The sequence below is a fragment of the Ruditapes philippinarum genome, unplaced genomic scaffold (assembly GCF_026571515.1).
Source record: "Ruditapes philippinarum isolate M1 unplaced genomic scaffold, ASM2657151v2 ctg9621_1_1_1_1, whole genome shotgun sequence".
NCBI lineage: Eukaryota > Metazoa > Mollusca > Bivalvia > Venerida > Veneridae > Ruditapes > Ruditapes philippinarum.
Genome location: NW_026856262.1, coordinates 2,072 through 74,160, shown reverse-complemented (window position 1 = coordinate 74,160; position 72,089 = coordinate 2,072). Strand labels below are relative to the sequence as shown.

Below are 72,089 nucleotides of genomic sequence, written 5' to 3'. Positions count from 1 at the left end.
TTTGACCCAAGGGCTTTTATTTCAACAAACTTGATAGACATTCACTAGAAGATTTTTCATGCCAAATATCTAAGCTCTAGCTCTTAAGGTTCTTTAAAAGAAGATTTTTTAAGTTTTTACTATATGCATATAGGGAAAATCAATGACCCCCCGGATCGGGGCCAATTTTGACCCCAGGGCTTTTATTTGAACAAACTTGGTAGACACTCACTAGAAGACGTTTCATGCCAAATATCTTAGCTCTAGCTCTTTGGGTTCTTAAAAAGAAGATTTTTTAAGTTTTTAATATATGCAAATAGGGAAAATCAATGACCCCCTGGGGCGGGGCCAATTTTGACCCCAGGGTTTTTATTTGAACAAACTTGGTAGACATTCACTAGAAGATGTTTCATGCCAAATATCTAAGCTCTAGCTCTTTGGGTTCTTTAAAAGAAGATTTTTTTAAGTTTTTACTAAATGCATATAGGGAAAATCAATGACCCCCCCGGGGCGGGGCCAATTTTGACCCAGGGCTTTTTATTTGAACAAACTTGGTAGACACTCACTAGAAGATGTTTCATGCCAAATATCTTAGCTCTAGCTCTTTGGGTTCTTTAAAAGAAGATTTTTTTAAGTTTTTACTATATATGCATATAGGGAAAATCTATGACCCCCTGGGGCGGGGCCAATTTTGACCCCAGGGCTTTTATTTGAACAAACTTGGTAGACACTCATTAGAAGATGTTTCATGCCAAATATCTAAGCTCTAGCTCTTAGGGTTGTTTAAAAGAAGATATTTAAAAAAATTTCTTTCGGTTGCCATGGCAACCAGAGTTCTGTATGGAATTAAATTCTTTGAACAATTTTTAAAGGTGACCACCAAAGGAACATTCCTGTGAAGTTTGGATGAAATTGGCTCAGTGGTTTATGAGGAGATGTCATTTAAAGCAAAAGTTTACGGACGGACGACGGACGGACGGACGCCGGACGAAAAGCGATCACAAAGCTCACCCTGTCACTTTGTGACAGGTGAGCTAAAAAGTCTAAAGTTTTCAACAAATGACAAAGAATACAAGAAATAAATAAGTAAATTGCTTCTTTCAAATTTTTCAAAGGGAAGCATGATTGTTTTCCTTTACCCATTAATTTATTACCTTCCAGATATAGATCACCGAATCCAAGAATTTAAAATTATATTGGTCGAATGTCCTGTCCTGTGCTTTCTAGTTTTGGCAGTTGGTATAGTTACACTGAATAAGTATATCATGAAGTCAAACTACTGCTTTGTTAACATATTACTCCCTTTATGACAAAATACTGCATATTCAGCCTACTTTCTTCATTAGTTTAACTTTAACATGCTCTAAATCCCTTATTAAAAACATTATTGAACACATGTTTGACATATGTACATAATTAATTAAAAATAAAAAATATGAATTTTTGATGCATAATGTGACATAATTAATCAATTTAAATCTTTTCAGATGGCAAGTACATCAAATAGAAAGAACAAGTGAAGGACCCTACAGCTTGGCGCAAAAACTTAAAGTACTGTCATGTGGTCAACCAACTTCATACACAAGGAAAGATGGGGAAGAAAAACAAAGTATGACAGTAGAGTAAGTGATGGGAGTTGTGTCCACAAGCTGATCGTGTATGATCCAGCCAAGTTAAAATACATGAAGGTAAAGAATAAGCTTTGACTTTTTTGGAAAGAGCATATATAATATTCAAATATTAAGACAATAGGACCTAACGGCCTTCGTGGTTGAAGTGTTAAGAGTCGATGGCTTCTAATCCAGTTACATCTCTGGTGTGGGTTTGATCCCTGGGTGATGCTTTGGTAGTTTAGCACGGAGGAAGGTAGTCTAGTACTGATGTAACTTTCCAGGAGCGATGGTTAGGAAACTACCCGCCTATATGACTGAAATACTGTTAGAAAAGGCGTAAAATGAAACAAACAAAACACAACATGACATTCGAAAATTGTTGAAAATTTTAATAGGCTATCTTTGTTTTGTAGTGCCAAATAACCATTCACAGTATACTTACAGTCACTATATATGAAACTATTAAAATAAATTTGCAATTTTTTTATCTTTAATATATAAAGTAATGATAGCCAAGGACAAGTTTGAAACATCACTTGTATAGGAAACAGACAAATTATTTAAAAGGAATTATTTATAAGAATACATTTTATTCTGTTTGTTTGAAAAACATTGCTTTGAGCATCAATATTTGTTGTTTTTTCATACCTATAATAATTTTACCATTTTGAAACATGTTGATTTACAGTATGTTGTTTTTCTATATTGGTAGGTTGGACAGACTATTGTTTCTAGAGAAACAATTAGAAGGGAGGAAGAGGGGATAAACACCATAGTAATCACAAGAAACTAAAAAGTTTTCATGGGGGCACCAATGGAAGTTCCTTCGGCACATGAAACACAAGCTGACAGAATCGTCAACCCTCCACCAGCAGAGGAAATATCTGTGAAGGATGCCCTTGGTTCCCCTGCAAAAAAGAGAAAATTACAGTAAAGGGAAAAGTGGTACAGGTATGGATAAATTCAATAGCAAAAATTTCTTTTTTTTATGATACACTTGTCAAAGGAAAACAGCGGTGCTTGTATGATGACTTTGTTTCTCGTCAACATTGATTTACATTTTTGTTGAAGGGTTAAAAGCTGCTTGGCATATGTTTTTTAACAAATAGATGTAAAATACGAGAGACACAACAATATTTTTAATTGCTCAAAGTACTGAACATGTTATAATACTTAATATGGCAAGATGGCAGTGTTGAGATTATGAACATTATTTTAAAGGGGATAAATCTTATCTTATGAAATAGAGGGTATTTGTTTAGTTCAGTTTAAGATCGTAATAAATTTATGGGTGAGCACCAAAAGGTATATTTCACGAGTGGCGCAGCCACGAGTGATATTATGAACTTTTGGTGTTCACAAGGTGAAATATATTTCGATCTGAACTTAACAAATTTTCTTTTTATTATATGCTAAGAAACGTTTTAAAAAGACATTAAACCTTATACTGAATGAAAAGCGCGCCAAATAATAATACAACGTGACATCATTTACGATGTCACGTCATTCAGTTGGTACCCAGTACTGTGCACGCTGGTATTTTACTTACTTTATTTTCACTTTTAAGGGGCTTAAATTCAAAACAGTGAAATTATCAAAGTGGTAATTTCACTGTTTCAACACTGAAATTACCAGTATTATATCACTGATATATTTCTATAAACCACCGAAAAGCATGTAATAAATATATTTATTTACTTTATCAACAGTAAATAAACTAAAATTATTTAGTTCCATTATTATATGGTTGATTTCTGAAAAATTTGAAACATAAAATGTCTCTGTTGGAAACAGAATGAAATGTTCCGGAACATATCATTTTTCCATTTACAGATTTAAGGGAGCTATGACTTTGTGATTGCGCCTTTAGTTCTAAGGCAATTCACTGCCAATATTATTTTATACAAGCATTTTTGAAGTTTTCTTTTTTGCAATCCAAACAATTATTTTTTGCATCAGATATATAACTTTATATACCTTAAGCTCAACTAGAGCACTTTTATTAGTTATGCATATTCATCTTGAGAAACTTTAATCTTTTGATTATTTGTTGTATAAGCATAATTTTCTTACTAGGCATGGAAACTTAATTGATTTGCTATTTTACTGTAATATTTAAATTGCACTTAAACGTGTTGGGGACGACATTTGCTTAGATAGAATTGCAATTATTAAAGACATGTACATTCGCAGGAAGATGAAATTAAAACGGTGAGTGTCAGGAGTAAAGAGGTGAAAATAAAGACAATAATGCTGAAAGACAGCACAGAGACAGCCAAAATCACCCTGTGGCGTGACCTAGCTACAGCTGACACTAGACCTGGTGACTACATACAGGTCACAGATGTTGTAGTCAATATTTACAATAATCAAGCTACACTTCAAACAACGAGTAGATCAAATGTGAAAGTGAGTATACTTTGAATGAAAATTCAATTTCTCTGTTTAATTGTATAACACTGAAAGAAGACGTGTGACAAAATTTATTTTTAATGTATAGTTGATACAATGAAATGTTATGTTTCAAAGTACAATACACATACATCATTAGGAAAGTATGTGTGTTACATTATAAATGGTTTTGAGGCTCTGTTGATGTCAATAAAACAAGTACTTTTTTCTCGGCCATGTATAATGACTTCTAAGTCTATTGACAAGAAAGTAGCAAAAAAAACCCCAAAAAATTGAGCAATCCTTATCGTAAAAGCTGCACTTAAGTGGATGTTAAGCAAAACATTAATATTGCCCATTAATCAAACATTTTAAAAAGTAATAACATCAATACAAGCTTAGTATGACAAAATACTTATGGAAGACTGCTATATTTTTGAAGTTAAGTCACTTTTTACTGAAAGCATTTGTCAATTCGCTTATTTTATTTAAAACATTTGTCAATTCGCTTACAAAGCAGAATGATAACCCAAAATATGAAATATATCAACATGAAATATGAACTTTTGTATATGATAATGCACAGATGTTAACCAAGGACCTTTTTTTTAAAAGCAAGTACATTTTTACTTGAAAATTGTTAGAATTTGTTATCAGTAGTCATTACCCAAAACAGAGGATAATTAACACAGCATGTTGTGTGCTATCTTGACAGTTTGACTGAACATTGATGTTTGAGAACAATAAGGATTCGAAATTGATATTTTGTTACTTTTAATGTCATCATTAATGCCTTGTTAACTGTCAGTGTTGCCTGGACCTAAAATATATCAAGACATTGAAGAATATTTCTTTTCATAAAGGTGTTTAACTATGTAGGGAAAAACCATTCATTCCCAATGTCCTTGAATCTCGATCTTCATGTTACTGTTAAACTGTGATTAATTGTAAACATATACCAATTAAAGATGTTTTCGTTCATTTCTTTGTAGAAGTCAGAAGCTCCAGAAGTTAAGAAAGTTGTGACAGTTGAAGGAATCTGTATCGACGACACAGATGCAGAACTCTTCTTATATGATGAAAGTACGTTACAGATTGAACTTTGCATTTTACTGTCGGCCCTATCACTGTAAAGTGATGAAGACATCATGGCAAATGGGTCCTTTAAGCTTGATGTCGTTTGTAGTGGGGATAGAATTATTAGTGCCATAGCAGCAACATGATGAGTGCTACAAACTGACAAATGTGCCATATACTCGCTATTATGTGTGACAAAACTCTTTATTTCTGTTTCAGAATTATCTTGTCTTGAACTAAGAGAGTTTTTATAAATATTGTCTTTTGATCTCACTCCTTCATTAACTGTAGTGTAAATATATAACTTACAGTCCTGTTTAACTTTTTGCTGTAGCTTCTTTATTTATTCATTGATTTAACTGGGACTTCTAAAATATTTCTTTTAAATAAAAGTTGAATTTTACTGTACAATTAAGATAATAATTATTTTTCATTTTCATTCCTAACATTATCAATGACAAGAATAGTTACTTCAGCATTTTCATTTCAAGAGTTATTTCCTCTTTGAACTTATAATTTTACTTTATATATTATATAGATTTTGCACTTACCATTTATGTTTCTGTAGGATTTGTCAAATTGTTCTCTAAAATGGTCTTGTCATGGTCACAGGGATATTATGAGGTGCAATTTTTTTTAACTTAAATGTGCTTTCTTGATACTGATACAGAAATATATTTGTATCATAATTGATTTTTATGCCAACGCAGCATCTGCAATGAAGTGGCATATAGCGATTTCCTGTTTGTGTTGTGCCTGAACTTAAAAAACCTCTTTCTGAAAAACTTCATTCAACCAAACTCTGCAGGTTTATTCCTTACATAAAGTGCTTCCAAAATGCTCAGAATTTTATTCCATGAAGGTTGCCATTTCAACAAAAAGATATAAGAAATTAAAAAAAAAAACTTCAGTTTAAGACCCACAGGGCCTAGAGCTTAGATATTTTGAATACCGCATTGTCTGTTGGACCTCTACGAATTTGATTTTTATGTTTTAGCCGGAGTCAAAAACATCTATTTTTATTATGTACATACAGTAACTATAAAAAAATAATTGTCTAAAGATGCAAGGCCTAAACCTTTAATATTTGGTATATAGCATCTTCTATAAGTCTCCCAAATCGTTCAAATTTTGCACAAGTGTTAAAAATTGAAGTCTAAATTGGCCCCGCCACAGGGGTTCATATTATGTTCATATAACAAAACTTCTTTAAAAGCTATTTGTTTCAAGGAAAACATCTCTTTATCAAATTGTCTTTTATACATGTGAACATGTGATACATTTTTTTTATATGCCCCGAAAGGGAAACATAATATAATCACACCGTCTGTCTGTCCAACTTCATTCATGTCTGGACTGATTTTAAAATAATTTGGCACAAATGTCTACAACATCAAGACAATGTGTCGCGTCCAAGAAACACATCCCTACCTCAAAGGTCAAGGTCACACTATCATTTTGAAGTTTCTCATTATCGCAATTAGAGTAAATAGGTACACACATTCGTGTCCGGACTGTTACTTTGTCATGCATCGAATAATTTAAAATACTACGCATAAATGTCTACCACATCAAGACTGTGTCGCAGCAAAGAATTACGTCTCTACCTCAAAGATCAAGGTCACACTAACATTTTTGAGTTTCTTAATTAGAATTAAAAGGTACACACATTCATGGCCTGGCTGTAACTATATCATCATACAATGCATCGAAAGATTTTAAAATAACTAGGCATAAATGTCTACCACATCAAGACGAAAGTCGCTACAAAGGCCCATTCCCCTACCGTCAAGGTCACACAGTTTGAAGGTACTCATTCTCTCACGAAGAGATGAAGATACACATTCATGTCTGGACTGTAACTTTTTCATGCATGAAAGGATTATAAAATAACTTTATATGTCTACCACATATGTGTCGCAGCTACCCTGCGGAAATGACCACATCCATATCAATGCCGACCATGGTTACACCATGGTTGCCAATGATATGACCTTGATATGCAATTACAGAAATTGGGGACTATGAAATGATTGTGGTATGACCATGTTATGAACATGTCCATATCATGGATCATCATAGTCAAAGCAAAAGAAATGTTTTGACCATGGTAATAATCATAGTTAAAATGACAGCATATCATGGATATCCAAATAAATGAAGACCATAACATGTTTTTTCATTTGATAATATAATGGCTTGAACTACATCTATATAATTTTTTCCTTCAATTCTCCTTTAAAGCTGCTTTAAAAATATAAGACATGTATTATATTTTTTTCCCTGACAGAAAACTAACACACTGATGTATTTGTCAATCTATATTTTTTATTACCTTGAACAAGTACTTCTAAATGAATTGACCTTCTATTATAAAAAATACCGCCCTAATACTTATTTACAAATAATGTTTTCTTGTCTTATCTAACTAGACATTCTCTGGCCCCATATATCGAAGTCCGTCACACCCATGTGTATATTCATTTGGGTCGTCAGCGGGAAAAGTTTGAAGCATTTCATACAATAGTGGTGTTGATTATAATAATCCTGATGTTCAGAAAGGACAGTTTTTTCTAATAGTTGTTTATAATTATTTGGAAGCCACGATTTTGATTGTGGATTTGTTGACTTATGTAAAAGTATCAAGTCATCAATGCAGTTTCCAGGCAAATTGTATTTCATGGCAAATGAAAGGAACGCTAATGAATAATCTTTTTCTTATTAATGCACTGAGCAGACTCACACTGTTCATTGTTTACACTTCTGGCATCAGAACTAACAGAATCTGTATCAGAACTTACAGAATCTGTATTATCCAGCACATCACTGTTATCATCAGATTCAGAGCCCTCATGTGATTCAGAACCATCACCAATTTCCATTAAAGACTGCATTGATTCTGTTTCATCAGTCAACGAATTTCCATTTTCATTGTTATCGATAAGGATACGATTTTCACGAAAAGTTTCATGTTCTGTAATATTACTAATAAAATTTTCAATCTGAAATGTTTCTTTATTCTGAGACGATTCTTCTGTTTCCTATTCTGAAGACAGTAGGGCCAGATTTTCATCTGTGATTTCTGCTTTTGGAACTGTAAGAATGAATATATACATTATAATAGACTTAAATACACATCACAGCAATGCTATGTTTGGTTAGAAGAAGAACTCTAAATGCTGATGCATGTCAAATGTGAAAGTTTTGGGCATTTTGGCTGTGGACAAGATTTGTGAAATCTGACTGTGACCTTATTATGCAACAAACCAAAACCATATGTAGGACAACTTTGGTAGGAGACCATCCAAGGATCAATCTGTTGTCCCTTAAAGAAATACTGTATAAGTGGATCATTATTTCATTTTGGTATGATGAAAAGTATGCGAATTGGCAACTAGCGACAGATCAAAAGAAGAAATATTTGCGCATGTTCAAAGTTTAACTAGTCAGTAATTTGTAATATTTTCTGATGGTGAATAATTGTTTTATCCTATTACTTGCACTACACAAAAATCACAATGTTCAAAAAATATTACCAAAGAAAGGTATATTGTGTGACTCATACCCAGTACAATATTTAATCAATTATCTTACTTGACTGGCTATGTATTTGTAAAAAAAATATGTTATAAATTACTTATTGTTATAATAACTTTTTATGATTTGATTGTAAACATAATTCGTCGGAGCACACTTAATCAATAAAGTACATTAAAATCTATCAGAAACACTGCTTACTGAGACTCTTATCAACTATTGATTAAGTGTGCTCGGAAGTAAATTCCAGGTGTTTTTACGAATATTCCTTTTAAATGTAGCGGTGGGTGGGGAAATGTTGTTGCCTGCCTTGTGTTTTTTTATAGCATATACATGGGATTTTCTATTTAATTGTTTTTTTGTTTTTTTTTTTGTCAGAATTTCAGGTTCCTATGGTGCGATGGCCTAGTAGATAGGCTTGTCACTTGAGAAGTCATAGTTCAAATCTGATATCCCAAAATTTCAGAGGATAACAGACTGATACTTTTTAGTATCTCCGAGACCTGAATGATGTTTGATTTATTCATAGACTAATGGGTAGACGGGTTTGATTTTGGGAAAATGTTCATCCTAACGGCATTTTTTAGTACAAGCAGGTAGTTCGGCTTACTTACCTAGTTCGAGTACGCTGAATTCATTTTTTGCTCTACCACGGCTGTATTTTTAGTCCTTGACCTTTAAAAATCAGTTTCAAAATGGCCGCCACTGAATTTTTTAATTTTACTTTAATTCTCCCATGGGCGAGATATTTACACATTTTTTTGCATTTTAATTTAAGGCTTTGTTAATTTTAGTCTGCTAAAGTGTGGACGAGAAGAATAGATGCAAAAGCAATAAAATTTATTGCGGCAGCCATCTTGGATTTCAAAATGGCTGACAATTTCCTAAGTTTTATACACTGTATTTTGATTAAAGTAAACAAGCACAAGAAGGCATTTTACTAGGCATGTTTTCTTTTATTAGAAGTGCAGTGATACTAAGTAAGACTTCCAAGCGCAGACTTTGAAAAACATCCATTAAAACTACAAACTTTATGGTGCAAAAAGGTCACAATTTATACCCTAATTCAACGTTAATGAGAGTCATATTTGCGTTCACTTTGTCATTTAGATGAAATTTTTATACTTCTAAGAATACAATGCATGTTCTTTAAATTATTGCGATGTTCTTTAAATTAGATTTGTATCGCCATTAGGGGGGACCTGCTCAAATGTCTGTCCGTCTGTCTATCTGTCCGAGCGTCCTCTTGTGTCAGTTAGGGGTATTTGCGATCACAATTTGGCGTTTAAATTAATTTCGTATACCTCCGACCTATAGGATGAATCATTGTTAATGGGAGGCAAAAGGCTGCTTTTGGAGTAAGAAACAAACATGAAGATAACAGACATCTTCACAAACCTCTCAGTAAGAGCTTGTCCCTGTCTGTCCGTTTTTAATCCCGTCCATATCTGTCATTTTTTGGATAGATTTTGAAATAAATTGCATTAATGTGTGGCACATTGATACAATGTCATAAGAAAGACCCAGGTTTGAAGCTCAACTCCTTAAGTTAGACTTAAAAGTGCTTGAAAAAAGATGTGCATTTTAGTATTCTGTCATTAAGAGATGGATTTTGAAATAGTTAAGCATAAATATACGGCCTATAACTGATTGGGAAATGATGTCCCTTATATTATTACTTATTCTTCAAACAGGGATACCATGAAAATTGTTTGGTTATTTCTTATGTCAATGTCAATTGCGCAAGAACATGTACTGGGACGTGTAGTGCTTGAGATCCAATTCAACAGTCCATAGATCAGGGTCATGTCTATCAAGAAAGACAATTTTGTAAAAGTTCATTAGTGGGGAACCCGGTCAACAATTTTTCATGCACGACCTGATATTCAAAAAAGTCTTAGTATTTCCAAAAGTACTATAGGAATCGCCATTAAATTTTTTTTTCATGAAATAGACTACTTTCCTGAATAATAGAGTTAATGTTTCTTCTTGTAAGAGAAATATTCCATATGGTGTTTATCCCATTGAAGCCCCTACATAATAGTGCCGAGCTTCGTGCATGAGGATAGTATTTCATTTGCTTATATAGGTAACCTGACAAGAACATGGTGGTTGAGGCCCCTGTGTTAGGACTTTTGTCGTCTATTTTGTTATCATGTGGTATTAAATTATCTGTTTTGATTGACCTAGAGAAAGCGGTGTACGGTAAAAATATTTAAATCTTGTAAATTGTATATTCCGCCGTCCTGGAACTACAATAACTTTGCGTAAATGTGTAATTTGAAAAGGTCGTGTCATGCACATGCAGGGTTATGTCTACAGTTAAACTTCTATATTATAAATTATGATATAAACGTTACAAGATGGCTGAGTCCGATCTATAACTTTCTCATTAATTGATGCCTTTTGAAATAATTCTGCATAAATATATATGGCACATTGGGGCAATGAGTCACATGTAAAACCCAGCTGATGATCTAAATCAAAACCAAAATACTTTCACTTCGAACAAAATATTTCCTAAAAGTGTCTAAAAAGTCTGGTTAACGATTTTGTCATTCATGGATTAATTAAAAATCATTTGGGATAAATATGGCTCCTCTTTGTAAGACAACATGTAGCGGACAAATGTTCCAAGGTCACACTTGTATTTCAAAAGTCATGATATTAGAGTGCATTTGTGGCCATGTCCAGTCCATATATGTGTTATTCAGCAAGAGCTAAATCAAACCGAGCCTGCAACATTTTCAATTTTGCCGTGTTGGGCTTTCTTTAGGGATTCTGTATTTATCTATTCTAAGAATAAATAAGTGGTACTTTGAAACAATTTGTCTTGACTGAGAAAACAATTGTCGCATAAAGTAAGATTTCAGACATTAAAAAAGGTAATATTTCATTTCATATTTTATAAATATTTTGAAGGTCATGTCCGGTCATGAATTCCATCATTCATTTGGCTATTTGCGTAACTAGGCATACATTTGTGGCACATTAGGACTACTTGTAATGCTTAAACACTAGGTTGATAGCTAGATAGGTCAATTTAGAACATTGATGGTTGTGTCTTTATCATTGTCATTTATTAATGGATGCTATTTAAAATAATAAGAAATACTGAAATATAGATAAATGCTTCTTAATGTTTCTAATTTTTGTAAATCTTGTAAGACTACAGTAACGTTGTACCATGCCTTCAATGTAAAAATGGAAAACAGGATTAACAAGGAAAGGTGGCGTTCAATGAACGCAACCCCAACACGACCCAGCAACAAAGGTAATGGATCCTTAACTGAGCCGAGCTTCGGAGACATTTCAAGCGGCACTCCCTAACATAATTGTCAGGATAGTGCAAAAATAGTTGGTATACATTTTAGTGACTAAAATTACACTAAGAAATATCACAGTAATTTTATCGAGTGATAGCGGAAAAAATATGAGATAAAATAATTATATTGTGGCAAATGACCACAATAATATGTTATATCATAATGGAATAAGATACTCATCAATTTCGTGAAAGATAGCCAAGAACAAAATAAGTATGAAGATTTGAATATATCTTAGTCACTTGAATGATATTGAAATATGAGATAGAATAAGGCACAGCGTCCTTGACAAAGTGACATAATTATAATGTAGACGTTGATATTACCTAAGACAATGAATACATACCAATGAATAAAGACAAACAATCTCGTATTTTCAGTTAAGTAAAATTAAAGACATAGGCTTCGAGGGCATATATTTTACATGATTCAGTTGCAAAAAACTAAAATGCTCTATCAAATCCTTCTGTGTTAATAATAAGAGGTAAACAGCAGTGAATCGTCAATATATAAATTGCAGAATTGGTATCAATTAACTGTCTAATCTTCAATGCATGTACCATCATCAAATACCCGCCGTAGACCTATAATGTTTTACTCTATATTATTCATTAACCAAAAGACAGTGCAAGCTCGTAGACTGTTTATGGTTCATGTTAGCTAGACTTTTTTTTCAAAGTGAAAGAAAATAAAGATTAAAATGACTTTACCATTTATTTGAGTTGATTTCAATTAAAAAAATAGATGATCTGTTTTTAACCATGTCTAGGCATGTTTAAAGTTTGATTGATAAAAACGACCCTTTATTAAGTAGCTATATCAATACAACAATAAAACATATCGTATAAACACAGCTGCGCATGTTTCTAAATTCCAAATGTCACCCTTTGATATATGAATTTTGCGTAGGCCGGTGCTATGGTGCTTGGACGGTACCTTGCAATTTCCAGTAACGTCCATGTACAGGCTCAATCAAATCGAGCCTACAACGTTTTCAATTGTGCCGTTTTGATCGTTTTTTTAGGGATTCTGTTGTTTTTGTTTTTTTTTCTATTTTGAATCGGGTCGTAAAATAGATATTGTTGCCGTCGCTGACCTATGAAGATGACCGGCATTTTTTAAAATATTTACATACTGACCTTGACTCTTGGCATTCAAATTACAAATGATATAGTGTCCATAAAGGTTTACACAAATGCTATTCTATCAAAATAAAGAAAACTTAAACATCTAATGGTAAATTAAAATGTGCAAGTTTTATGTAAGACATTTGTGATCTCAGATACCTGATATAGATTAATTGTCCAAAAAGAATGACCTGTGATAGTTTGAAGTAATGATCTAAATTAAAGTGTGCAGTACAACTGCAGTGTGAACAATTCGACATGACATTTTGCTCATATCATTATACAATTATTGATACACGTTCCTTCAGAAGGATCCATTTGTTTAAAAGCACTTTACTTATATTTGTTAAAAAAGGTTTCCATTTTGAAATCAAAGATGGCCGGCATAGCAGTCAATGTGTAAAGCATGTACAATAATCAGCTAATTATTCTTAAAAGTAATTGAAACTTTATTCCATGTAGATTAATGGACTTACGATACGATATGTACCAGAAAAATTTTTTTTTTAAGTAGATGGTAAAGGACAATGGCGGCCATCTTGATTTGACCTTAAGAAGGTCAAGGACTTCAAGTACAGCCGTGGTAGAGCAAAAAATGGATTCAGCGTACTCGAATTATGTAAAAACGATTGACTAGCTGCTTGTACTAAAAATGCCGTTAGACTCTTAACTTTTCTGAAAATCAAACCCGTCTAGTTGCACTGGCACCAACAAAAAGATTTGGTTCCAGCAAATTGTTAGTATTGCAAATTCAAGGGCTTTAAATGATGCAATAAATTTTTCTTGTTCTTATTCAATACTTTTTTTAATTAGATAGGTAAGAATATGGTACATGTTTCATTTCCATGCGCATTTAACCAAGGCCAACCTTAAAAGTACATCTGTTAGCTAATGCCGACCCAGGGTTACAAGGAGTGGGTCGGAAGGTAGCCTTTTTTTTCTTTTTATTTTAATACATGTATGAATTTCATGGAACATATGAATATATATACACTTGGTTGTAGCAGATGAATTGTGAAAATTTGGACATCATCATCGGCGAAGATGTAAAGTCCCTGCGGAGGAAAAACAGAAAACTGAAAGAGAGGGTGTGTCAGCTGGAAAGAAATATTTCTGTAGCTAGCTCTCAAGACCAGTCTAACTCCAGCCAGTCCTCATACCAGTCAGACTCCAGCAAGTCCTCAGGCCAGTCAGACTCCAGCCAGTCCTCGGACCAGTCAGACTCCAGCCAGTCCTCAGGCCAGTCAGGCTGTAGGGCAATGGACACAAACAGCCAAAAAGGAATGTATGCCAAGAAATGAACAACAGCCAACTGAAGATGTAGAAAAGTCATTACTGGATGAAGAAACTCTTATAAAATCTGTCAAAGGTGTTGTTGGTGACCAGAATGTAATGAAACATCTATGCCTTCAGATCTTCACAGAGGAAGATATGATAAATTCAACACGAACGGGAAAGCGAACTGCAAAGGCAATGGACAATGTAAAGTCATCGCTTGACCCAATCAAATTCAATATTCTAGAGACAGTCATAATGAAAGTCACACCATTTGACAAAGCCACATTCTATAAGAAGTTTGAGAATCAGCAGAAAATGCTGCGCAGGGCTAAAAAACAGTGACTTATACTGTCAAGGGTTGATAAACATTTATTTTGGTGAAAAAAATGGTTTCTGTCACAATAGTTATTATTTCTTACTGAATGGCAAGCCTAATTATGCTGCCTGGAACTTTCCAGACATGACAACATAAATTTTCTTGGAACATAAAATTTCTTGAATTTATTCTTGAATTATTGTTCAAGATGAAAATCAAATGCATAATTTTACTATATAATTTTTAAAGTAATTTATCAACGGTTCTTGAACCTAGTTCTTGAAATGTTCGTGAACAATAAGTGGGTGTTCTAGGACTACCAAGTTCAAGAATTGTTCAAGATCAATTTCCCAGAAGTTCTAGATCTAGTTCTAGAAATAGTTATTGATCTTCCGAGTTCTAGAACGGCCATTTAATGTTCATGAACTGTTCAAGAACCTTAGTTCAAGTAAGTTCTAGAATGGTTTCTTGAATTCCTCGCAGGGGTAAAGTACTGACTGCTAGATAGTAATTGGACATACTTATTTTGGCCCTCTGGGTGTTAAAACAGGTATTATTTATCTGATTAACGTGCAATTAAAAGGTGTGAAAGTCGTTTAAATCAGACAAAGCAATGCATTGGGACCAGGCAATTAGGGTCGCTTGTCACATATGGCAGGGAGTCGTATAATTCAGACCATTTATATAGGAAAATACGTTTGGAGGACTGAAACAAGGTCGGATAAGACAGGGAGTCGTTGAAAATCAGGGGGTCGCTAAGGCAGTCTCGACTGTATTGTATTGCTACAGTCATGGCGTTCCTTGCTGTTCCCATCTGAAAACTTCCAACATTTATCATCACTTTTGGTGTATAATGTTAAGCACCTGGTTGTTTATCCGTTAGCAATTTTGTGTCTGTGCCGTTCTCATTGGAAAAAACTTAAACATTTGGAGTGGTGGTGTAATGGTTAAGGTGTCCGCCTCGCAACCTCGGGATTGTGGGTTCGAACCCGACACGGGTCACGACCATGATTTCTCATATGGCACCAATACTGGTTGGTTCCAGGAAGTGAACTCGAGGGTGATTTGAATAAGTTGTGAGAACTTGCTTCACAATCTTCCTTAAATAAATAAGTTTAAACTAAACATTTGTCATAACTTTCAGCATGTTGAACCATAACTCTCCTTTGCATAATTTAAGACTTATTTCCCCTTAATAATTTTTCAATCTTATCCGGAGCATAACTAAAAAATTATTGGATGAATGAGCTAGAAACTTCATGTGTGAATAGATCTCATTTAATAGAAGTGCAATTTTTAAAAACCATAACTCCTTTGCAATTTTTTTTAGTTATTGCCCATTGTTTTCATACTTAATTCTTATCTGCTCAGGGGTTTTAAATAAATAAGTTTAAACTAAACATTTGTCATAACTTTCAGCATGTTGAACCATAACTGTCCTTTGCATAATTTTAGACTTATTTCCCCTTAATAATTTTTCAATCTTATCCGGAGCATAACTAAAAAATTATTGGATGTATGAGCTAGGAACTTCATGTGTGAATAGATCTCATTTAATAGAAGTGCAATTTTGAAAAACCATAACTCCTTTGCAATTTTTTTTAGTTATTGCCCATTGTTTTCATACTTAATTCTTATCTGCTCAGGGGTCAATATAAAAAAGTATTTGATATCAACTCGAAACTTCATAATTCATACTTAATTCTTATCTGCTCAGGGGCCAATATAAAAAAGTATTTGATATCAACTCGAAACTTCATAGATGTATAGATGGTAAAGAGTAGGAATTTATGCTCAAGAACTATTATTTTCTTTTCCATGTTTTTTTAGTTACTGTGTTCTGTAATTTCTGGCTTCTTTTTTTTTTTTGAAAAAAAAAAAAAAAAATGAGTTCTTCCTATAGTCACGGCATTGTTGCCATTGCCGTTCCAGTTCCGATCGGAAACTTAAACATTCATCATGACTTTCCTATTACTAAATAGATTTTCTTCAAACTTGGACATACAAGACATTCAAGTAAACAAGGCTAAACTTGATCTTAACTCTTAAATAACTTTGAAGGTGAAAATACTGAATTTTGCTAAAATTGGCTTTTTTCAGTTTATAAATGAATGACTTGTCATCAAACTTGGACACACCCTTTGGTTCAAGTAGACCAGACTGAGCTTGACCTTGGCTCGTAGATGGCCTTGAGCTTCAAGATAATATTTTTGAATTTTGCTATAATTGTCATAACTTCGTTATTTATGGACCAATTTGATTTATACTTTGACAAAAGAACACTTATGGCAAATCCGATAGCTGTGACCCTGAACTTGATAAGACCTTGACCGTTAAGGTCAAATTATTGAATTTTTTTAAATTGCTATAACTTTATTAATGGATAGATTTTATTTATTCTTAAAACTAAAATAAAAACTTATTAAATACAAAACTGGCATACATGGACAAAACCACATGCAAGACCAACCCATTATATTGAGTAATTAAAAACTGACCTTTGAATGATGTTCTTCCTCTTATATTAAAAAAAGTCTAGTGTGGCTCCCGCTTGAGGTAGCTCATATTATGCTTCATATTTGTCCAGTAATATGATATAACTTTGCAGACAAAGTGAGGTGCAAGGGGCAAATTAGGCATGACAGTGGCAGTTCTAGTTTCACATTGAAAATCATTAATCTTGAACATTGGCATAATTATTCATGATTTTAATTACTCAATAAGCTTTAGCAACACATTTGTTTCCATTGTTTATTATATAATACACGTATTTCAATTTTCCGTGCATACAACCTTTACATATTTCTTTATATAACACATAACAAACAAACAAACTACATACAAAAGCATGCCTTAATGATGAAATAGAAATTAATATCAGTGCTTTCAGTTACATGATAATACATTATGATAATACATAATATAAAATATTATTAAACTACTAAGTACTAAGTTAATGTAATATAGCTTGATATAAAATTGCTTTATAAAATTTTTCTTGAACTCGTTTAACAAAATCCTGTATGACAACTCATGTATCCTATATGTATCATGTTTTTACCAACTTTGTTTTCATTTTACAGGTGAATGTCACTGCAAAAGTTGTTAACAAGCAGGACACTGTCAAATGTTCGCAACAAAAAATTTGAGAAGACAGGTTTTGTGATAGCAGACAGAGCTCCTGCAGTAGAACTCACTTTATGGGGACCACCAGAACAGATTTTAGTATCAGCTTCATACAAATTTGAGAACGTAACAGTCAAGGCATTTGAGACAAAAAAACTGACAACAACAATGAACACAAGAATTACAAAAGCATAAATCTCACAGATGTTGTTGAAAAACTGCCAACAAGCAATTGGGTTAGAGTGAAAGGACACATATCAGGAGCTGAAATTGAAACAGTCCAGAAGTGCTCCTTTTGCCATGACTTGGTTGTCATAAACCAAGAATTGCAAAGTGTTAAAAGTGGAAATTGCAACAAACGACAACTAGTTACTTCTGTAATCAAGCAAAAGAAATGTGAAATAGCTCTCAAGACTGACGATAAATTACAAACATGCAAAATTCCGGAAGAACTACTTACGATCTATACTCTTGGTATAGAAAATGATGAAGATAAAGAACTGTATTTATTAACACACTGCCATGTAGAAGTAACTCTGCTAAAAAACACAGTCAAAAGCATAACTGAACTTTTGTAAACAAACTACAAACAGAAAAAAATATTAAATGAGATATATCCTTCAAAAAACAGTATTTCTTTGGTATCGTTTTCAGACAAAGTATTAATGGTTTCTTTTCTAATAATATTTTCATGCCACCATAGTATCTGCAATGCGCTTGCATCTAGCGATTCACTAGACCTCTACCAAGTTTAATAAATCATGGCCCCAGAGTCAAAATAGGTCCTGCCTCAAAGGTCTTCTGATTTTACACAAGACTTATATAGGAAATCTTAAAGAATCTCTTACAAACTATAAAGCCTAGAGTTAATTTGGTGTGTAGCATCCCCAATTAGACCTCTACAATGTCTGTTCAAATCATGGACCCAAAATCAAATTTGGCGCTGCACAGAGGTATTTTGCTTTTACATAGACTTCAGGAAAAAGTATAAAATTCTTGACAGAAACTGTAATACCTAGTGCCTAAAGATTTGATTTATGGCATTGTCTAATTGACATGTATTATGCTTGTTCAAATATTACAGCCATCAGGTTAATATTGGTCCCTTTCTAGAGGTCACTTCATTTTACATTGACTTGTATAAGAAACCCTTTTAAAATCTTGTAAAAAAACTGCAAATCCTAGAGCTTAGTACTTTCATGTAGTATCCCAATTAAACCTGTACCATGATTGTTGTCCTAAGATTAATATTTAGCAAATAATAAACTACTTTCGTGTTATACAAAGATGTGTCATTGCATTTTTCACAAATGCAGTATTGTTCTTATCATTAATATGATAATTTACTTTTTTGCTTCATTGTATAACTCTTTTTATTGGGGCAACTAAATTTTAGAATTTAGGTGATTTAAATCACAAGTAGTTGATAGTGAGACATAATCACTAGTCTGGATTACCTGCCCTTTGTCTAAACAAAGAGTCAGGCACAAACCAAATAATGGCGGCGGCGATGGAAACGGTAAGTTTAAGAGCAAATAGCAAAAGGTGGTTCATTGTGATAGTATTGACTTTCTGGTCAATATCAATGGTGTAGTTTTCATTCGTGTAAAGTGTTCTTATGGAGCTATTACTTATGATCAGATTTTACATTCCTTTCCTGACAAGTTGAATATTATTCGGACAAATTTACACATAGTGTAATTTCGGACAATATATATTTAATTGATAACTTTTATCTTCATATATCCTTATCGTGGCTTGTGACAGCATCTTACTGTACTGAAGTAGATAATTACTGTACATTGTGCGTAAATTATGTCCTTGCATATTATAAATGCATTATCAGTGATCATGTTTCTTTAAGAATAAAATACATTTTAGGTAAATTCTAACAAATATCCAATATACATTGAACTTCTTAAAAAAAATATTCTGAAAACCTAGGTATCGAGCTGAAATCTGAGAATTTCAACACCCATCAATATTGAATAATTAAACATAATTTTATTCAATTTCAGATGGATCACAACTACATTAGAGCCCAAAATAGGCTGCCTGGTTTCCAGGTAATAGAAATGCGATCTGGACCGGACCACTCCTATGTCAGACACAAAGACTCTACCCCTCAGAAACGGGGAAGTAAACGAAACTTATCGACTCCAACAGGAAAGACACCTAAACATGAAAATAAACGGATTGAACTGGTAAATTATTTTTCTTTTACTACTACCTTCTATTTTATTAATTAATATATATACTTGATACAGATACATATATATTATATTGATATGGATATGGATTTGGTTAATAAGTTTAACTCAAATAGTTTTTATAACTTTGAGTTATTCTTTTATTCAAGACAAGACCATGCTCCTTTATGTTTTACAGAATCTTATAAACCATAAAATTTCAATATTTACATTGAATACTTGTTAAATGTACATGTCGTATTTTATATAAACCTAGGATGAACGAATCAAGCATAATAGATGGTCGGCTGATGAGAAGTCTTTCTTGAGGGAATACAGCCAGGCGTCAACAAGAGGAGAATCTGAAAATAGTTTCTGGAACAATTGTGCGACAGCCATGAACAAGAAGTTTGGTGGAAAAAACAGAACAGGTAAACAATGTTTTGAAGCTTTGCTAACATTAGTCTGGTCCTATTAAATCTGATTTTTCTAGGCTCTATTTTTCTTCAGCTATATTATAAATACATTATGGACCATGCTCATAAACTTGCTTGGCATGACTATTGTCAACATATACAGTACAGCTAATACTCAAGTATTTTAAAGGCCATAATATAATCTGTTGTATTTTACTAGGTGTTGCTTTTTATGCTTTGCAAGTTATTTGTGATATACATGTATAGCCCCCTCTCATGCACAAGAATCAGATTTTTTAAAGGTTTTCCCAGACTCCTAAATTGCAAGTGTTTCCCGATTGTGTACTTGTGTTATTTGCTTCAAAGGAAAATCTTGTAAGATGGCAGCTTGGCGGTTGAGCCTTACCAGTACATCTAGCAACACAGCATGTACCTCTTCAGCTGCTGAAGATTTTGGAGATTTTACACAGCTGCCGGAGACAAACGGTTGTGATGTGGGAACACAGACTGAGTGGTCTTTCAATAGAAAGAATAGGCAAGAATATTCTTATCTCAAAATTCATTATTCTGTTCATAACAAAATACATCATTAAAATTTGACACACATTATCTAATAACTGATCATCAGTATGTGATCTTCTATTGCCTTGTTTTACAAATTGTTGATAACATATTTGGTTGGTTATATTATGTGTAATAACTTAAATCCTGAATATTTGTATTTATACTTTCTGTGTTTGACAGAGGCATATAGTTTAAAAGAGCTTCTTTGGATATTTGTGAAAATGAATTGTACTTTTAAAAATACTTGTCATAGAATTTAAAATGTGTCGATGCAATGTCTTGGTATTGTTAAAGAACATAACTGCCCGGATGATATTGTGTAAAAATGTACAAGCTCCTTAAAAGTTAAATAACGTTTTTTTCCAGGACAAGCAAGCAAGATTGGATATTCTTTGAGCCACGAAAATATCTGCAGGGGGTAAGTTTGATGTACAGATGCGCTTTAAACCCCCATTCAGTAATGCTAGTTAGAAAAAGTTTTTAAAAGTCTAGCACTTAGCCATCACACAAATAATCTTGTGAAGTATAAATTAATTGAACTTTAACTTGACAAAGTTCAGTACATCAATAATGATGTTTTTATGCCTCTAGTCGAAGACATTGTTTTTGTCCTTGACTTTCAAAGAACCTTGACCTTGATAGAAAAATATGAGCAAAATCGACTTTGGCTTGTAACTGCTTGGGGCATTGTGTTTCACAAACACATCTTGTTCTATATAAAGTTTATTTTATTAACGATTATTACCTACATGTATGTTGAGAAGTTTTGCAACCTTGAATGTTATAAGCTTTCGAGACAAACTGAGAAAAACAGAAGGAGCATGGTACTTTGAGGACCACTCTTATTGCTTTTGTAAAAAAACAAAACAAAAATTTCATGTTGCTTTAAACTACCATTTGATATTGATAATGGTCATTTCAGACAAAGAGCAAGTGTGCTGAGACGTTAAATACTGCTGCACTGAGACGTCTAAGGACCTATTCAGAGCTAAAGGAAGAGGACATACATGAGATCATAAAAAAATTATGTGAGTATTATTTTAATTTAATTAACAAATAATAATATTAAAATATAATACTAAGCCGAATACAAATTATGCAGTGATATATTTATACCCCCACAAACAAAAGTTTGAGGGGGGTATATTGGAGACATCACGTCAGTCGGTTGGTTAGTCGGGCGGGCTGTTGGTCCGTCCGCGTATATACGAACATTCTTGTGGCGCAAACTACTTCCACATTTCTTGAGTGATTCATTTGAAACTTGGAATGTTATCACACTGATGTGCAGATATGCAATCAATCCAGGTTGGCATAGTTATGTGCTCTTGAACTTAGCCAAATTTTGTGAAACTGCTTATAACTTCCATCTTGGCTGTGTATACTGTGACAAATGTGCGTTGTGGGGGTATTAATCATCATTAGTGATAGTTCTTGTTATAATTTATATCGACTGAAGTCAATTCTTTTTTGGTATCACAGCATAATTATTTTAAAGATAAGGAGTAAAAAATGGGATAATAAATTGACATTATTGATTAGAAAATGTTAGAAATCTCTAGCTTTCATTGACATTTGCAGTGCACAAGAACTGTAACTCTACTTTGTTCTGTTTTAAATTCTTCTTCTTTGAGCATAACTTTGTCAACTTCTATGCAATGTCAGGGGACACATCTGTTTCAAAGAAACATGTCGAGTCGATTTAAAAAAGAGCTTTTTTAGCTATTTTAATTGGATATTTACGCAAATACTCAGCTGATCTGTAAACTCGAGTTATTACTGAAATAAAAGATTAATATAGTTAAGGTGTCAGATGTGCATTTCATTGCTGTATTAAACAACATTTTCCAGGTTCCAGCTCTTCACATGAAGTTGCAGCCCACCTGTTGTCGTCACCCTTGCGAGGAAGTATTATTGTGGAACTTCTGAATGAAATTGAATTTGCAGCAAAAGAATGCTGCAACAAGGAAAGTGTTTTGGCCCAAAAGGAATTCTGTGACTTGACTGATTTTAACTGGCATGAACTCATTGGTGAACTTCTTGAACAACAACCATTGCTAGCTGATGTTCTCTTGGCAGTGTCACTACCAACATCAAAAATAGGGAATACCAACAGTGTTCATAAACTTATACCGGTTTTATCAACTGTGTTTGGAATGCTGATGAAAACCAGATACCAAGAGCTGTCTTTAGTTCAGAAGATCATTGCAATGACTTTGGCTAATGAACAGACAAGCCAAAAAGTAAATTGTGTTACAAGTATGTTTTGTTGCCTTCAGACATTGTGTTAAGAGCCCAATGCAACAAACTATTGACTAATCAAAAAACTGGATTGAATAAACTAGAAAAAAATGTCTCTTAAATGGACATTCCCCTTTATCTGGTATAAATCAGTGAAGTATTTAATAAGATACGTCTTAAAACATTGGATTTGTTTTTATTTTTAAAACTCCAACGTATCAGAAAAAGTTAAGTGGCATAGTACCAAAATAATTAAAGTTTGTGAATTTGGGCATTCAAATGTTAAGAATTCTGTTCATGTTCATTGCACATGTTTTATCTATGGAAACTTTATTATTATTGTTTTAAGTTATTGCATTGTATATTTTTTTATTATGCATTTGACTATGCAGATGTTGTTTTTAATTTGTTTTCAAGTTGGTGTTTAGGGTTGTATTACAGAAATGTTCATGATTTTTATGCTCCCCAAAAAATTTCGGGGGAGCATATAGTTGCCGGGTTGTCCGTCCGTCAGTCAGTCAGTCCGTCCGCTCTTACAATTCCTGTTTATGTGTCTACATGCTAGTACAGGACAGCTTTATGTGACTTTCTGGATTTATGTGCCTAGCCACATAACCCCAATTTGTAATAGGTATAAAATGGTTCTATGTGTCTTTAGAAATGGTATAAGAAAAAAGACACATTATTTGACGGAAAAAAATGTCCGTCCTAACGGACATCCGTACTGTCCTTTTTCAGTGTTGTCTCCCTTTAATCGCTGTTCGTCACGGTATATTTGCCTCTAGATGGTTCCGTGTAATATTGTAAGCGGAACAAAAATAGTAATTACAAGTGGGGAACCAATATACGAGCACCTGCCAGATAATCGCGCATGCGCTAAAAGTTCATCTGACCATGTGCGCAAGGTGAGTTAGTCAAATTACTTATGTGTTTAATATGTTTAATAACTTTATTATCTACGTCTATCGATTTTATTTTTATAAATAAGATACATAAAGAACGTGTCTTTTCTCTAATGATGTGTTGTTGCAGACATGAAAGTAATATGTAGACACATTTGTAAAATGGCGGACGTGTTGACTGACCTGATAGTGTTAATTTGTATTTTACTATTTTTAATCCTCTGCACACTGATTTTGATATTTGTTAAGATGGTATTAGTGATTAACTTGTGGACTAATCTGTTTCTGTCATGGTCACGGGATTTTCAGTAAGGTAAAAGGTGTGTATTTGCAATTGATAATTTGTCTTCGTACCGGTTGTCTTCGTACTTATACAAACAATGCACCGTGTCTTCGTGCTTACAAATAATGCACCGGTATGCATTATGTACTTAGTCTGATGTTTGTTGTGAATTTGATGGACTCTTACTCATAATCTTATTGTATGTAAACATTTAATTTAGCGATTTTTATTTTAAGATGATTGAAATTTTTAATGAGTTTTTTTTTTACAAATTTTCTACTTTGAACACAAATTCAGGGTATAACTGAATACTGAAAGCAACATTTACCGGACACTACTGGAAACAAATTAAATGTTACCGAAAACTTATCATATTTCATTCATTTAGTTACTTTTATGCACTTCTTTTTAGCCCAAAGATATGTAAAATCCTGTGTTATTTCTACAGCTAATGGATACGTTTATATATATATATATCTACATGTGTAAATTTATCCGATTTTTTTAAAATAAGTTATTAAGTAACTTATTAATAAGTTCATTGTTTGCAATCTTAATACTTATTCATTAAATTATCCATGGTTTATTTATAAATTTAAATGGTAAATGAAACTGTGTTATTGATTTTTTTTTCTTCCCTTGTGTACACCAGCGTCTGGTAATTTTCCATGACGTGTGTATGACCTTTACACCTTAAGACTACATGTGTTAATCACCTAACATGATGTTTATCAGTTAAAAATTAATTGAAATCAAAAGGTTCCAATATCTTTATTTTGGAGAAATTAAGCTTGCAGCTGTGAAAACATCATTGCTCATTTCATGGATTTAATTGGATTATGATAAGAGATAAGTGTCTATATTTTTTGTTATTGAAAGGAAATGCTCGCTGTGAATACACTCTAGAATAAGATTAACTAGACACCAACATCAATGATAATGTAGTGATATCTTTCATTTAATTTTCAGTACTATGGATATCCATTTGTTCTGGTGTAGATTACCTGGGTTACCTAGAAAAATGAAATGGCCAGTAAAAGTGAAAGAATGGCATGATGACAAAGCACTTGTCTACTGTAGGTCTGATGATGCATTGTAAGTTTTTTTCATTATTCTTCAATTAATGATTATGTATTCATCTTTCTAGTAAGCTATCACATATATTAAACCTACTCTTTCAACTTGCTTTTCACAATTATTAACTGATGGCACATATCACATTCAACTTGATATATGAAGATGAGGAGTCAGAGCCTTGATAACGTTACTGTCTGCATGTAGCATTTTTTTTTACATGGAAGTATTTTTGTTTCAGTTCCAACACACTTGTGAATATTATTCGTAATTTATTTGTAGCTTTAGTATTACGAAGGATCATATGGTATCTTTTCCTGGGCCATTTGAAACATTACAAAACATAGGCATTGGTATAGTACCAGTTGTTAGCTACAGTACGCACATCGCATAACTTCCCAACGCACACCCTACCCCGCGATTTTGCTCAAGCGTGTTCACCATATTTTGAACCCCCAAGAAAGGGTTTTCACAGTGATAAGCGGCCTCGAACATGGTGGTCACGGACACGATGTGTTGAGGTGTTCATTCGCAGTGATTTCACTGTGTTCTTTTTCTGTAAAAATCAACTCACCTGCCATTCCAGTGTAATTTAAAAAAAATAATAAAAATCCATTTAAAAAACCTATTTTTAATGCTGCCTGATGGATCCGATTTTGACAAACATTGATTAAAAAAACGAAGACAAATACACAACACAAACTATTTTGACACGCACTAAAATAATTGAACTAATAATAATCCGATGAAAATATTTTCTTCTTTTCACTTGATGTTTACGTGAGCAATTATTAAAGACATGTATAATCTTTTCTTCACAAAAATGATCGGCGAATGTCAAAGTTAGCAACCTCTTTGATTTCGGTTGAGTTAAGTCGCAGCGTCTAAACAATTCCTTTGAAGTGTCGGTTATAGGCACCTGTAAAAAGGTCAACTTGTCTATTTATTAGAATCTACATGAATTTATATTTTCAGTTGTGTTGTGCATACAATTTAACATTTTCATATATAATTTGCTTGGCACAAGTTTGATTAAATAAATAGAAATTTATGCTAGTGTTTTAAAAATTGTGCATTTTAGCAGTATGGAATTCAGACAATCTTGAGGGATAACTCATTTATTTTATTGTTAATAACTATGTAGACTGTCAAAAGTTGATGGATTAAATCTTTATAAATCAGAAAGGTAATTTTAATACCCATTTATATCAAATTCTGAAGACTATTTTGTTTGTCCGCAACATATTTACACAAAAACGCGCATTCTCATCCATATTCGGGTAGCTGAATTAACCCGTTTTAGGGGATTTTCGAAAAATTATTTTACATGATTAAAAAGATCATTAGTCAAGACTTGTTGTTTTGTATTATTTGAGCCTTCACAAGTCTGCCATACAAAAATTAGAATAGAAAAACGCGATATTCACACATTTTCTTTAGCTTCCCAGCGTTTGTTTTGGCTTGGAACAATTACAGTATTATGAATTAAATAAATGTGCGAAAACAAGGTAATATCTAAACATAACTTAACCTTTTTTGTGCTTCAAAGCTGATGAAACCACAGTGGAAATATTATGAAAAATATTTGTTGTTGTTAAAAAATATCGAATGAACACCGAGAATCATCGTGTGGGGACACCATGAACCACTGTGTGCACACTTCAGTGTCCTCTAAGATATCTGATCGTATCCGTGACACTGTGATTGAACATGCTCAATAAATTTTTGTTGCAGTGTTCGCATGGAAAAGGGAAGTTAACGCGATGCGCATACTGTATTACTGCTTTGTTTCAAACCTTTACTTTTTATTGTTCTCATTGCAGTTAAATGTAAGAAAGTTCTAAAATAGCTTTTGTTATAGTTACAAACCTGGGTTGTCACTAGGTATTTTTCTTGGAAGGCTTATTTTGAATTAAAAGTTATATATTTAATTAGGGGTGTGCAATATATCGCAATATATCAGTTATCGCAATATATTCTCTAACAATATAATATTGCAATATGATTTTAAAATATTGCAATATTTCAATTGCATTGTTAGAATGATGTCTAAAACATGGTTGAATATAAGCATTTAAAGAAAGAAAGGAAAAAAATCTTGCAAAAAAAAAAAAAATGTTTACTTAGCTCATTTCCGGTCTTGTTACGGGATTTGTTTACTTAATTTGTTTTTTATTTTACTTAAAAACAAGTTAGACCTTAGTCACATAAGGGGACACAAACATAAAACAGGAATAGCTTATTTAGTGTTCAAATATTTCATTTCCATGATTTCTCTATGGTCACAATATATTGCAGTATTTATTAAAATATCGCAATATATCACAATACCATTTTGTCTGGCAATACTCAGGCCTATATTTAATAACATAGAATAAAGAATGTTTCCTTGTTTCGTGGCAGTCGTTTTGGCATCCAGCCTCCTATTGACAACCCCGAGTTAACTGTTATAATTGCTTGATTCAATGCATGAAAAATGTTCTGAATTATGCATTCCTGTACAGATATTTTAAAATGCAGATGCCTACTGTATTAATTAATTTTTATTGATGTCATGTAAAGCAAAAGGTTGTTTAAAGTGAGCTTACTGCTATTGCCATGTACATTATGTGTCATTAAGGTGTTGCTTTAAAAGCAAATACAGGCTTAATTGAAACCAAACTTGAAGGATCCTTAGGTGTTCCCCTTTAAAAAAATCAAAAAGTTAAATTTATTGATCTTAAAAGAATAAAATTATCTCTCAGAAGCCACAGGGCTTAAACTTAAGATAATTGTACATAATAGTTTAGCAATATCTTGCACAACACATGGTTGTCATTTCATTTATCTCTGTAATTGGCTTAGTTAACTTAAGAATCTGTATGTATATGGTTTTAGTCATAATTATAAATGTAATGTTCAAAATTCATCTTAGGATATGACCATAAAAATGAAAATTTTAAAATAAATTAAAAAAAAAATCTGACAAAAAGGATTTTTGTTGTCTGAATAATTTCATGTAATGAATCATGATAAACATTAAGGCTTGAAATGTTACTTTCTGGTTTGAAGTTGAATTACCATTGAACAATTTTCTTCTCATTTAGTTTGCCTCCTTACTGTTTAGCTTACAAGATTATCATGTAATCTTCTGTTTTTTATATATATTTAAGACTCTTTAAAGTGACATTATGCTCATATTTTCATAGTCAAGTTGAGCTGAATTGACTTTATATTTCAAAAGATTGACTGTCAAAATGCTGTTTGACCAACAGTTGATATTGGAAAATGTTTAGGATAAAATTATACATCTGCCTAAAATTTAAAAAGACTGCCCCACTCTTTTTATAAACTAAGGGTTATACGTAAATTCTAACGGACATTTACAGAAATTTCATTAGGATCTGTGTGTTATTTATTGTATATGCGAACTTAATCATTTAATTAAAGGGGATTATAGCAAAATGAAAACATATTTTGATCTTCACCCTTTCACTCACTATATACCCTTGGATGGGCATAATGTCACTTTAAAGAAGAAAAAAACAACTCTAAAAGCTTTTAAAGAGGACATAGACTGGGCCTTGGCTGAAGTCTTGAATGGTAAGTAATTTGCTTACCACAGTACTTTGAATGATCAGAATGATCTGATCATGATCTTTTTTCTTGTGACATTGTTTTATCGTAATTAAAGATTTGCATGCAGTCTAATAATTAATTTTAACAAAAAAGATTGTAGTGAATTGAATCTATAATCGTGTGTCATTCTTAAATTGTAATTTGTTTTGTGATATAGTATATATATATTTTATATTTACTGCCACAACATACTAGCCACATAATGATGGACAAGATTGGAGATCATGAAATGCAATTTTGGTGTCATCTTATAAAATGTTCCATATTTATGTGTCTTTTATGGCCTCAGTAAACAAGTCACATAGTGATGCACAAAATTAGAAAGTCATTAAAGCAAGGAATATTTTAATTTACAATTAACTCTGAAAACAGAAATATGTCTTCTATGGCCTCAATTAAATGGCAACATAATGATGGACAAGATTACTAAGTAAGAATGAGCATGGGATAATATTCCATGAATTGTTATCACCAAAATTGTTGTTGTCCTTTAGCAAACCACCAGAGTGAGGAGAGCTGTTCAGATGATACAAATGACACCAATGTTGATGACATAGAAATGCAAGGCAGCAGAACTATTGGATGCGATGATGGTGGCCAGGAACTTCAAGATAACAAGTCTGTTGACGACAATAATTGTGACAGTGAACAAAAAGATAATTCTGACGATGGTTGTAGTGAGTATATTTTAACATTTCAAATTTAATCTTGTCTCCAATTTCAATCTATAGTCTATGTAAGTTTGGTGACAGTAACATATTTTTTCAATATTGATGCATCGTTATTGGCCTTGTTAAAAGAGCCACAAACTGATGGACATGATTGGAAGATCATTGAATGCAATCAATATTTTAAATAAATAACATAATCTGCATTAATGTGTCTATAATGGCCTTTAAAAAACTTGTCACATATAGATGGATAAGACTGGAAAGTATGAAATGAAAGGCAGGTTTCATTTTACAAATTATTCCGTTCTGTAATAATTTGTTTTCTGTGGCTTCTAAGACAAGTCACATAATGATAGACAAAGTTTTCAAAGTGGATTGAAGATCTCTTGATTTAATTCATTTATTCTGTTGTTGTCTTTCAGCAAACACATTTGTGGCGGAGAGTTGTTCAGGTGATTATGACATGAATGATTGTGACATTGAAATTCAAAGCGTAACTTTAGTGGTAACATACAACATCAACGTTACAAATCTGTTGAAAATGATAATTGTGGTGAGTTTCTGTTTTTGATTTGCAAATATTGATCCCATTTTTTCATATTTTACATAAAAAACAATATGTTAATCTGTTTGCTGAGTGAAAAAGTATAAATTATATCTTAAATATTGTGTCTCAAAAAAAAAGTATTTGGTGATACATAATACAGTGTGTGTTTAAGTTTACAATTCATTCTGAATCTTGAGTGTCTCCTTTGGCCTCTAAAATAAGTCACATGAAGATGGACAAGATAGCAAGATCATGAATAGAATTTATGTTTCATTTTACAAGTTATTCTAAATCAATGTGTCTCATAAAGGTACAATAAACTGGCCACATTATGATGAACAAGATTTCAAAATAAGCATGGAATAAAATGCATATTCAATTTATTAACACCAATTGTTATTGTCTCATAGAAATCAAGCAGAATGAGGAGAGCTGTTCAGATGATTCAAATGATGGCAATGATGATGACATAGAAATACAAGACAACACGTTTGTTGACAGAAATGATAGTGACATGGAAATTCAGGAGAACAAATCTGTCAACGACAATGATGGTGACATAGAAATTCAGGACAACAAATCTGTCAATGACAATGATGGTACCTTAAAATTCACATCAAATTTATCAACGGCAATGATGGTGACATAGAAATTCTAAACAACAAATCTGTCAATGACAATGATGGTGACCTTAAAATTCACAACAAATTTATCAACGACAATTATGGTGACATAGAAATTCAGAATAACAAATCTGTCAATGACAATGACGGTGACCTTAAAATTCACAACAAATTTATCAACGGCAATGATGATGACATAAAAATACAAGACAACACGTTTGTTGACAGAAATGATGGTGACATGGAAATTCAGAACAACAAATCAGTCAATGACTATAAAGTTGACATGGAAATTTACATCAACAAATCTGCCGATAGTTATGATAGTGACATAGAAATTCACGACAAATATGTCACCAGCAATGACAGTGGTGAGTTAATGTCTTTTAATTTGAAAACTTATTTTTTTTATCTTTCTTTTACTTTCATAATAGCCTATTAATCTAGTAGTTGGGAGGGAGAATTTTAAATTTGTCTTCAATATATTGTGCCTGTTGTTTGGGTTTTAAGGTTAGGTTTTATGGAACAAACACATACCAATATTTGTGCATTTAATGAATAATATTTGAAAATGATATGAAATACAGTGTGTGTTTAAGTTTACAATACATTCTGAATCTTGAGTGTCGTCTTTGGCCTCTAAAATAAGTCACATGAAGATGGACAAGATAGCAAGATCATGAATAGAATTTATGTTTCATTTTACAAGTTATTCTAAATCAATGTGTCTCATAAAGCTACAATAAATTGGCCACATTATGATGGACAAGATTTCAAAATAAGCATGGAATAAAATGCATATTCAATTTATTAACACCAATTGTTATTGTCTTATAGAAATCAAGCAGAATGAGGAGAGCTGTTCAGATGATTCAAATGATGGCAATGATGATGACATAGAAATACAAGACAACACGTTTGTTGACAGAAATGATGGTGACATGGAAATTCAGGAGAACAAATCTGTCAACGACAATGATGGTGACATAGAAATTCAGGACAACAAATCTGTCAATGACAATGATGGTGACCTTAAAATTCACAACAAATTTATCAACGGCAATGATGGTGACATAGAAATTCTAAACAACAAATCTGTCAATGACAATGATGGTGACCTTAAAATTCACAACAAATTTATCAACGACAATGATGGTGACATAGAAATTCAGAACAACAAATCTGTCAATGACAATGATGGTGACCTTAAAATTCACAACAATATTACCAACGGCAATGATGATGACATAGAAATACAAGACAACACGTTTGTTGACAGAAATGATGGTGACATGGAAATTCAGAACAACAAATCAGTCAATGACTATAAAGTTGACATGGAAATTTACATCAACAAATCTGCCGATAGTAATGATATTGACATAGAAATTCACGACAAATATGTCACCAGCAATGACAGTGGTGAGTTAATGTCTTTAAATTTGAAAACTTATTTTTTTATCCTTCTTTTACTTTTCATAATAGCCTATTAATCTAGTAGTTGGGAGGGAGAATTTTAAATTTGTCTTCAATATATTGTGCCTGTTGTTTGGGTTTTAAGGTTTAGGTTTTATGGAACAAACACATACCAATATTTGTGCATTTAATGAATAATATTTGAAAATGATATGAAATACAGTGTGTGTTTAAGTTTACAATACATTCTGAATCTTAAGTGTCTTCTTTGGCCTCTAAAATAAGTCACATGAAGATGGACAAGATAGCAAGATCATGAATAGAATTTATGTTTCATTTTACAAGTTATTCTAAATCAATGTGTCTCATAAAGCTACAATAAATTGGCCACATTATGATGGACAAGATTTCAAAATAAGCATGGAATAAAATGCATATTCAATTTATTAACACCAATTGTTATTGTCTAATAGAAATCAAACAGAATGAGGAGAGCTGTTCAGATGATTCAAATGATGGCAATGATGATGACATAGAAATACAAGACAACACGTTTGTTGACGGTAATGATGGTGACATGGAAATTCAGAACAAGAAATCTGTTGACAGTGATAATGGTGGTGAGTTAATGTTTGATAATAAAGTTTTAGTAGTGTTTTTAGTCAAAAGTATGATTGAATAGATCTGAATATGCCATGTCAACTTGCATGTTGTGAATAATACATGGCATATTAATGGGATATTTATAGCCATGAAAAAGCCACATATTGATGGACATGATTAAAAGGGATCATAGATGTATATGCTTCGGATTTGTTAACATTATACTTGTAAACTTGGTGTTTTGTTAGCAGACATACAACACAATGAAGGATATGAATATGATCATTTTAGAAAACTGACTATTATTTAATCATTATTGTCATGATGGTCTTAAGTTATACCCTGTATGCAAATTCAAATGCATCAATATAAAGTCACTTATATTGAAATCCATACGTTCTGACAGTTACTCATGTTTTTTTTTTCAGAGTCTGACTTCAGCTATGATGATGCTAAAGATGAAGATTATGTCTTGCCTTCAGACATTGATTCAGACGAAGAGTTTTGTCCAGCACCAGACATGTCAAAGTATCTGAAGAAACATGTTGAAACCAAGATTTTGTTTGAAAATGTTAATGAATCAGCAGATTGCCTTGGTTGCTGCTCTGTTCCAGACATCCAGAAGAAAACTGCTGCGGCCAAGAATATGTACAAGAGAGTTACTGAATCAGCAGATTCACTTGATAGTAATTGTTATGTTCAAGGCATTGGAAATGATGCTACTGTTCCCCTGGAAAATGTAAGCGATTTAGAACTGAAAAGGTTAGATGAGGACAAAATTATCAGAGATGTGAATTTAAGAAAAATTTACATGCGAAAGCACATGAAATTGTCCGGAAAGCAAAGTCAACAGATGCGGAAAAAAACTACTGAAAGAATATATAACAATTACAACTGTTGTTTTTATTGCTCTAGATTTGTACAACACATAAGCACACACATGAAAACTCACAGAAACATAGATGCTGTGCGAAACATAATGAAAATGACGAACCCAGATTTCAGTACAATAAGAAAGCTAGGAGATGATAAAAATAATCAAAAAGTAGTGGAGATGAAAGAGGGTGAGTTTCTCATTGCCCGTCGACCAACGAACAACTACTTGGATGTTCAACAATATGGGCCTTGTCCCCATTGTAGGGAATGGCTCCAACTTAATGGTTTAAAGAAGCACATTCACCAGTGTTTGAAAGGAAGCTCTGAGGATGAAATAAAAGAGAGTGTAGGCAACTGTGTCTTGAAATCCCAAAGTCATGGCTGGATTTATATCTTCAAAAACCAGCAAGGTCATGAGAGAAGAGGTCTTGCCAGCAATGAAGAGAGATACTGTTCGACATGCTGTTATAAATTACAAACTCATACTAATGCTTGGAGAAAATTGGTTGAGACGAAATGTTGACAATGTTGAAAAGAGAAAATACTATGCCAGTCAGCATATGCGACTTGTAGCAAAAATGTTGCTTGAGTTGAGAAAAATGAAGGAGTATGAGGAAGGAAATGTAACTGAACAAAATAATGATGACACAGAAACTGCACTCTGGGAGTTTCTGAAACCAGGTTGTTTTGACAAGATTGTTGATGCTTCCCTTCAAGTTTCATTGCCAGATATGGATGACATGAGTGAAATGAAAGCACCCAGTAATGCTATCAAATTGAAGTATGATCTGAAACGATTGGTCAATATGAAGTATGCCTTTCTGATGAAAACAAACCAAGAAGGCAGAGAAGTCTCTGATTGTAAATCGTTCCTGGAGCTAATGAATTTAGAATGGAGTGAAAGAGTAACAAAGATTGCCAGGACTGTCCTGCAGAAGAGAAAGTACATAGAAAGCAAAGACTTGCCTTCACCTGATGACATTGAAAAGTTGACTAAATATCTTGTGTCACAATTAGAGTCTATGGAACTGATCCCAGACAATTACATGAAAATTAATGCTCTGTGTCAAACACGCTTGATGATGTATAACAAAAGGCGTTCAGGAGAACTTGAAGTAATTAGGTAAGTGATTCAATAAGCAAGTACATTTATTACATATAGTAAGCTTAAAAATTTGTGTTCAGATAGCTTTCCTTTTTTCGAATAGGTGAACTTAAAATAATATTTTTTTTTGCAAAAGATTAAATAAAAGGATACGTTAATTGGACTGAACAGTGGTATGTTGTCGGGTGGAAAGAGATCAAAACCAGAATGCTCAGTATATATGCAAACAGTGCGAGGAGCCTATGTGTCAATATCCATGCTTCAAGAGGTGACATACACTTGAAGAATACCGTGTATTATGCACACAGGAACTGCACCAGTCATAGAATATTCCTTAATTACTACAATAAAGGTGTTATCTTTATCCTACTTTTAATTTATTTCAATCAAATGCATTTCGATAAAAAAAGCCAGTACCGATTCTACCCTGGAATATCAAATGTCTATATACCAGTATTATAAAAATGAAAAAATAAATCTGACCTTTTCCTTGAGAGCATTTTACCACAACTATACTTTCTTTTTTTGGCCTGATAGCTAGTTACAGCAAAAAAAATCAATAATTTGTTCTTCAGTCACGGTCAATTATGAGTGAAGGTCAAGGTCTATCTGGTTTACTTACATACCTTAATAATTTTATTTAGTGCCCATCCTCTAATAGACGCCCACCCCCCCCCCATAATTTGGACAAAAATGGCCATTTTTCAGCCCAAGTTGAAAACTTAACTGCCCCTTTTACAATTGAGCTTACCTTTACAATTCAAGTTTCCTTATTTCCGTTTTCACGTAGGAACAAACTTCCCTTTTCTTGTCTTTTTTTCCGTAAAGTTTATATATACACGGTATTCAATGCCACCACCTTTTACAAAAGTTTCTTTTGATGACAAATGCGGTTCTCCAAGTATTTCGGCACTGATTTCAACAATAAGTCCAACTTTGAATAATTTTGTAAGAGGCTGGCATAATCCCTCCGGTATATGGCCAACAACAGATCCATTATTTTTTATGATAATTGCGCTATCACTATGTTCATTTTCTGGTTCCAAATTACACTGAAGTATAGTTCCGACTGGGCATGTATATTTGTAAACGTGATATCCCTTAATAACAGATTTTATAGACACAAGCATAGGGGTTGCCATAATTCAATGTGTTTTGTGTATAAGATATACATGTATAAAAATATCCATTCCAAGATGCCAAAACTCACACGCCTATTTCATTACGTCAGCAAAGTCAACGTGCGTGGTTCAATGTATTGGGCCCCAACATGGGTTCTGATTAATATTATTTTAAACAATAGACGATTGTCTTTTTATATCAAAATCCCGCATCAATCCCTTAAAGAACATATATGCTTGTGTCAGTAAAATCGGTTAGAACTATTCTTACTTTTTTTAACATCATGGGAAACACGAGTCATATACTGTGAAATTTAAAATAAATGTCGCTAAATTAAATGCAAAAGACCACATTATTTCGGAAACAAGTAGAAACTTCGCCATTGATTGAAAAAATAAGAGAATGGATTAAACAGTTCGATGATGGACGATTCGGAGAAAGGTGTCTGGAAACATCTCCCGGGCGCTGGACGAAAAGTGAAAAATGAACAGTTAGACAGGGATATTTTTGAATGGTTAAGTGAACGAAGATCGAGTTGCATACGAACTACCGGCAAGCAGCTGATCCTGGAAGTGCAGCGGCGGTTCATTGTGAGTGGGGATCTCACATTTAAGGGCAGCCGTGGATGGCTACAAAAGTGGATGAAGCGCCATTCGTTTCGTTGCGTGAAAAGACGACCGTAGCACAATGAATATCAGAACATATTGAAAACAAGATAGTCTCATTTCACAAATTTGTTATTCGAATGAGGAAATTGCGGAGCTATCCAATGAAATGCATTGGAAACATGGACGAAACAGCGGTGTACTTTGACATGCCTGGAAATTCCACTCTTCACCATAAGGGTGAGAAATCCGTCATTATACACACAACAGGGCACGAAAAAGAGAAAGTGACGATAATGCTTGCTGCTATGGCTGACGGCCAGAAATTAACGCCAGTGGTCATTCTTAAAGGAAAAAGAGACCCCCCTGCTTCCGACGTACCACCGGACATTTTTAGCAGAAGACAATTTTCTTAGCGCTCAAAGAGTAAATAAATAACCAATTATTAGGCTGTCGAACGTATTATTAGTACGTACTGTCTCAACAGTTACAACTTTGGTTAGCTAAGACCCTTGAGAGTTATGCATAAAACTGTTATAAGGCTAGCCATAAATCTTTCATTGACCTTATCAAGGGTTAGTATTTCGTACTGTGACGCTGTATGATCTATCAGTAGCTTTTTCGAAAAAAAATATATTTATGAAAAACAAAAATAGTGCTTTAGGGAGCACTATTTAGTAAAAGTTGTCAACTGCTGACATCACATCAGGTATAATAATACATACTATCAACCTGAGAAGAAATACTGTTGCTTAAAGTGGCTGACACTTGGGAAACAGTATTCGTCAAATGCTTTATTGTTTATGATTTATTAGTTCAAATGTACTTCTCTAATTTTTTTTCAGAATACATGCTGAGGTAGAACAGTTTACAAAGGGTCTCTGTTCATTAAATTTTGGATTTTTAACAGATTTCTTACATATAGGGAAGGATTGCAGTCAGTTCTTTGTCAGCACAAAGAAACACTGTCAGTGTCCAAGTTCAGGGAGATGTGGACAATCAATTACAATCCTAAAGGTTCATATGTATAAATGTACTGTAGAATGCTTGATTATTGTTTGTAATTGTAATAGTACTAATGTTAAGTACTTGTAATAGTACTTTATATAATAGTTATCCGTAAATTACAGTTTACTTTAATTAGATGATAGGATATGTTTTTTGTTTGTGGCCTGTAGTTCGTATTATGATATATACATATGGCATACACCAAATACAATATTTTCAGTCTTATTAATTAAGCCAGTATAGATAAATACAGGATACATGTATAAAAGCTGAAATTGATCTTCGGCTTCACTACAAAAATGTTTGTTTTAGAAATAATAAATAATTAATGTCATAGCAAAATGACTACCATATTCCTATATGGATGGCATCTTAATACATTTATTTTACACATAAGGAGCAATGTATTATCATCTAACTTACAAATTTTCAGACAGTATTGCTGCCAAAACGAAGTCAAATTGAGCAAATGATTACAAGAACGAAATCAAAAAGGCAGTAGCAAACTTCTGCTGAAACCTCAGAGACAGTGCACAATAAAACATTCATTCCATTCACAACAAGAAGTAACATCAATAGTGGTCAATAAAGGTCTTGTGACACAAGTTCCACCACGGAAAATGAATCAACACTTATACATAGAGAAATGGACAGTGGAAATCCCACAAATGTTGTAACCCAAGTTCAAGAAATATTTACTGGATGTCACAATGTGCATACCACACAGCCTGACTATGACTAAGAGTTCTAAAATGTCACATCTGTGGAAATTTCCTCAAATGCAAAGTTACCACTGACAGAGCCTATTTATCAAATGAAGGTGCAAATGATCACAATGTCTTGTAGTGACAATGTCTTGTAGTGCCTTTACTTACAGTAAATATACTACATTATTAATATTACAGGGCTTTGGTTGATGGAAGAGTTGGAGTCATTTTCTCTTTGATCTTGGCTTGTGACTTCCAAACTATAATACTTCTCTTTCTTTTCTTATATAATGTGACTTCCAATGTCTCATATCTTGTAGTCTCTGACTTCCAAATTTTGGATATTCTTATGATTTATAGATTTTTGAAAAATTAAATGTTGATTAAGTATAAACATTTATATGATGATAGTTTTTTCTATAACAATTTATCATGTATGATTATAAAGAATTCACCAACACTTTTCATATATCATTCTTTTACAGTTTGCTGTCTTGTAGTGTACTAAATACTTTTAACATAATTATTCACTTTAAGTCCTTTTGTCTTTATAATGAGAAACAGGCCTATATTAATTTTAGTGTCATCATTATGTACCACTGCAAAAAAAGTTATAATTGATGAAGTTGAGAAAATGCCAGTATGGAAAGGAAACCAGAAAGCCTGAGTTCAAAGTTGATTGGTATAAAGAGTTCCCCTGCCTGTGGATTGATATACAGAGAAAGGCGGGACAGTGTTGAAATGTGCCACTGTAGTCATTGATTTATACCAGAAAGTCAGCTTTGGTAACAAAGAAGAAACAGTACCACCACCTGGACTTAAGAACTGCAGTAAGTCACAGTCTATTGGCAGATATATTTAGAAGAGACAGGTTACTACTGTCCTGAAAACGTGCGAACCACTTGCTGGAAGTGCATGTTACTATTAAACTTCCTTGACATTGCACAACCTGCAAGTACCTTGCAAAAGTACATGAGATAAAAATAGGGACTGTTCATGGTTGTGTGGTGTACATTATACAATGAGCACTTGTGTAAGGATGTGTGCCATCTAGAATACCATGACCAGTAGATATATATGATAGTGTTTAAGATTCAGCACCAAATTATTAAGTGAGATTCAAGTAAGAAATTTAATCTATCAATTAATTTATCTTTTATTCTCAACCACATCACACCATGATTAATGAGATGTTATCAAGACTTGCACTCATTAAAAATTGATTAATGAATAAAAAGTTCTGCAATATTTTCATTAAAAACTGTTCCAAAATCTGGTTATGATATCATTCTCCATTAGTACTTCATCACCTTTATACAATATTTGTGTCATATATAGAGGGTAGTTACAGTCTCACTTACTTCAATAACAGATAGTTTTATAAAAAAAAAACCAGAATGTTACTTTTGACAAAATTGGAAATACATGTATACAATAAACTAAAAATTGAATCAGAAATTTTTGCAAATCTGAAGAATTTTTCATACTTTCTATAATTTAAATACAATTGAGTTTTTTTGTTGTTTTCTTTTGTTTGGCTTTGGAATCTTTAATTTTTTTAGCTCATTTAAATCAACTTCTTTTTGCAAATATTTCGGATCCTCAACTTAACTTAGAGCATGCAGTAACAATCTAACAAGTACAGAATATGGAGGTCATCATTTCATTGCCCCATTTTTTTTATAAATCTGAACAATCCTACCTTTTCTCTTCTTCTTTATAAAAAGGAATTATTGCACCTGTTAAAGTCAATCACAATATAGCTTTTTTTCCAAAATTGTTCCTGTTCCCTGTTTTCTTCTATTTTCAGATACTTGTTTTCAGTCACAATTGTTCCATCTTGTTGCCAGTTTATCCCAAATGAATATTTAACTAATGAAAAATTCCTAATAAGATTTCAGATTTTACATATTCCGCAACACATTTTAGATGATTACATTGAGTGTCTATTACATGTACTCTTGAAATATTTGCTTCAAGCTTTTAGTTTGGTTCCATTCTATATTAAAGTGCATCAGCATGACACTGTTACTGATAAAATGTACCTCATGAAACTTTCATTGATTATTTTTTAATGTCTGTTACTCTATAAATGTTCCCTCATATCTTTCCGTTTCCATCCTAGATTTAAGTACATAAGCTTGAACACCTAGTGTAGTAATACTGATAGTGTACCTCATTAAACTTTATTGATTACTTTGAATGTCCATTACTCTTGAATTGTCCCCTCCTAGCTTTTAGTTTGGTTCCATCCTAGATTTAAGTACATCAGCTTGAACACTTAGAGTAGTATTACGGATTAAATGTACCTCATTAAACTTTATTTATTACTTTGAATGTCCGTTACTCTTGAAATGTTCTCTCCTAGCTTACAGTTTCCATCCTAGATTTAAGTACATCGGCTTGAACACCTAGTGTAGTAATACTGATAAAATGTACCTCATTAAATGTTAATGATTACTTTGAATGTCTCTTACTCTTGAAATGTTCTATCCTAGCTTTCAGTTTATAAATTTCAGTGTTCTGTTACAAAGCAAAGCTGTTCTGGACACACAGCATTTTGTTAATGTTTTTTTTTCTGCTTAGATTACAGTTAATCAACCTGGACACAAAGTTTTCTGTTCCTATGAAGATAGTCCATCTTGAATTTCTATCTATTTGCTCTGTTGCTGACCTTAGTTTCAGTCTATAAATTTGAACATGAAGTATTTGGTTACTGACAGATGACATTGTTACTGTCTATACAAATGTATATCATTAAATTAATTTGAGCATCCAGCTTTCTGTTACAGTCTAAGTGTTTCAGCATATATTTCAGTAAATCACTTAAGCAACTTAAAAAGTCACATGTCCTACCTCTGTTGAAATACTCCTGTACTCAACTCCTTGCTGGTGTTACATACAAAAAGTTGAGTAATTGGTTTATTTGTAGGTTTTCCTATTGTGACTCCAGTTTAACAACTCCAGTTCAAGAACTTGATCTATCCTGTTTTGTATCATGTCAAAATTTTGCAGTCAACCAAAGACTGTTTTTTAATTGCACATTTCCAATGCTCCCTGTTCTTTCCCGTGAAATAGACCATCATGTAATATGTATAAGGTTGTCTTTTCTTTTCCATGACTACTTTCAAACTGGATTTTGCCATTCAATCTGAAAAAAACATCAACATTTGTTTACATCTTTTTTATATGTTACATGCATGTTAAAAGAATTTTGTCAGTCTCATTTCAAGAATCTTCTCTGACTAGAGGTCTGAAAACATACTGAGCAATCTTAAAGATATATTATGCTTAAATTTGACATTTGAAATTACTGATAATTGCTACATGTACATGTGCACTCAGGGAATTTTTTTTTTTTCTAATTCTACACACTACATATAAATGTAATATGAATATGAAGTGTCATTAAGAACTAGCAAGTTTTTTTTTTAAGAAATGACAGTTTTAACTTTCTCTTATTCATAGAAGGCATATTCAGTACAAAATGAAATTACCTAGATTTCAATAAATTTCTACTATAAAAGTATTTTACCAAACAATAAGCAAGGTAAATAAATCTTCAATAAACATTTACAAAATTTTGAAAATCTAAATTACATTTTTTTTTCATTGTAGACAAAAGTAATATTCTACAAACTAAAATTAAGTTGAATGAACTGCTTTAATATCAGCATTTCATTTACCTCTTAAGAATATAATTACAAATCTGTTCCTTATAAGAATCAATCCCATTATCTTCCACTGTTCTTAAATACATGTGAATCTTCCAAGTTTACATGTACCTGCAACAAAAAGAAAAATTTTGAATTATACAAAATAAACTAGAACTATCACTAAATGTGATTAATACCCCCGCAAGACTGCTTCGGAAATGAGGATGTAACTAGTAACAGAATATCTTGTAAAAGAATTGAAATAAGTGTTATGATTGTGGGCAATTAAAGATAGTTGTGTATTTTGTATGTTGCATTTCCTTTCAATGTGGTTGACCATAAATGAAGTTTTATTGAATTACACTGTAATAAGTCCAGAAAGACAAGGAAAAGGAACAAAGGGCAATAACTAATGAAGATGGAGTTATGGTTATTGTACACTACACTTCCTCTCATTGCGCTTGACCAGTGTATTAAGTTGTATTGAATTCCAACTACTAGTTTTCAAGTTATGCACTGGACAAAAAAAGTAACAATGGGCAATAACTGTAACAAGTCCAAATAGAGTTATGGTGCTTGTGCACTGCACTTCATCTCACCACCCTTGACCATTGTATAAAGTTTCATTGAATTCCAACCATTAATTTTCAAGTTATGCACTGGTCAATAAAAAGTAACAAAGTGCAAAAGCTTTAAATTGGTCAAGAAAGAGTTACGGTTTCTGTGAACTGAGCTTCCTCTCAATATACTTGACCATTGTATGAAATAGTATTGAATTCCAACTGGTAGTTTTCAAGTTATGCTCTGGACAAGAAAAAAGCAATGGAAAAGTAACAAAGGGCAATAACTCTATAATTACTCTGGACAGAGTTAAAGTTCTTATGCACTGCACTTCCTCTTATTGTGCTTGACCATTGTATGAAGTTGTTTTGAATTCCAACCAGTACGTTTTAAGTTATGCTACGGACAAGGAAAAGTATCAAGGGCAATAACTCTGTAATTTGTCAAAATGGAGTTATGGTTCTTATGCAAGCCAGTTCCTCTTAAGTTGCTTTAAAACTGTATTAAGTTGTACTGAATTCCAACCAGTAGTTTTCAAGTTATGCTCAGGAAGGAAAAAGAACAAAGGGCAATAACTCTGTAAATAGTCAAAATGGAGTTATGGTCTTTATGCACTGCACTTCCTCTTAATGTCCTTGACCATTGTATGAAGTTATATTGAATTCCAACCATTGGTCTTCAAGTTATGCTCCGGACAAGGAAAATGCAACAGACTGCTGGACCCACCGACCGACCACCGCATGACTCCTATATACTACCCCCAAACTTTGTTTCAGGGGTATAAAAATTAAATCAATATCAAATCCCAAGGGTGATACATTAACTGGAGCAGCAACTTAACTGTGCAACAACTTATTTATTGAGGCCCCTCCATGCCAAAATGGTTAAGGTTGATGACTACTTGTGCCTCACTGTAAAATTAGGGTCCCACCTAAGACATTTAATTTTTTCATGTAAAAGGAAGCTATCCTGCCAGCTTTTGAAAGGTTTGTGGTTTTACATAGGTTCCAGCGATTAGGATGGGCCAAATATTGAACCAAGGTGCACAAGTTTTGTAAAGGTCAATTAGGCAATGCTACAAGCTTAATAATCTATACATGTATAAGCTCTTGACATTGTAGTTTTACACTTACACTAAAAAATATAAATGTGTTTTCCTATATAATTTTAAAAAAATCTAGTAATCTAAGAAATCTAAATCCCCCCCCCCTAAAGTGGTGGGGATAAAAAAATCAAACTGCAGACGCCATTTTTATTGTAATACTGTCAAATGAAAACTTATGTCTATGTATAAAACTTTACCGAACATGTATGATGAATCGATTCTGTAACAACAGCAGCATTCGATGGTGTTTTATACATACATATTCAGTAATGTTTTATACTTTGCCATGAGGTTGACATTTTAGCCGAGTGCACAAAGTCATGTGCGTTAGAATTTTTAAATGAAAAAAGTATTCAGGTTATGTTGAAGATTAGATATATTAAAAGAATGAAAAGTACTATAAACATTTTCTTACAGTATGTAAATGAATAAAGCCAATTATACTGGTACAGACTGGTAAAAATGTAATAAATTTTAGTCTCATATTTGATTTTTACAATGTCTGTCCGTCAAAATGCAGGGCAAGTACATTTTATGAAAGGTGAGTAAATTTGAAGGGTCAGTTGCTCTGCAACCTAGAAAATTTCATCGAGGCCTGATGCTCAAACTAAAACATGGGGGAGCATTTTGTTGGTGACATTTCAGCATTTTATCATTCAAGCACCTTGTCCAGTATATACCTGAATATGGTATTTACATGCAATTAAATGCTTGTATGGCTGTATGCATGCTTTTTTTATGCCCCGGTCACATAATCACGGATAATGCCACGGAAGAGCTACGGTCTAATGGTTCGCAGATTACTACAGAAATGTGAAATTCCGTAGTCCGCTATGGTTCCGGTACGGACACACAACGATATGAGTAAGGAGTTCGAGGGATTTACCACCAAAAGCCCCGGGAGAGACATGGATTGTTACCGACCGACACGGTTTGATTCGAAGGGACACGAATCAGGACGGACACACTACGGATACACTACGGTCTGCTACGGTATAAGCACGGGTTAGTACAAATAGTATATATTAAAGGGGGCTCATATTTCACTTTTTTTTTGGGGGGGGGGGGGTTTGACACATTTAAGATGAACACAAAGGTTTTTTTTTATCAATGTGATCATATTTACTTCCCAGGTCCGATAGTTGTGCTTTAGGTTTCTCCAAGCCCAAAATAGGTATATTTTCCCCTAAAAATGCTTATATTTTCCCCTTAAATGCCCTGTGCACATTCTTCAACAAAACCATGACTTTACAGCAGCTGAAAGCTGTCCCTATAGATAGCCTCTGCTAAGTACCAATCATGTTAAATTGAACAGGCTGGTGAAAATGCCTGATCAGACTTAAGACATAAAATATCATATTTCTAGAAAAGTAATAAATATGTTTCTTTCTCACTTGTTTAGTTTATTAAGCATTTATATACATGTATGATATAAATCCAGAGCTCCAGATAGCGTGCGTATAAGTGTAAAATACGCATGGAAAATCTAAAATACGCATCACTTTCAAAATTCGTGCGTCAAAGTTACGCACAACAAAATGAAAATACGCTTGTATGTCAAAATTTAAGCGTAAAAGAATAGAAGTGTAAACATTTGATATTCAGTTAGAGGATGTTTTGAGCATAAAAATACAATATATTTCCATTTTATTGCATTGAAAACTAAAAGTTCTATTGTCAACAAGGCATGTTAAAAACGAAAGTAGCAGGAAGTACAGAAGAGCAGAAGAGTGTAACTCCCGTAGATCAACCTGTGAAATTATTGATATAAATTTTTGCCAGATAATCATCGTAGGAGTTAACATAGTATTAAGTTTGTTTAGGCATCTATTGACATGCTTATGTCTCAATATAAACAAAAATATATTTTAATTTCTTTCACTTTTGTTGTTGAAACAAAATAACATGTTTTCCACCTGCAGTTTTGAACTCAATATTTTCGTACCCAGTCTACAGTTACGGACAATTTTCTCTCAGACCAATACTTTTTTTAAGGAAAGATAAAAAATCTTGTTGTTTTTTTCTTCAATTCTAATTTCAACTATAATTGTTCAAACTGGAGCATATGATAAGCTACATGCCAACAGAAATAAAGAAATAAAAATATTGACTCCTAGAAAAAATATATTTATTTAAGGGCTTTTAATAGTGGAAGTTTGGGAGTCATTTACTCCTTCATTTTGGCATGTGACTTCCGAAAATCTAATACATTTCCTTCTTTACCAATATAATGTGACTTCCAATATCAGAGATTTTGAAGTCTTTGACTTCCAAATTTTGAAAATTGAAGCCCTGATAATTTTGCTGTGTATCCCAGGTACGTATATTAACGGTATCCGCAACTCTATACAGTAAATCAATAACGGTAAATTATGCTGTCGTGGCAGATAATCCATCCAGACTGCCGATCGTTATTGATTTTTATCGACGATTAAGCGGTATGATATTTGACCTTGGTTATTTAAATTACCGTCAACATGTTATTTTCTGTTCAATTTTTTAAAAGTAACATATTCTAGAAAGCTGAAAAATAGATATTTTCAAATATATATTTTTATTAATCAGTGCGTTGAGTATGAAGAAAATTACAACGAGTTAAACACAGATTGTTTGTTTTTTTTTGTCTCCCGATTATGTCAAAACTTCAGTAAAAATTATGATCCCCTCTCCGAACAAATATAAGATTTTTTCGTCATTTATGGTCCAAATTTCGCAAAATACCTATCAAAAGAAAACTGAGAATTTGATCTTTTTAACCGTGTAATTATCATTTACAAAGCTAAATTATTTCCGGAATTATAACGAGTAAAAACGCAACTTTTACTACCAGCCAAATCGCGACTGCACTCGAAAGAATTTTATATACATGTAGTAACAAGTTATTATTGTTTTGTCATTTTTGGCCGAAATTTGTGAAACAATATTTATAAAAAAAAACTTATAAACTGTAGTTTAAAATTTTTATTTTTCAATTTCTTTTGCGTATCTAAAATAAATGCGGGTAAGATATCGTGAAGAATCACATTGCCAAAATCATCTTGCATATTTCGAACACAACTTTTACCATATATTTAACTTATAAAGCCCTTTATATTTTTTATTTGAACATTGTTTTAAAGAATGGTATTATCTATCTATCTTTTTTTTTAAATGAAATAAAAGTATGATTATATAATTTTCAAACTGCACCAGAAAAGAGCTCTTATAAAAATGTTTGTTTTTCTGAAAAACGGCCTAAACATTTTTTGTTATAAAAGTATTGTGAAAAATAAGTACATTGTACCATCATAATTGATGTTTGCTGCAGATTCAGTAATTGATTTAATCACGGTTATTAATGTGCATCTATTTAATTGTTCAATTGTGATAGTTTTCACACTTTATCTATCAGTCGGTCCTGTTTGAAACTGCTTTTTAGTGGGTAAGGCTAGATTGTAATTACTATATCCAGTTGTTTTTATTTATTTAAAACATATTCTCTGTGTTGCTTTCTATACAATTATATTGAGTAAACTGTTTCACCACTACATATGTCAGAATCTTTTCAGGTTGTCTTAAATGAACGTACAGGTTTTACAGAGAATAGACATAACAAGCAATTATCATAGTATTGCAAGCAATCCATAAGTCCCCTACCGGATAGAACCCCATCAGCATTCTGAAGGGCCATTGGCCATTCACTAATGTGTAAATTTTTCTCTATTTTAAGTAAATTTGTTGGAAATGTTCTTTAAAAGTGATCACAGGAAAAAGTTTTTATGAACAGACAGACAGACGAACTGAAGGACACTCTAAAGTTAATATTTGAAACATCCCTGTTACCAAAATATAACATTTTAAAAAGCAAAATTCTTAAAGAGGAGATAACTCTGGAATTAAAGATGCGATTTCATAAAAAGTTTCAGCTCTTTTTGACAAGTCACAAATATTGTTATATTTTGCCATGTTTTAAGCCTATTTGTTGCCAAGGCAACAATATTTTTTCAAAAATAGGGGGAACTGATAAGACCTGCATAATCTCAAGATTGCCATCTACCCATATGTCAAGTTTCATAAAAATATTTCCAGTACTTTTTGAGATACCACTGGATTCAGTTTATGTGTAAAATTTGCCATATTTTCAGTCTATGTGTTGCCATAGCAACCAGAATTTTCATTATAGGAAGAAAAGAAAAAGACGTGTATAATCTCCAGACTGCCATCTACACATATTACAAATTTCATAAAAATATTTCTATTACTTTTTGCGTAAACACTGGATCCAGTTTATGTGTAAAAATTGCCATATTTTCAGTCTATTTGACGCCATAGCAACCAGAATTTTCAACATAGGAAGAAAAGAAAAAGACGTGCATAATCTCCATACTGCAATCTATCCATATATCAAGTTTCATAAAAATATTTCCAGTACTTTTTGCGTTATCACTGGATCCAGTTTATGTGTAAAATTTGCCATATTTTCAGCCTATTTGTTGCCATAGCAACCAGAATTTTCAACATAGGAAGAAAAGAAAAAGACGTGCATAATCTCCATACTGCCATCTATCCATATATCAAGTTTCATAAAAATATTTTCAGTACTTTTCAAGTTATCGCGGGATCCAGTTTTGTGGACTGACGGACTGACAGACAGACGGACAGACGGACGGAGGGTAAACCTAAAGTCCCCTCCGGTAAACCGGTAGGGGACTAATTAAAGGTATTGGAAATGAAAAAAGAAATAAAAAAGAAAACACATAAGTTTTGCCTTTTATTTTATAACTTGATTTAAATAAAACTTCAATAGAATCGCACTGGCTATAAAATGACTGTTTATGTGTTTTCATTTAGTGTCACTTTATTCCCGAAATTTATTTGACACTTCTGGGACTCTCCTGGCACAAGCTGCAAATCTTTGAACTTTTGGGCTGTATCATCATTCAGTGAAATTGTCGTGCTGATCTACCACTTGAAACAAGTACATTTGTTACGATCTGAAATAGATGAAATGACATTTAATATAAATATTTTGTTTTATTAACACAGAATAACCAGGTACGTATGTTAATATACGTACCTGGAATAACTAACAAAAAAGAAATTGAATATAACTTCTGAGTAAATGAGAAAAAAATGGAGGAAAAAAATTCATCCATTTTCAAAAAGACATAGCATCAAAATTACTCGTCTGAAAATTGTAAATAATATCATAAACCATTAACTATGATGTAGTGACTAACTTTTCAGCTTTCATTTATATTTTAAAGGTCTTTAAATACCTCTGATGCTTCGGCTAAAATAGGTCGTGAATTTAATTTTGCACCACAAAAATTTACCAATTTCCTTCAAATTCCATGCCACAAAAACAATAGAACAGATGATAAAGGAGTGTTGAAAGTACCTTCACGACATACTTTAATTTATTTTAAACCGATTTGTGCAAGTTTAGTCAGTTTTTCTTCCTGTGGTTTAAGCCTGATGACTCAATAGATTTTATACGTGTTCTCTCGTTTCAAACAAACTTTCCGCCATTTTGTAAATCTCATTTATCCGGAGTGGAATATTTCCAACCCGATTTACGCCATTGAAAGCGTGAACTAGTAAAACTTTACATACATAACAAAGAAATAAGACTAACCTGTCATTATTTCTTGAGTATTTGGTGCAGATGTCCATAAATTAGCGCTTAATAAACATATTTTTTCATGAACTGAAATTGTTGCCTTCCGCCATCCATTAATGTTTTTCGTAGCATGTGTGCATGCGCATAAATGGCACGACACCAATCACGGTCTAAAATCTAGTTGCAGATACCGTTAATATACGTACCTGTGTATCCTAAACTTGAGTTCCAGTATACTCTGGAAAAAATTCTGGAAGTCTGACTTTACAGGGCATGTTTTGTATTGCTTCACATTGAATCAGTATTTTAGTTTTAAAGGTTTTTCTAAAAAAAGAAAATAAACAAACAAATAAACAAAAACAATAAGTTTAATTTGTTTATAAAAAATGCAAAATGCTTTTTTAACAGATTTTACCCTTTAATTTTTTTCAATTTTACATTTTACCCCTCACTCTAAATTTTGAGGGGTAAAAACCCCTTGGCCAAAAAAATTATCTGGAGCTCTGTAAATCAAAATGAAAATATTTTGGTTATCTTTTATTTTCTAAGAATTATTTCACCCTTTTCCTTATCTGGAAACTGACATACATGCCATAACTTCCCGGATGCCCGGGATTGTCCCGGAAATCAGATGTCTGTCCCGGAGATGTCCCGGGCATCGATTTGATCCCGCAAAAAAAAATCATGATATTTTGCAAAATTTTCATAAATTTTCTTAAATCAAATCTCGCACATTTCACCTCTAGATCGTAAAACATAATCTGACCTGGTACACATAATACACAGGAACGTTGACACTTACAAGTTTACAATATACAGCCCCCCCCCCCCCAATTATCGACTGTCGATTCCCCTCGGCAATAGATTCTTCATGCATCGGCAATTAACATTCTCTGTTGAATTCGGCAGCGTTTAATGGTCGGGTTAATTAATTGTTTACGGCCCTTACCAATAATCCCCGATATTCATTAATTTTTAGATCAATCGCTAAATTGCCGAAAGTCTAATTATTACAAACAATGTAAATATATCTATCAAATAAAAAAAATAAAGGTGTCAAATAAATCACCTTGCTGTGTTTGTTTTTATGACTGGAAGAATTGCATTACGTGACATGTAGTAATTATCATGACTTTAAGATATAACGGGCGAACAACATGGCTGCGCCCATTCACCGGGTTTATAACTTACAACTTACTTGCTTTTAGGGAATAATGAATTAAATAAAGAAATACTTTTAAAATGATAAATATGTCGACCTAAAAGACAACTTATAAAACTAGTAAGTTAACTGTTTATCATTAAAATTCAGGAGAAAGTCGTCCTAATTTAATAACGTTATACGATTGACACCCCCCCCCCCCCTTTTCCACAACTGCCTACACATCCATTATTGCCGCGATGAAAAGTGTCCCGGAAAGCTGTCCAAAAATTATGGCATGTATGGGAAACAAAATATATAAAGTTCATAAAAATTATGTTGTAATGCAAAATTCTAAGTAGAAATGTGTCCAACAACTTCATTTTGCTCTGGATTATTGCGCCAGTACCTTTCTTCTATTTATTTGGATTAAATATTCTGTTTATTGCATTTATATTTAGATAATTCTTTGACACTGCACATTATAATTTGAAGTTTTCTTTGAAAGCTGAATGAAATGTATGTTGACAGATGTTGGCGCAATGAATAAGAGCATAAAAAATTATTTAACCTAATAGGCTATTTTGTTTTACACTTTGTATAAGTAACATATTTTTAAGGACTTGAAAAATTATGTGTTATACAAACATAAAAAAGGGAAATAATTCCCACAAAATTGAGTTGCGAAATATTTTTATTTCTGTTAAGGTCAAACATAATTCTTAATAAACAAACAAATTTGAAAAGAAATATCTTTATTACTTTCTAGAAATATGACTTTTTATGTCATAAGCCAATCGGGCATTTTCACTAGTCAAAATATATTGACGTGCCAAAGCTTGATTCTGAGATATTTTCGTTCTGGGGCAGAATCTCGCTTTAACGTCAAAACCAAAAGGAGACCTTTCTGTGGTGAAACGTGGATTTCGATGTAAATGTGAAAATGCAGACAATTTAAACTAAGAATTTATTCAACAATACAATTTTAAGGAATTAACAGCACAAAAAGTGCCAGACTATCAACTTAGAATAAAGTAAACCACGTTAGTTTCATTTCACCGTCTCATTTGTGTAACAACACCGCCATATTGTGATGTTGCTACAGTAATGTAACATGTACGCTAAAAATCGATATTGTTCGGTACGTGCGTGAATGTTGTCATTTTCTTTTGCGTGGCTAAAAAAATATGTAAAAACTATTAAAAAGTGGATTTTTTTCTTAAATGATGTTATTATTAATTATATTTATTGCTACAATAAAATAAAATAAATCGCCAGGAAATTATCTTTAAATATTTTTGTAATTCATGATAGAAATCTTTAAAATGATGCGGGGGAACTTTTAATTTAGTCCTCTTTTTTATAAATATGTTTATTAAAGGTTAAGGATAAACAAAATACTGTATTTCATTAAAATGTAAATTGTCATCACTCTGTAGTATTATCTATGTTAGTATAATTATGTTAGTCACAAACTTGCTGAGTATTAAAAACAGCAAATCTTTCCTATAGGAAAGTTTGTGTTTTCAACGTGCATTACGCTATGAAAGAATTCAAATTGTAAATTCTTGCGTTAATGTTTCATTCCTCAAACTGTTTTCAGAAAAATAAAACTCTTTACTCCGAGCACCCATTTTTCGTTTGTCTGTATCTGAAAGAACCTGTGTACATGTACCATTTATCCGTGTAATAAAAGACTTTTATCATAGCATGCCGTAATGGCCTGGATATTTGGTGTTGTTTAAGCGATGTTCCAGAAAAGTTTTGCAGAAAAGTTTTGTCCGGTATAGAAAATATATTCAACCTAATATTTATTTTTAAAATGTGTCAACTACATGTATTCCACAACACCGACACCGGAACACTGGCCAATATACACTTCGGAAATGTTGACACTATTAATAATTGATGCGCAGTCCTGTTTCTTCCTTACTTAATTTCTTTGTGTCAACTATAAATTTATAAGATTAAGTTTTAAAATGAATAAATTAGATTTTTTTTAAATTCGAGCCGTGATTCCTTTCCGGAATCAGTTAAACAATTTTCCATGCTGACACGGTTCAAATTGAGAAGAAGTTATTTTTAGATTGTCTTAGTTACATGTATTTATTTTTCAATTTATAATTATAAATATACTTGATGATTTTATTTCAAAGACGATAATTTTATGCTTAAATTACTTTCTATAATACATTTATGAAGGTTGTTTTAAACGGTGTTAAGAATTTAAATGTGTTACGGTCCCGAGTTTCCTCAGTACATTTTCCGGCTTACCAATACGCTTTGAATTTACGCAAGATATGCCAACTTTTTAAGTTTTGAGTTGTGGCATTTAATTATTAGGAACTTTATTTCTGGTTTTCTTCTAAATTTACTGGAAGGTTAAAATCTTAATTTTTGTTCTTTATCAAAAACTCAAAAAAAAAAAAAAAAAAAAAAAAATAGAAAAAAGAGCTGAGAGGCGCCGTGATTTATTACCGATTTTATTAGTTCGTTTTCCAAAGCAACACCTTTTATATTTGGGCAGTAACAATCTGTATCATAGTATGTTTAAAATGAGTAATAGTGTTGAATAACCCTTAAATCTTATAAGATTGGACAAGAATCAAAGAAATCACAGACGCTTGGGGTGTGAAGCTAAAAACGCCTTTAAAATCCAAATAAAATGTATATGGAGCCACGTTTGAATTTGTCGAAAGATTTTGTAGATGGAGTAAAACGGCGACAATCTTGATTTTTATTTTGCCAGTTGCGTTGTTTATATTACCGTTGAAGTTTAAAATTGACCATCATCTTGAAGATTTATATCTTTTGTGTCGATGGACGAAAGGATTTTGTGTAAATATTGGAAACAGAATAAAATACATGGTGTTTTTGACGGCAGGTGTGCGGATTTTTTCTGGCGAACATTTTTATCTTGTGTAATATTATAGACGTTGAAATATATTTTTTTTTCAAATCGGCTTATATTTAGTTTTTTATATATATATATGATCAGTACATGTGCTGGTATTGACAATTATACATTTTATTTGGATTTTAAAGCTCCACACCCAAAGTGTCTGTGAAAGAAATTAGCGGCGCAGCGTTTTGTTTTATGTAACATGGTAAATAACCGCGTTGATTCTTCAAATCTCACCTCGCCATGCATGTATTTTATAAAAGAAAAATAATTTCTTAGCATAAAAGTCAATTGTATGGGATAAATATTTACTGTATACCAACATTATGAAAGACTTTTGCAAAACAAAACAAAAAACAATAACAACAGCAAAATAAGACGGGGGCAACCTGTTTCATGAAATAAATTTCCGAGTATTTTTTCTCTGCTACATGTACCGGTCATTTTAAAACAATTTTCATACCTTCGTTTGTGTGTGTCTTTTTCTTTCTAAAAAACATCTTCTGAAAGCTTTTTGGATAAAACTATCCAGAATTATGGGCCTGCGTGGATAAGATATAAAAAAAGAAATTTACGTGGAATTTTGTTTTCGCACATACATGTATAATGTCGAGGCACCGCGTTTCACGCTTATTCGTTTTATTATTGATAAAAATTATTTTGAACATTGAAAGTATCGTTTAATAGTTAATCAACCCGATTATAAATAACAGACTGTTAAATTCCTTAGAATGGTGTTTTCTCGTAGTCGCAAAGGCGCAAGGAATCCGTACGTTGCTGTTTAAACATATAAACCTCACGTTTCTGCTCTTATCATATCCCTATTTCCATCATAATCGTGGAAAAAAATCTATAGATACCAATAGGTCCCATGTCTTATATTTACTTGGAAAGCTGACCAAAATATTTTTTTTATAAACAAGAAACGGTTTAGTGAGGAGTCCATTTACAGAGTAGCTTTTCTATAAAAGATAATAATGATTTTGTTATTTCTAAGAACGCTCTGACAATAACGAATGTGGTGCATCTGCTCCAATAAAATAATATTTTCATCCTATCATAATTATTAATTTTTGCATAAATAAATGTCTTAAATATAACATTTAACTTGATATTTTACCAAGAGTGTTTCGTCGTTTCTCAGTAACGCAGTACCGCATACACACCAGTGTAGTTATCAACAGCGTATTTGTCACGTGACATTAGCGGCGATGTCTTTATTTTGATGGTGCATGTGTTTACTTTTCTATCAAAATCTTTATGTTAGGAAGATTTTCACAAATAAAACATGAAATTGATGTAGAAATGAATGATCTTTAAAGGTATCGTAACAAATTTATTCAAATATGAATTCTCATACGATTTTACACGGTCCAAAGCTTGCGCTCAAAATCCCGGCGCAAATTTCACCACAGAAAAGGTACTTTTTATGTTGTACGTAGAGGCGAGATATTGCCCAGACACGAAAATAGCACAATATCTCGTCGCGCAGTACAATTAGTTGGACTAGCATTTTCACCAGCCTGTTGAATTGAAACCAATGTGTGGGTAAATTCCATAGTTAGTTGTTGGAAATTGATTTCCCCCTTTTCTGATCTATATTTATATATATATATCATGCTATATTTTCCCATTGTAATGTATGTAAGAATTTAGTAAATGCACACGTTTTCTTTGGTTCGAATTATTTTGATTACGAATCGTCAATAAACCTCAAATGAGTAAGCGTAAATATTGCTGCATGTATTGTCATGCCAATATGCTAAAACAAGATTTGACGATGTAGTTTGATAATCCTCTTTGCATGCAAAACATACTTACTTTCTTCTGTAATAGCTGTTGTCAGAAGGCAATCGAGTTACTGAAAGTTCAATTTTGGGAAGTAAGACTGTAAGGGATAAACAACGTTTTTTCTGTAGCCGAACCAATCGTAGTCTGGTTCCCGTCGTACTATAAATTCTACTGAACGCAGAGGAACGCAGAGAAAAGGGCAGGTAATCCAGACTAAACCAATCGCTGTATTCGGTATTTCCCGCCAAACTTCGGTAAATACGGCGGTTGAACATGGTCAAATGCTATCCTTCTTCTAAGCATTGTATACACATTGGTCTCTCAAACATCGTCAGTAAGACCGGTGTACACAATGTCTTCAAAGGCATTATTTTCAAAAATATTGAAACAGAGACTATGTTGACAATAATGTCATAACCAGAAACACAATGATAAATAATGATAAATTTTAACTGACACGTTAAACACAAAAGCATAATAATAATTTATTCATTTAATGAATATCTTATTAAATTCAACTAGACAAGATTTTCCATTAGAACAGAAAGTCACCTGATGTATCAAATCCTTTCACATATTAATGTTACAGTGACCTATAACTGCTAAACAACTAGTATGAAATACAACAAATCCGCCAACTCCCAGCCAAAAAAAGCAAAATTTAAGAAACAACAAATTAATGCGAAGCATATATGAACATAAGAACATCTATCCATAAATATAAACAAGTATACATACAAACATTAAAACAACAAGCCTTCAGAATCCCTTCACCGTAAAGACCCAAGAAAAAAGTAAATTATAAACATCAATAATGTACTAACCTAAGATTGATTTTTAAGAAGTTATATGGAACATCTGAAGGCGTGTACGTTATCAGAGAAACAACAACCCAAACAAGAACAAGGGTAACGTCCAGTTACCGTTACCACTTGTCCAGGAACCCTTAAAGAAGTACAATACCTCCATTAAAAGGGAAAACCCCTAGGTGAAATACTGATACTTCTACCATAAGAGTATCGAAAAATACTATAGGAATAATATACTTTCTTCAAGCCCTAACCTACACATCAATTTACCCAAAATGACTAATATCACAATATTCAAAGGAATCAAAGAAAAGCCACAAACTACTTATTATATCAACAAACTATATATACACATGGATACACAAGTTATACCCCTAAAAGCAACAGTAGCTATTGATCAAAGCAACAAACTCAGAAAAATGCCTATCTGTAAATATAAAATATTTCTGTATAAATGACAAATCTGCACCACTTGCTGTGAACAAAAAAAACTTGGTTTACATAGAAAATTTACCCTTAAGTAAATGTCAAAAAGTTTGAATGAAGAAATTTCGCAAACGACGAGTTCCTTCAAAATTTAAATGTAACCCACCATCTCTGACTGCAAACAAATCAGAAATTGGCTTGCCACCATTAAAATGGGACGATATGAACGAACCAATTGACATTTACATTCCTTACATTTAGCCTCTAACCTTAGGTTAACTAATTTGACTTTAAAATTTGAAAAAGCGTCTAATCTCAAACATGTCTGACAAAACTGTAACAAGAATGGCGCCAAAACTATCTAGCATAGTAAAACAATTTGACCTTTAACCTGACCTAATATCATTTAACCTATAACCTTACAAAACAACCAATCAAAAGGCCTATTATATTCCATAATTAAAAGATTTTATTCGTAAACAAAATGCTTCAAATGTGATTGACAAAAATAAGTATTCAGAAGAAGACTCATAAATGAATATTTTTTTATTCTTTCACATGTTTTACAAAGTTATCAAAACGGACCAAAATGGGTTCATTAAGAACATATGAGTATCACATATTAATGAAAATAGCTTTAATTGCACTAATTGCCAAAACACAAAGAAACTAAAGATATCTGGGCCGATATATTGCCTACGGTACAGTGACATTAGTATTAGTATTCAGGCCGGGACATCATCTAAGCTTCTTAGGCCGATTTGGGTTGTTATTTTTATCATCGCGTTTGCGATCGTTTCAAATATTATTGTGAATGTTTATTTGTATATCCTCAATTCATGAATATATACACTATATCAGTTTCTATTATACATGTGTGTATTTACACATAAAATTTTCTTGTTAAAAACAACTGAACCCGAATCTGTTCGGTTATTGTTCACTGATCATTGTAACTTTACTTGGTTTGATGACAATTTGCATTAAAAAAGGTCTTAATCGTGTGTTTACTGGGAAAGATCATACTAATAACTTTTATGATAATTCTTTTTAATTCATTATTTTGTTATACATGTATATGTTTTTGTAGTCAAATAAAGTTCATGAATGAAAATAAAGTTATTTTAGTGTTTATTGGCTAATAGTTACTCTTTTTTTCATATATTTTCCTACATTAATAATGAAACAAATTAATTTGGATTAATTAAGACAGAAATTGCAATTTTGTTAGTTTTATTAAAACAAATGTGTTCATTTTTTATACCACTAGATTCTAATAAAGTCTCAACTGAATTTTGGAAGGAAATTCTAAACAATGATTTAGATAAGATTTCAAACCGATTGATTGGTATAATGATAATAAAGTCCGATTTTGTTTTGATTTATTATACCGATATTTGACTGATTTATTACTGGTATATTGATTTTGTACCGATTGATTAAACTGATTTTTGGCCAATTTATTACTGTTATACTGATTTTGGACCGATTGATACCGATTTATTGCTGGTAAATTTATTTTGGACCGATTGATTAAATTGATTTTGGACCGATTGACTATGCGATTGATGAGCTCGTTTGCATGTCATTCCAATCACCGATTTGTTCAAATCTTTTCTTTTTGTTTGGGTTAAAGCATAAGAAATAAATGTACAGCATTTATTCAGAGAATCATATTATGTAATGAACAGGTACATCCCATTAAAATAGTTTGTACAAACAAGTAATTAAATGTTAATATTTTTGAAAGATGTTTGTCTTTAATAAAACATCTACTAATAAAAGGCATCAAATGAAAAAAATATCTTTGCTTTTTTGATAGAATAAGTTAAATGACTGCATGAGACATATGATGATTTATTGTTGTCATATACAACTGCATTCCTATAAACTATTACATTTCAAATTTGCGTTAAACGTTACAGAACGCTTCGCAATCACTTTATTTTTTATTATACAATTAAGGATGAAAATCATAATGACACCAGCCGGTCAATGTTTATATTTAACTATTAAAAACTAAATTTTAACTAATAAGGTACTTGTATATCACCTTTTGACAACTTACACCACGGACTTTTGTGATAGTCAAAAATCACATAAAATATTAGCAATTTTATTTTAGGATGCATATGGCTTATCAAAATTATTAAATGGTTTCAAGGAAGACACAAATCTTCTTTATTTTACCATTAACATATATCATTATGTCTTTGTCAATCACAGTTTCAGAATTAAGAGTGTTAAATAATGTAATTAAAAAAAATTAAAGTCACACACTATCAATGATCAGAACAGAACAGAACTATCCATTTGTACATGCACGGATTTTATTTGACTATGAAAGTCCGTGGTACATTGCACGTCATCATATTACATACAATTATGCAAACATAATTTTAAAACTCATTTTATTTGTTGCTCAAATTATCAGAAACGATTTTTATTGTATTCATAAAGGGAGTAGTTTGTTTGTTTAAATAGGTTTTACGTCACACCGACACAGTATAGGTCATAACGGGAATCTCTACTATATCATGACGATAAGTATGTCGCCATGCCATCGCCGTCATCAACAAATTGTGCAAGATTTCTTGCCTTGTATTGATTCAAATTCTGTTGTGTTGTATATACTATAAGGAGTTTATAAAAATAATGTGAGCAGTAAAAATAAAAAAAAATAAACAAGCTGAAACTTTGATATATTTCTACACACAACAGTAACATAACCACCCCTTCTAAACGCTGGCTCTTTAACATTTTGGTGATTTGTTCACCGAGAGCCCTCGGCACTTATGTTGTAATGCCATCCACCAAAACAAATCTGTAACAGGTAAACACAGTTTCTAAAAATATTAGATTTAAAAGAATATGCTTGTTTTTCAAAAATCGAAGAATGCTATGCCACGTAGAACATTATTCTTATCTTTTTGGATGCGATTCCTATAAGATATACCCCAAAATGAAGTTGCTTCATTTTTATGAAATATCAACTCGGATGTTTTCTTAAACGATGAGACACGTCTCGGGTTATTTCTCTACCATGCCTTAAATGTTGACTCCCTTAATCGTGCACTTAACATAGCAGTAGTTCATAGAACTTGGTTAAAAATCCATATATAGACAAGGTGCTTGCGCCGTTGGCTATGTACAAAAAGCACTCGCGAATGTGTAGGAGTCACGACTACCATACTGTGGAAATATGCTTTGCATTCATGTTTAGACTCAATTGTATGAGTTGATAAAGAATGGTCAAAATTAAGTGCGGCGTTTAATACGAAGTAAACTACGTTAAAGCAATGCAACACGATTCGAAAGTTACCGTTATAATAATAAACATGAATCATAGAATGAATCTTCGGCACACCATAACAGTGACAATCATTAAAAGAACACTTTACCAAAGACAAAATTCCAAATATATATAGCGATGTAGCAGATACTGAAGAACATATCTCAATCACACTGCCGATGGCGCCAGCACCTTACCGATGGCTGGAAACCATATTTGGATATATATACATGCATATGCATGTTATTTTTTATTATCATTAACCAAGCTCTCTTTTGTTTTAAGCCAATAGGGGGAGGGAAGGGGGGATGGGTAGGACACGTACAAGAATACACACAAGCTAATATTTTGTAAAAGTTCTAGCAACATTATTTTGGGATATTTCGTATCAAAATAGATGAAAATAACGTTCTTTCCTTCCATTTTTTAAAAGAATACACGAAAAAAAAAACAAAACAAAAAACAACAAAAAACAACAAGCATATTCTTTAACAACGAATATTTGCAGAAACTATGTTTATCCTTTTCAGCTTTGTTTTGAACGAGCCAGCGTTTAGTAGGGATGGCTACGTTATGTAGAATTAGAATTAAAGCTTCAGATAGGTTAATTCTTTATAAGTACTCGTCACAAAAATATTTTCAAAACTAGATTCATGAATCGAAGTGTAATGCTTTTCGTATGATACTGTGCTTCTTATACATGTGATAATGACATGATCATTTTGAAAAAACTGATTGAAATATGAACTTGAGCGGAATAAACATGTCTGTGGCACAGATACATGTACAAGAGTTTTTGAAAAATATATGAAAAAAAACCATGTTTGTCACTGTAATTTCTGTGTGCCATAGTTTTTAACCTGTATGGCCCATGTTCAAAATTGAGCTAGAATTCATGAAACAATCTTTCTGACAAATTTTCAGGAATGTGTATTTGCGCTGAAAATATTATACAATGCTTATTCATATTTGGGCTGTGTGACCTTGAAATCATCTGAACAACCTTTATGACCAATTTAAGGATATTTAGTCTGAAAATGCAATCTCTAGAGAGTTAACAAGCTTTTTATATTTGGAGCTGTGTGACTTGAAATATCTAAAAATTTTTTGACCAAAATTAAAATATTTAGTCTAAAAAGCAATTTTAGAGAGTTAAAAGCTTTTCTAATTTGGGCTGTGGGACCCAGTTTTTACCCCAGATCAACCCTATTCAAACTTAGCTAGAAATTTTCAAAAAAACTTTCCACAAAATTTTTAGGTATTTAGGCTAAAATTTTCCTCTAACCCATTTTTCTTTTGCATTGGGTGTGTACAATTTTTGAATGAACCCTTGCAAATTTTTGCTGAAAACCTATTGACCCAATTTTCACAATACAGTAATCTAGGATTTTTTAAAAAAAAGGGGGTTCAATATTGGCTGTGGTTCCCAAAATTTTTAGACCCAAATACCCGAAAACCCCAATTTTAAAAAACATTAAACAATTGTCTTTTACAAATTTTTCCCAATATTTGACTAAAAAACAGAGTTTCAGGTTAACAAGGTTTTTCCATATTTGTGTGACTTGCCCTCGGTGACTCATATTCGCATTTAAGCTAAATATCAACGTAACTTTTTGGACAAATATCCAGGATATTTCGACCGAAATAGGTTATACTATATTTGGGTTGTGTGATCAAGTTTTTTTTAAAAACTAAGATTACCCATGTTCTAAAGTAACAAAATTTCTGATCGATACCTAGGATTAGATTTTTCAATTTTTGGGTTGTGCGACCTAATTTTTGACCCAAGATGACCCATATTCTAACTTGAGCTAGAAACTATCGATACAACTTTTCTGACCAATTTCCATAAAACAATGGACTAAAACAATAGCCTCTAGTGTTAACAAAGCTTTTCAATACTTCGGCTGTGTGACTCTTTTTGACCTAAAGTGACCTATTTCCAACTTTAGCTAGAAATAATGTAAACAACCTTTCTGTCCAATTTCCATAAGGTATTTTGACTGAAGCAGAAGTCAGTACAGTGTTAACATGTGATCTTTTTTTTATTTTTGGTTCCGTTGACCTAGTATATGTTCGAACTCAAATGAGCAATTACTGGGACAAACAGCCTGGCCAAATTTGGTGACAATTGAGGCATAATATGACCACTAGAGTGTTAACGACCTAAATGTGGATGGATAACTGACATAAAACAATCCTAAATGCTCACCTTGAGCAAGCTCAGGTGAGCTAAAATATGTACCAGGTCCGAACTGTCAAATACCCACAATTATACATGCATATGTTTGACAATTGATGTTAAAGCATCCAAACAAACTACATACAGCTAAAACACAAAGCAAGGGAGAGTAACGTTTACTCAACGCAGCCCCATACATCACAAAGTCACACAGCAGGGCGACAAAAATGGAGGACAGAAATAAGTAAGTAAGTAATGCCTTTATTCAACATGGCTCTCATATTTGTTTTCCCGATCTTTCATGTGCGCCTCAGCATGGTTAATAACGACGGGGAAAAGACAGGATGTATCAATAAATGTTAATAATTAACAATCCATTTTGGAAAATGATAGGAAACTTAGTGAGGAAATCATCCCTAAAGATTTGAATTTAACAAGATACGTTTGTAAAACATGTATGCCTCCCTATCGGCAGCCAATTAGTCATGTGGCCAGGTTATTGTGACTTGACTTTTGACCTAGTGACCACAAAAATCAATAGGGATTATCAACTGGTCATGACAAGTGATAGTGACAGTAAAGGCTGTGTGATTTTATGCAATTTTATGACGAAATTATCACAATTCTTAACAAATAATATAATTATCATATGCATATATTTTATGAATCATGTAGGCCTTCAACATATGCCCTTACCACCCCCCTCTAGCGTTGTCCCATACTTATTTTTTTTTATTATAATAGAAACATGCCATAAATGGGTGTGTGGAAGTGTTCAGAAAAAGAAAATTATAACCAATATATTTATGACCTTAAATTTGTGATAAGTTTTCAAAATAATAAGGGGAAACAATTCTGACATTTACGACCCTGTGACATTGACCTTTTGTACTAGTGACCCCAAAATCAAACAAGAGCCACCGCCGGGCGGGGGCAACGCTCGACTTTTTACTTTTTCTAAACGCAAACATAGAAAGGTTTGAACATATCTTAACGTTTCCTTTTTATAAATTTAGTTGGTCTGTCTTGTCACATTAGTTTTGTTTATCTATTTTGTATATATATATGAATAGAAACACGCAATCTCTAAAAATAGAAACATTACGCAATTTCTAAAAATAGAAACATTACACAATTTCTAAAAATAGAAACATCAATTTCTAAAAATAGAAACATTACGCAATTTCTAAAAATAGAAACAATACGCAATTTTTAAAAATAGAAACATTACGCAATTACTAAAAAATAGAAACATTACGCAATTTCTAAAAATAGAAACATCCATTTCTAAAAATAGAAACATTACGCAATTTCTAAAAATAGAAACATTACACAATTACTAAAAATAGAAACATTACGCAATTTCTAAAAATAGAAACATTACGCAATTTCCAAAAATAGAAACATTACGCAATTTCCATAAATAGAAACATTACGCAATTTCCATAAATAGAAACATTACGCAATTTCTATAAATAGAAACATTACGCAATTCTATAAATAGAAACATTACGCAATTCTATAAATAGAAACATTACGCAATTCTATAAATAGAAACACTGTTGTTGTTGTTGTTGTAGTTGATGATGATAATATATTTTTAACAATTATCTTTGAAGATTATTATGTTCAAGTTTCAAGACAATCCATTCAAAAATAACAAAGTTACAACCAATAATAGCCAAAAAAATGAATATTTCAATAATTTGACCTTCAAAGTAAAGGTCATTTATGAGTGAAGGTCAAGGTCTGTCTAGTTATTTTTAAGACATATCCCTGAAGATAATTATGTTCAAGTTTGAAGACAATCCATTCAAAAATAACAAAGTTACAGCCAATAACATCATGAACAAGCACAAATTGCATTTTTAACCTTGAAGGTCAAGGTCATTTATGGATGAAGGTCAAGGTTAGTGTGGTCCACTGAAAGGTCTTGTCCCAAGGGTTGTTGTGGCCAAGTATGAGTATGAAGACAATACACCAAGAAATAAACAAGAGCTGTCCGTAAGACAGCGCGCTCGACTTTTTTATTGCTTGCCAATAAAAAAAGTTTTTGCAGTAAAAGGCAATACAAGAATCTCTGTATTTTTAAAGTGAACAATGGCCATGAGCATTAAGATATTTAGTGAAGAATTATTTTACTGAATTGTGTGATACCCTTGAACACTGCAGGTTCAGTGGATAGGAATGAATTTTTTTAGATTTTTTAAGTTTTTTAGTGCTTGCCTATAATACAAAACATTGACAGTTAAGGGCCATAATTCAAATAAAAATCTTTGACAGAATTACCTTCTCCTGGACATGTTTGGGAATTCATGATTGTAAACAAGTATTCCAACTTTCAAATTAATATCTCAAACAGTTCAGTCAAAAAGTGGACTGGTACTAAAAACTTAACCAAGATTCTAAGTCGATAAAAGGCCTTAATTTTTAAAACAAATCCTTGACAGAGTTACCTTCTCTTGCGTACAGATGGGGGTAATGATGTAAAATAGCATTAAAAGTTTCAAAGCAATATCTCAAAGGGTTAAGGCAATAAGTGGATTTTACCCATATTCAATGTATTTTCTAAGTCAAAAAGGGGCATAATTCTGTCAAAAAACTTGACAGAGTTATGTCCTCTTGTCTGTTGATGAAGGTCGTGATGGTAAACAAGTATGGTCAGTTTCAAAGCAATACCTCCAATGGTTTTGAAATAAAGTGAGGTGGTACAAAAAACTTAACCAAGCTCAATACACTTTCTAAGTCAAAAAAGGGCCATAATTCTGTCAAAAACCTTGACAGAGTTATGTACTCTTGTCTGTAGATGGAGGTTATGATGGTGAACAAGTATGGTAAGTTTCAAAGCCATACTTGTAATACTTCTGAAATAAAGTGGGGTGGTACGAAAAACTTAACCAAGGTGTGACGCCAACGCCGACGCCGACGCCGGGGCGAGTAGGATAGCTCCCCTTTTCATAGAAAAGTCGAGCTAAAAAGTTATGATACAGGTACAAGTTTGCGGACGGGAACGGGAACGGCAACGCCGACCCGACTATAACAATACCTCTACTTTTTTTTTTTTTTTTCAAAAATAAATAAAAAAAAGTCGAGCTAAAAAGGGACATTACTAGAATATGACTTAGCAATATATAAAATATGACGACTTTGTGATAGTTTTCAAAGATAATGAGCGGAAACAATCCTGACATTTTAAGGCCATTTGACCTCGACCTTGTGACTCCAAAATCAATAGGGTCATCTAGTAGTTATGACCGTAATCAGTATGTTAAATATGAAGATTTTGTGGAAAAGGTCAACAGAATCCATTCTGCCATACAACCCCCCCCCCCCGTAACCTTGACATCCTTAAATCAATAGGGGCCATCTACTAGTAATGACCAATCAGTATATTAAATATGAACACTTTGTGTTAGTCTTCAAGATAATGAGCAGAGACCTTTCTGACATTTATTGTTTTGGTGACCTTGACGTTTGAACTTGAAACCCCAAAATGAAGGATCATCTTCTGATTATGACAAATCAGTATGTGAAATTTGACGACTTTTGATAAATAATTTTCAAGAAAACGAGCGGATTTTTTTAGGGGTCATCTATTACATATGACCAATCAATATGTGAAATTTGAAGACTGATAAATAGTTTTCAAGGTAATGAGTCAGAGTAGAAACCATTTTGACATTTAAGGCCCCTGTGAACTTGATCTTTGTACTTTTGACTCCAATTTCAGTAAGGGTCATCTACGTAGTATGATGAATAAGTATGTGGAAAAATGAAGAACTTTGTGATGTTTGTTTGTTTGTTTCATTTTACGCCTTTTCCCAACAGTATTTCAGTCATATAGGCGGGTAGTTTCCTAACCATCGTTCCTGGAGAGTTACACCAGTACTAGACAACCTTCCTCCGCGCTAAACTACAAAAGCATCTCTCTCCCGGGGATCGAACCCACACCAGAGAGGTGATAAATAGTTTTTAAGATAATCAGCGGAAACCATGTGGTCTTCCCGACATACCAACATTAGCAAACAATATACCCCCTCTTCTTTAAAGGGGAAGGGGTTGGGGTGCTTAATTAAGAAAGAACACATTTAAATATTTTTCATGTTTTATTTAAAAAATAACATTTAAACACATTTACAACAAATTCTTGAAACCTATAATATATATTATTTTACAAATACATTTACTTCAGTTACAAATATATATAATGTAAAAACAAGTTAGGCACCTAAGAGTGTATCAGTCTGATTTTCAACAATGTATTTATAACCTATAACAAATGACAAGAAGCAATGCGATGAAAATCAGGTTTTCAACTACCAAGTTTTGATGTGACAGCAATCAATATGTCAAAGTGCACTGAAATTGAAAAATTGATTATAAGCAAATGACCTTGATCTTTCTCCTAGATATCTAAGTGGCAATCCAAAGCTGCCACTCAGCAAGTTTGGTGTCAAAAGGTCAAAGCAAACTCAAATTATAACATGAGAACTAAATACATTAACCTTGATCATAGACACCTGGGTAGCAATCCAAAGCTGCCTCTTGTTATAAGCTACCCATTCATCAAGTTTGGTGTCAATAGGCCAAAGAAAAATCAAGTTATTGAGCAGAAATTGAATTTCTATTTTTAGTAACAGTGACCTTGATCACAGACACCTGGGTAGCAATCCTAAGCTCTCTCTCGATATAAGCTATCCATACACCAAGTTTGGTGTCAATAGGCCAAAGCAAACTCAAGTTATTAAGCAGAAATTGAATTTCTATTTTTAGAAACAGTGACCTTGACCTTGATCACAGACACCTGTGTAGCAATCCCAAGCTGCCACTTGATATAAGCTTTCCATACACCAAATTTGGTGCCAATAGGCCAAAGCAAACTCAAGTTATTGAGCGGAAACTGAATTTCTATTTTTTGTAACACTGGCCTTGACCTTGATCACAGACAACTGGGAAGCAATCCCAAACTGCCACTTGATATAAGCTATCCATACACTAAGTTTGGTGTCAATAGGCCAAAGCAAACTCAGGTTATTGTGCAGAAACTGAATTTCTATTTTTAGTAACAGTGACCTTGACCTTGATAACAGACACCTTTGTAGCAATCCCAAGCTGCCTCTTGTTATAAGCTATCCATTCACCAAGTTTGGTGTCAATAGGCCAAAAAAACTCAAGTTATTGAGCGGAAACTGAATTTCTATTTTTAGTAACAGTGACCTTGATTACAGACCCCTGGGTAGCAATCCTAAGCTCTCTCTCGATATAAGCTATCCATACACCAAGTTTGGTGTCAACAGGCCAAAGCAAACTCAAGTTATTGAGCAGAAATTGAATTTCTATTTTTAGTAACAGTGACCTTGACCTTGATCACAGACACCTGGGTAGCAATCCCAAGCTGCCTCTTGATATAAGCTATCCATACAACAAGTTTGGTGTCAATAGGCCAAAGCAAACTCAAGTTATTGAGCGGAAACTGAATTTCTATTTTTAGAAACAGTGACCTTGATCACAGACACCTGGGTAGCAATCCCAAGCTGCCTTTTGATATAAGTAGCCTACATTCCAAGTTTGGTGTCAATAGGTCAAAGAAAACTAAAGTTATTGAGCGGAAACCAAAAGTTGACGCCCGCCCGCCTGCCGACTTTGGCATTACAATAACACGGTTTTCGTTGAAAACCTGGTTAATAACTAACCAAGAATTAAATAATCTTGATAACTAGTTACCAAGATTTAGAATAAAATAATCTTATCTATCTTGTTATATCTGATATGCAATTCATGTTTTATCTGAACTGTACATGTAACATATGGCATAAAACACTATTTGAACTATAACAAAATACATCTGAGTTGTAACATATAGCGTGAACACAAAGAATATTAAAACTATTAACACAAGTTATCTTAACAATTTCACATAGAATTTGAACCGTAACACTAAGAATACTTGACAAGTGAACTATAACATATAGCATGGACTATTACACAAAATAATATTAGGCTGCAACATTTAATATAATGAATATTTATGCAGAAAACATTACAAATGTAACACACTGTACATTATAAATTTACATTATTATATTATAAAATTGTAACACAGTGCGTAACACAAAATGTATCAATTTTAGTATATGTATATATAAAACAATCATCTCAAGGAATGGAAAGATAAATAAATTATCTCAAAGCTATACAAATAAATGTTATTATAAGCTTCTATAAGTAAAATTTACTTTAACAAAAGCAAGAAATTAAACAATCTTAAAATAGAATAAATACCATGCTTACATTTAAAAACATAATTTAACAACCACATGCAGTTTTCACCCTCGTCTTAAAACAGATTGACTTTCTTCGAAACACATACAAGCTAATTAAACTTAAAGAAATAACACTTTTGATACTAAAATCACATTATTAGCAATGGACAGATTCAATTTAAACAAAGCATTGTCTTTAATCAAAGCAATGACAAGAGCACAGCGAGGTGGAGCATTATATGCCCAAAACTGTTTTTTTTTTTTAATAAGGATGAAACATTCGTAAGACATTGAAATAAGCTGTCCATCCTATAAAATTTTACAGCTACTAGGTTGATTAATACCTAAGTTATTGAGCAATAGGGGTCATCTACCCAATATGGACAATCATCCTATGAAGTTTGAATATTGTGGGCCAAATGGAACTTAAGTTATGCTCCTGAAACTGTTTTCAGTTTTAAGGTAATAGTGACCTTGACCTTTAAACTTGTGACCCAAAAACCAATAGGAGTCTTTTACCAAATATGGACAATCATCCTATGAAGTTTGAATAATGTGGGCCAAATGGAACTTCTGTTATGCTCCGGAAACTGTTTTCAGTCTTAAGGTAATAGTGACCTTGACATTGTGACCCCCATATTCTCAGGGGTCTTCAGCCCAATATGGACAATCATCCTATGAAGTTTGATTATTGTGGGCCAAATGGAACTTAAGTTATGCTCCCGAAACTGTTTTCAGTTTTATGGTAATAGCGACATTGACCTTTGATTTTGTGAATCCAAAATCAATACAGGTCTTCTACCCAATATGGACAATCATCTTATAAAATTTGAATATTGTGGGCCAAATGGATCTTAAGTTATGCTCCGAAAAAACAAATTTTTAACGGACAGACGGACGGACGTTCTCACAAGAGAGCAATAATGTGGCAACTCTATTGTTCTCTCTATTGTTCTTCTAAGTCACATAAAAGAAAACAGTCACACAAAAGCATAACGGAATGAATGACATCAAAGAGAAAGAACACTTACCTATTGTCCCTCTACCTACATAATTACTGTCCTGTGAGTGCGGAAGGATAGACAGACGGACGCCAGGGGGTATAACATAATTATGCCCGAAATTCTTTCGACATATAAAAATAAAACAAAAGCTAGCATCAAAATTTCAGTGACAATAAAAATTCTATCCAATGCTGCTTTGACAAGGATCAAAATATTTATAATACATTTAACTTTAGTAAGAAAACAAGATATGTTTGTAAAACATGTATGCCCCCTATCAGCAGCCAATTAGTCATGTGATAAGGTTATTATGCATGACTTCTGACCCAGTGATCAAACAATTAATAAGGGTTATCAAGTATCTACTGGTCATGACCTTAACCTTTGACCCCTTGACCAAAAACTCAATAGGGGTCATCTGCTGGTCACGACCAATCATCATACAAAGTTTGAAGTTCCTAGGCCTAAGCGTTTTAAGTTAATTGATCAGAAACCGTTTTTACCTACAAGGTCAATGTGACCTTGACCTTTGACCCCTTGACCCCAAAATCAATAGGTCATCTGCTGGTCATGACCAATCACCATACCAAGTTTGAAGTTCCTAGGCCTAAGGGTTCTTTAGTTATTGATCGGAAACCGTTTTAACATACAAGGTCAATGTGACCTTGACCTTTGACCCCAAAATCAATAGCTGCTCATGACCAAACACCATGCCAAGATTGAAGTTCCTAGGCCGAAGCGTTCTTTAGTTATTGATCAGAAACCGTTTTTACTTACAATGTCAATGTGACCTTGACCTTTGACCCCTTGATCCCAAAATCAATAGGGGTAATCTGCTGGTCATGACAAATCACCATACCAAGTTTAAAGTTCCTAGGCCTAAGCGTTCTTAAATTATTGATCAGAAACCGTTTTTACTTACAAGGTCAATGTGACCTTGACCTTTGACCCCTTGACCCAAAACTCAATAGGGGTCATCTGCTGGTCACGACCAATCATCATACAAAGTTTGAAGTTCCTAGGCCTAAGCGTTTTTAGTTAATTGATCGGAAACTGTTTTTACTTACAAGGTCAATGTGACCTTGACCTTTGACCCCTTGACCCAAAACTCAATAGGGGTCATCTGCTGGTCACGACCAATCATCATACAAAGTTTGAAGTTCCTAGGCCTAAGCGTTTTTAGTTAATTGATCGGAAACTGTTTTTACCTACAAGGTCCATGTGACCTTGACCTTTGACCCCTTGACCCAAAAATCAATAGGTCATCTGCTGATCATGACCAATCACCATACCAAGTTTGAAGTTCCTAGGCCTAAGGGTTCTTTAGTTATTGATCGGAAACCGTTTTTACCTAAGAGGTCAATGTGACCTTGACCTTTGAACCCTTGACCCCAAAATCAATAGGGGTCATCTACTGATCATGACCAATCACCATATCAAGTTTGAAGTCCCTAGGCCTAAGGGTTCTTTCGTTATTGATCGGAAACCGTTTTTACCTACAAGGTCAATGTGACCTTGACCTTTGACCCCTTAACCCCCAAAATCAATAGGGGTCATCTGCTGGTCATAACCAATCACCATACAAGTTTTGAAGTTCCTAGGCCTAAGGGTTCTTTTGTTATTGATCAGAAAACCGTTTTTACCACAAGAGGTCAATGTGACCTTGACCTTTGACCCCTTGACTCCAAAATCAATAGGGGTTATCTACTGATCATGACCAATCACCATACCAAGTTTGAAGTTCCTAGGCCTTAAAGTTCTTTAGTTATTGATTGGAAACCGTTTTTGCTTACAAGGTCAATGTGACCTTGACCTTTGACCCCTTGACCCCAAAAATTAATAGGGGTCATCTACTGATCATGACCAATCACCATACTAAGTTTGAAGTTCCTAAGGCCTTAAAGTTCTTTAGTTATTGATCGGAACCGTTTTTTCCTTACAAGGTCAATGTGACCTTGACCTTTGACCCCTTGACCCCAAAATCAATAGGGGTCATCTACTGATCATGACCAATCACCATACCAAGTTTGAAGTTCCTAGGCCTTAAGGTTCTTTAGTTATTGATCGGAAACCGTTTTTGCTTACAAGGTCAATGTGACCTTGACCTTTGACCCCTTGACCCCAAAATCAATAGGGTTCATCTACTGGTCATGACCAATCACCATACCAAGTTTGAAGTTCCTAGGCCTAAGGGTTCTTTAGTTATCACTCGGAAACTATTTGGTCTACGGACCGACGGACCGACAGACCGACGGCCGACGGACCGACAAGTGCAAAGCAATATACCCCCTTTTCTTCGAAATGGGGGCATAATTAAGAATAGCAATGTTAAGCCATCAGTTGACTTAACCAATCTTCATGTGTATTTTAAATGTTACTGGTGAAATGTCTATCAAACTACATGAAGTTGTTGCAAAATAAATAAAAAAAAAACAAAAAAACATTTTCTTTAGATCTAGTGACTAGTTTGACTCTTCACAAAGTCATTGCAAGATACATTCCAAATTCAAAGATACTGTTCTTTATTTGTAATCTAATGCTATGAAAAATAAAAACAAAAATTACAGACAAGTCAGTAAATGTACGATCTCCAGATTTTTATTCAGAGGTACAAAAACAAAAAAGCATGATATTTTTATGTAAATAATACAGGACTTGTAACAAAAATCCATTTATATAATACATATACAAAATATATCCCATATATATATAATATTGAAGAAATCATAAGCGAGACATAACTACCCTCTTTAAGATGCCATTGGTTGATCTATATTCGATATTTATTTCCCAAATTCATGTCAAATTACAAAGAGTAAAAGAGTATTCATACCGAATGGATATTGATCGTTTAACATGTTATTAAAGCTATAACTTGGTGACCGACATAGGGCCATCAGGGCTCGCTCGTTTTTATCTATATTGCTATTTTCTTATTATTTCAGTTGGAAAGAAGACATTAGGTCCTTGAAGCAAAAAATTCACCGTTTGGAAGAATGTTTAAGTTCTTTAGAG

The 72,089-nt window shown here is 32.9% G+C and overlaps 3 protein-coding genes, 1 long non-coding RNA gene and 1 pseudogene across 4 annotated transcripts; 4 read left to right on the top strand and 1 right to left on the bottom strand.

Annotated features, from left to right (window-relative positions):
• The first annotated feature begins 1,496 nt into the window (after positions 1-1,496).
• LOC132746018 (uncharacterized) lies at positions 1,497-6,923 on the top strand (annotated as a pseudogene).
• Positions 6,924-19,001: 12,078 nt separating this feature from the next.
• LOC132746022 (uncharacterized) lies at positions 19,002-23,230 on the top strand. The gene is made up of 7 exons (XM_060735068.1): positions 19,002-19,289; positions 19,789-19,974; positions 20,237-20,390; positions 20,742-20,910; positions 21,306-21,357; positions 21,862-21,967; positions 22,791-23,230. Exons 1-7 carry the CDS (start codon positions 19,269-19,271, stop codon positions 23,228-23,230), a joined length of 1,128 nt encoding a protein of 375 aa, XP_060591051.1. The 5' UTR covers positions 19,002-19,268.
• Positions 23,231-29,502: 6,272 nt separating this feature from the next.
• On the top strand, positions 29,503-30,924 carry LOC132746020 (protein PFC0760c-like). The gene is made up of 3 exons (XM_060735067.1): positions 29,503-29,734; positions 30,151-30,281; positions 30,697-30,924. The coding sequence occupies exons 1-3, from the start codon at positions 29,515-29,517 to the stop codon at positions 30,922-30,924; spliced, it is 579 nt and encodes a 192-aa protein (XP_060591050.1). The 5' UTR covers positions 29,503-29,514.
• Positions 30,224-34,316, top strand: LOC132746019 (protein PFC0760c-like). The gene is made up of 5 exons (XM_060735066.1): positions 30,224-30,281; positions 30,686-31,269; positions 31,736-32,320; positions 32,788-32,934; positions 33,346-34,316. Exons 2-5 carry the CDS (start codon positions 31,140-31,142, stop codon positions 34,314-34,316), a joined length of 1,833 nt encoding a protein of 610 aa, XP_060591049.1. The 5' UTR covers positions 30,224-30,281; positions 30,686-31,139.
• Positions 34,317-38,243: 3,927 nt separating this feature from the next.
• LOC132746023 (uncharacterized) lies at positions 38,244-55,226 on the bottom strand. The gene is made up of 3 exons (XR_009627931.1): positions 55,129-55,226; positions 42,027-42,125; positions 38,244-41,491 (listed from the first exon to the last, which is right to left on the bottom strand). It is a non-coding gene; the product is annotated as an uncharacterized LOC132746023 (long non-coding RNA).
• Positions 55,227-72,089: the final 16,863 nt, after the last annotated feature.

Bases quoted from the DNA above. Each gene is read 5' to 3' on its own strand.
- LOC132746022 (XM_060735068.1), top strand. From the start codon at position 19,269: ATGGCGGCGGCGATGGAAACG. The intron at 19,975-20,236 runs GTAAATTATTTT...ATATAAACCTAG, and splicing joins AAAATAAACGGATTGAACTG to GATGAACGAATCAAGCATAA. The intron at 21,358-21,861 runs GTAAGTTTGATG...TGGTCATTTCAG, and splicing joins CACGAAAATATCTGCAGGGG to ACAAAGAGCAAGTGTGCTGA.
- LOC132746020 (XM_060735067.1), top strand. From the start codon at position 29,515: ATGAATTGTTATCACCAAAATTGTTGTTGTCCTTTAGCAAACCACCAG. The intron at 29,735-30,150 runs GTGAGTATATTT...GTTGTCTTTCAG, and splicing joins TAATTCTGACGATGGTTGTA to CAAACACATTTGTGGCGGAG. The intron at 30,282-30,696 runs GTGAGTTTCTGT...GAAATCAAGCAG, and splicing joins TGTTGAAAATGATAATTGTG to AATGAGGAGAGCTGTTCAGA.
- LOC132746019 (XM_060735066.1), top strand. From the start codon at position 31,140: ATGGAAATTCAGAACAACAAATCAGTCAATGACTATAAAGTTGACATG. The intron at 31,270-31,735 runs GTGAGTTAATGT...ATTGTCTTATAG, and splicing joins TGTCACCAGCAATGACAGTG to AAATCAAGCAGAATGAGGAG. The intron at 32,321-32,787 runs GTGAGTTAATGT...ATTGTCTAATAG, and splicing joins TGTCACCAGCAATGACAGTG to AAATCAAACAGAATGAGGAG.